The sequence below is a fragment of the Amblyomma mixtum genome, chromosome 9 (genome assembly GCF_055824585.1).
Source record: "Amblyomma mixtum isolate Tamu chromosome 9, ASM5582458v1, whole genome shotgun sequence".
In the NCBI taxonomy this organism is placed as follows: Eukaryota; Metazoa; Arthropoda; class Arachnida; order Ixodida; family Ixodidae; genus Amblyomma; species Amblyomma mixtum.
This window is the reverse complement of record NC_143020.1, coordinates 18,783,935-18,856,023: the sequence shown is the minus strand read 5'-3', so window position 1 is coordinate 18,856,023 and position 72,089 is coordinate 18,783,935. Positions and strand designations below refer to the sequence as shown.

The following is a 72,089-nucleotide window of genomic DNA, read 5'->3' as shown; positions in this document are numbered from 1 at the left end:
TTCGAACTCAGGTCCTCTGTGCGCCATGGGGCACGCAATACATACGCCACGAAGGATTTTTTTCTTCAACATGATATTCATTACAATGATGCGATGTTTCATGCACATCAGCCATCTACAAACATTAAGAAAACAGTGGCGCATGAATACACATAAGCAATGAAGCACTAGAAGAAAGCCAATTCGGAGCACATGGCTAACGCATCATCATGGTACGAGGGGGTACCCAAAAGAAACCGGACTAAATTTTTTGGTCGGCAAAGGTTCTGTGGTACCGCGTTTTGCCACTAGGAGCGCATAGAACGAACATTCCAGAGTCAGTAAGCCGAGTGCCGTAGTTGAAGGAGGTCAGACTAGTTTAAGCAGAGTTTTAGAGTGACGACTGTTTTTTGTGAATGTCGTTTTTGCAATGGCTGATTTTCGTGAACAGCGTGCGCCGGTGAAATTCTGATTTTTGCTCGGAAAAAGTTGAATGGAAACTCTTTAAATATTAAGAAAGACGTACAAGGACGATGCTATGGGGACAACTCAAGCTTTCCTGAATCGAATCCTGAATCAAAGCAACAATCATGCCAATGGAAAACTTCAAATTCACCTCGCCTCAAGAAAGCTCGTCAGGTGAAACCAAACCTCAAAAATATGCTTTGTTTTTTCGACGTGAGAGGAGTCGTCCATTGAGAATTTGTTCCTCAGGGTCAGACAGCCAGGCTTTCAACTTGGATGTATTGAAAAGATTGGGCAACAGTGTGCGGTGGAAGCGGCCAGATTTGTGGCGGTCGGGTGACTGGTTTTTCCATCATGGCAATGCCCCTGCTCACACAGCCCTGTATCTACGACAATTTTGGACCAAAAATGGCATGCCCCCTATTCCTCAACCCTCATACTCTCCCAACCTTACCCCATGCTACTTTCTTTGTTTCCTAGAATGAAAAAATAGGTGAATGGAAAGCGTTTCGCTGATGTTGCTGAGGTGAAGAAAAAAACGACGGAGGCACTGTCAAGCATCATAAAAGATGAATTTAAACAATGTTTTGAAAAATGGAATGAAAGATTCGACAAGCGTATCATTGCAAGTGGGGAATACTTTGAAGGAGATTGGTTTGGTTTGGTTTATGGGGTTTAACGTCCCAAAGCGACTAAGGCTATGAGAGACGCCGTAGTGAAGGGCTCTGGAAATTTCGACCACCTCGGGTTCTTGAACGTGCACTGACATCGCACAGTACACGGGCCTCTAGAATTTCTCCTCCAAAGAAATTCTAGCCGCCGCGGCTGGGATCGAACCCGCGTCTTTTGGGTCAGCAGCCGAGCACCATAGCCGCTGAGCCACCGCGGCGGCTTTGAAGGAGATTGAAGGTCTATGCTTAAAATGTGAAGAAATAAGTTCAAACAAAAATAAGTCCGGTTTCTTTTGGGTACCCCCTCGTACACATCTAAGGAACAAAAGAACTAGAAAAAAGGCAACGAACAAAACAGCACTAACAGAGATCGCCACTCCGGTTCAGACTCGTTCTGTGCATACAATTATTTTAGGTGTACAATCATTCTACAGAAATCGGTAGAATATCGATCCATGATGTGTGTTTTCTACATGCTGTATAATCCAATTAAAATAACATATAAGGATTCAATAACAAATGGTACTGTAGTGAGAAATCATACAGAACGTGGCGTCAAATTGCCTTTTTTTTCATTGTCTGTTCCGTGATGTCCCCAAAAAATAATAAATCTTTACAACTGATGAATCTTTACAATTAATGAACAAGCCCCCACTGTGGCTCAGTGGTTACCGCGCTCAGCTACTGACCCGCAAGACGCGGGTTCGATCCCGGACTGGGCGGTCGAAAATTTTAGAGCCCCGAGTACTGTGCGATGTCAGTGCACGCTAAAGAACCCCAGGTGATCGAAATTTCTCGAGCTCTTCAGTATGGCATCCCTCATAGCCTTAGTCACTCTGGGACGTAAAAACTCATAAAACTGATTCAATCAATGAAGCAATGCTCAGTCGTTTCAGGAGCATCAAAAAAGCGACAGTTCACAGTGGAAATGAAAATACCCTCTTTATGTAGCCATGTTTTAACTGTTAATGTCTCAGTGTCTGGCTTAAAGAAAAATGTTTTTGCACATGGCGAAAGGGGCATTTTACGTACTCTCTTGAGCACGTCATATCCCGGTAAACCAAAATACACAGAGCGATACAGTGGAGGAGGAAAGAGCATACAGATTAAGTCCTTGTGTAACCGTTTCCTCGAAACCGAAAAAAAAAAAGAACTGAGGGGAAAAACGGACTAGTAGGAACCGAGATACACATCATGCATGGACTCCCACAAACGCGGACGATCAGAAAGAAAGGCAGAATTATGCTCGGCAAAGCATGAACTAAATTTCCTTGCAGGAATGCACGAACTATTGGGTATGTAGCGTCCCGGAAAAACATGGAACATGAAACCATCTTTCGGACGTACAGGTGCACTAAACTGGGGTCGCCAGCGGCGGGAAAAGGTTATCGCGCATTTTCATTCAAAAGAAGAATCCCACACAAAAGTTGCGAAAACTATGTGAAAACGCTTGACATAGTGTGTTCTGCAATGAATAATTAGCAGTACATAATAAACTTCAGTGGCGAGAAACAGGTTGCATGCAGTCGCCTTGCCAAAAAATCGGGAGATCGCGGGGCACAAAAGTCTGAGCCCAGCGCTTAAGAGTTGGCGCGCAGTCTTTCTAGTATTGTGCACTGTGCTTGTAGTCACTCAAAGGAAAGCGAAGGTACTTTGGTGGAGTAACTGTCCGTTGTATACTAGCATATTCGGCAGGTATCTTTCCCCACATACCAAAGCAACGACCACATCTCTTAGAACGATTAATTCGAGCTCCTGACAGTAAACCGAAGTCTTCAGCTAAACAAATAACCTCCTCGATGCTTGGCTTATCAGAGCAGAAAAACGAGAGGTTGTCCGCATAGGCTAATACCTTCACTTCGTGACCCATAACTTGAAAAACATTCACAATTGCGTTGTTTACAACACCTAGACAAAGTGGCTCCAAATATAAGTATAATGCGAACAGTAGCCGGGACAGTGGGCAGCCCTGTTTCGCAGAGAACTGAATTCGGACTGGTTGAGAGAGAGAGCCATTAAGAATCAAGCGTGTTGAAGTTTCTGTAACAAATGCGTATCCCAGTAGAAAGAACCGTCAGGCCCCAAGGTTTTCGAAAGCGGCAACAGATCAATTGCGTTTTCCAATTAACCCAAGTTTATAGGACCACTTATTATCGCGTACTCACCCTCAGAAAGCAGCGAAACCATAGACTCCTAGCGCTACATGGACATCTTCAGCAATGCTTGAAGCGGCAGCAAAAAACGAGGTGTAGTAATTTGAAAACTCGGCTACTATTTCATCTGTGCTTCTGACCACTGCGCCACCACACTAGAGCTTATACACGCGCTTGGCATTCACGTGGCGACGCTCATTAAGCAAGGCCTATCTAGTTGGCTCCTCAAAGTATTAGGCACGGTGGCTGCGGGATCGTACTCGAGCGGCTCGAAAGCTTTTTGCATGGAACCTTCTAAGGTGACACTTTACAGTTGCAATTTCTTCTGTGTGCAACACTGGAGCCTCGCATTCAAGTTCATGCAAATTATAAACGTATTATAAATTATTAACGCCCAGCAGTTGTTCTTCGCCACGCTCAGCCTCTGTGGGCTCCGGTCCAGGCAGAAACAGCTACAGTTGTGCATTTGTTTACGGGCACTCGGCTGGACGTTGTTGCTGTTCAAGAGACTAAGATCGAAGGTGAATTGGCTACAGAGGTGCTCTGCGACCTTTCTTAACACACTACAATGTCTGTGTGTCGCTCTCTGCACGCCTTTCAGCGGGATGCTTTCCGTTCTTCAAAGACAGCCTCTCTGTTTCTCACTTTGTGCCAGGTTGACACAGAAAGGCGCGAGATATGTTGTGACTTTCGGCTTCATGGCGATTCGAAGGGGTTCATTAATGTGTGTGCTTCAAATAATCGAGTGAATCGAGCAGCTTTCTTCTAACTAGACACTTCTAGACCTCTAGCAGCTCTTCTAGACTGTAACCGGTTCGTGGTACCCACGAATGATTTTTGAACTGTCACAGAAAACGCAGCATTAAATAATGCCGCATTGTGATCTGCCGTCACATTTATTCGAGCAGCCTCGCATTCACGTCTGAATAGAGTTTATACCTTGTACGTAGTGGAAAAAAAAACATTTTTTTCGGCTTTCTTTGTCTTCCAGTGAGGCGCGCGCTTAACTGAGATCACACGACCAACCAGAGCATGCCACACGCGCTTCCAGCTAATTTTTGTCATTCTGTTTGACCTGCAGACGTAGAACGATGTGCAAAATTAGGAATGTCTCTGCGGTGTTGTGTGCTATGGTTAACACATGTTGCAGGTGAAACACTTCACAAGTGCGCCAGAGGAAACAGTTGCTCGCGACGCTGCCTGACACGTTTGAATGTACATTACACACATAGTTTGATGGCAAAAAAATAATGACAATTACATCCACTGCAGTGCGGACTATGACCGTTAGCTGGTTTACAATGTGCTTTTCCAGTTGTTATATTTGTTTTGGAGCCTGGTGCCCCGCATGAGTTCGTTGCCACTGTAGTTGGTTTTGACAGGGTAAAAACTCCATGGTCACGGGCCAGCTATCTTGTCGCGCTTCACGTTTGAGGTCTGCGTCCCAAGAGCATTCGTTCGTTCTATGTCTTCATGGTAGTCATTATATTCTATTTTTTTTTTGTGATGGGCATACGCTCCCGTGACCAATGCCCATTGTGTTCAAATTGAGCTTGGTTTCTCCAGTCCTCAACGAAGTTGAATGTCAGCGAGCGACATGCCCTATGTGTATTTCTGCTTCCCTGTCACAACGTGCATGCCGGCCCACCCAAACGGCCCTATCTACAGTGAAGCATTCTACATGGGGAGTCCCATACTTCCATAAGCTCTCCATGTGGATCAAAGAGAGAGTAAATGGAGCGTATGGACTCGATATGAACTACGTGGTCTACGAATATTGTCACGTAGTCGTGACGCCAGTCCGGCTTGCAGGAAGAGAGCGAAAAGCGTTTCCAAACGAAGCTCTTTGTTAGGCTGACTTGCACCCACAAAGAACTGAGCGACGCGGCGGCGACGTAGGAACAAGCGTGCTCGGCAGTATTCGAACAGAATGCCCGCCGCTCTCGGCCGTGCTCAGTTTAAAGCTGATAGCGAACTTTAGCGACAAAGTGTGCGAAGTTACTGCAACATTCTGGAACAACGTTGAATATGCTCCGCCTGGATGCGATCAATCGAGATAAATCTAGGCGCGTCTTGCATCACAAAGGGATAAAGCGGCGTGCCGGCAGCTTTCAAGAATGAACAAACAAACACTACAAAGATTGGCGGCATTGCTCCCCTCTCAAAGAAGCATCGACTCGATGCTTTAAAACAAGTAAGGCGACTAGAAACAAATAAAACGGATTGTGCAAAAAAAAACCCAAGTGTGGAAACACAGCGTCCATTAGCGCTCATAATAGGACTTTAGTCGGAAGACATGGAGAACTTCTGGTCGTACGCGGCGCCGCTGGGATGCAATTATTTCCTCTGGAACGACTGCATAATCCAGTTCATCTAGTCAACGATGAACCCCGTACGGGCCGGAATAGCGGAGCACAAGTTTTTCACTTAATTCGGGGTGGCGAATGGGTGTCAAAACCCAGACTTGAACGTCTGGCTTGTATTCCTCGCTGCGTCTTCGTAGGTTGTAGCGTCCGAGCTCGGTCTGCTGCTGGTCGTTGATCCGTCATCGGGCAAGTCTACGGGCTTCTGCGCGTTGAAGGTAGCCGGAGGCGTTGACGTTATTAGAGAGCTTTAGAATTGGGGACCCAAGCGGCTTGGGGCCCCAGGAGAATTGCCGGCCGCAAGTGCGCACGCGCAGAACTCAAGCCAGTCTTGAGCTCTTGCGTTCGCGTTAACCCATGACCCAAAAATAGAAAACTAGCGTGGGCCCCCAAGCCGTCTTAGGTCATCCACGCGAGTGACGAGAAATCGCGAGATAGCCGGGAGACAGAATTAAGAGAGCTGATGACAATTCATCAATGTTTTTCTTCTCAAATACGGAACATTCGATTTCATATTTCCGACTTGGGCATAGGCACCAAGACTATGAGTCTTTTTGCCTGCAAAGCGAATAAAAATGACAACCCTCAATGTTTACACGCATCATGCTTATAATCGTCGGATGAATATGGACCAAGACCCACGGAGCCTTGTATGCAGTCCGTCATCAGTTGTCAATGATATATGCTCCAACCGCTTCATTTCGTCCACATTGAGGACTGCATGCTTCTTGAACTTGTCCGTGCTTCTAATTTTCTTGTTCAGCACACCAAGAACTTTAATATTAAAAGGCATGTTGTCTTGTTACACCTCGAGTACTTGCGAAGTGTTGTCTTGCTTGGTAATACTAGCATATTTCTTGTCTAAGGTGGCCATGGAGCCTTGCCCTTTTTTTCATAATAAGGCACCCCAAAGCCAATTAAGTTTTAAAATTTCATTTCTTGCAAGCTTTTGGGAAGTATGAGGACTTTGGCCATTAGCGCCTGCTCAGCAGAAGTACAGTTCTTGGCATCCACTACCGCAAGTGTCTGTTCGATGGTGACGACATCTCCTTTGAGGCGTGAGGTCTTCTGCTTTTTCGAGCTTGAGCCGCTGAGGAAGGGCTCCTCTTGGTGACACACACGTATGGCGTGTGTGCAAGTTTTGTAGTAGCAGCGTCTTCTAAATAGTTTTTGTGTTCTTGTCAGACCATCCTGTAAATCCAAAAATGAAAATGGTACGGCTGCAAAAACTAAAAGTTACTATGAAAACTTGCGAGCGTAACATTTTTTAAAGCCGTAAGCATTACAGGGACAGCATACCGTTATCGCAAACGTTTCCAAAATTTCTCTGCTAAAGACGGTTTCTTCAAACAACGTAGCTGTAGCCCGCAAATTCGTTGTTAAACATTGCGACACTTTAGCTAAAGGGAGCTTCCGACATAGCCTTCTTGCGGATGCGGATGTTTTCAGTGTACTCGACGAAACTGTTTCGCCCCAGAAAGTGATTGGACAAACCTTCCTTCGCACAAGTAACCTCAGACGTATACCTGGGCGCGCACTCTAGCTGTCTTCTCGAGTACTGAAGCAGAGAGCCTTCTTGTGAAATAGTTCGAGTCTTGCCTCTCTACGAATCGTAGTAGTTGCAAAAGCAAGGCCTGAATGAACTCGTTATGCAAACTACGCACAGAACTAATAAATATATACAAAGCTATCGGCCTGGCAGATGATCACCAGTATAATCACCAGTCTGATGACTACACCATTGTGAGCCGCCGCGGTGGCTCAGTGGTTATGGTGCTCGGCTGCTGACCCGAAAGCCGCGGGTTCGATCCCGGCCGCGGCGGTTGAATTTCTTTGGAGGAGAAATTCTAGAGGCCCGTGTACTGTGCGATGTCAGTGCACGTTAAAGAACCCCAGGTGGTCGAAATTTCCGGAGCCCTCCACTACGGCGTCTCTCATAGCCTTAGTCGCTTTGTGACGTTAAACCCCATAAAACCAAACCAAAGCAAACCGACTACACCATTGTGTTGATGAAACTTGTAGTCTGTGAAGTAGGCAGGCTGAACGGATAATCACTTCCTGGCACACCTGAAGCTTCATGCTGCACAGTATCAGTCACTGCAGCACCGTTTGAAACACCTTCCTAGTGCTGTGGCGCAACTTTTTGACCGCCGCTTTTCTGGGCGGCTTTTCGCGCTCTGGCCTTCGTTTCGCAGATGGGACAGAAAGGTAGGTAGTGTAACGTGGCAGAATAGTAGGCACAACATTTGGAGCAACAACGGCTTTCCACGCGAGATGTGCACTTCGCTGCCTTTGATTATGCCGATATAATAATGTAGAATGCAGTCCGGCTCGAAGTCGTGTTCACATGCAGCCGAACACTCTGCAAGCGCCTTGTCCTGCCTTCACAAATGCCATTCAGATTTCTTCCTCTTTTCCTCATTGCTTGCAGCTGCGAGAAACGAAACTTTGGGAGCTCCCGAACGTCTGCTGCGGCAGCCCGGGGCGAAGCAATGTGAAGTTGCTTTTTTTCCCGCATTCTTCGCTTTATATGATGGCACTGTCTCCTTTGAAGTTCACTGCTGACATCGAAGTTTCATTAAACTGAAGGCAGCACCTCGCAGCGACCACAATGATCACGTGGTTTGCCCTAAGCACATTCAAACTATCCACGCTGGCCGCAGAAGCCACGCGTGGTGCTATAATAGAGTACTGTAGCGCCACCTGCAGCCGCCTATTGCATTTGGAACGCTGCGCGGACTGCCGCGCTTGGCGTTCCAGGCTCGAGATCATACCTCAAGATAAGTGTGTAGGTCAATAACGAAGGTAAGGGTGATGAAATCAGAAAAAGAGAAAGGCAGAGCGTTTGACTACACGCTGTGTCAACTAAACTTACACTAAAGCTAAAGCTAAGGCCGGATTTTATTTTAGTTACGCTGTTATGCTGGCTGTTGTATTGTTTTGAAAGCATCAATTGAACAGAATTGTTCTCAACTACTTCCAACACATAAGCAGTTGATATGCGAAAGTGATGGGGGTCCGGCAGCAGCGTGCCTGCAATCTCAGATGCCTTATCGGTTGCATCGATGTGGCGCGCCATTTTGTATGTGTGCTCTCTAGACACCGTTGAAGCTGTTTTGATTTACGATTGTAGAATGTAAAGAGTGCAACCATAGCTGCTGCGCTGTTTGTCCTTTTTGTCTGTCACCGAATGTTACTTCTTTCTTGCCTTAAAGTCAGCGCCAGCTATGCTAACCATCACTTGTCTCTCGTTCTTTCATTTTGGCTTAAAGTTTGGAACTATCTTAAAAGGTTCAAAATGCACACTGTGAATTGTGTCTCGTTGCCGAACGTTTTAGAATTGTCAGGATGCGCAGATTTTTGGGCGTCTGTTCAATCACTGCGAATTATGATCTTTGGTTTTCTCTTAAGCGGATGCAATTCACCTTGTTGGAGGTTGTGATTGATACATTCACCTACTGATTGGTGTGGCTGTTTTACTTTGGGAAACCCGTTATTGAAGCTTTGGCCTACAGCAAGCCACAGCTGTGGCACTGGAAAACTCCTTGCGCACATGGGTGAGCAGCTGCTCCCACTGGAGCATAACCACAGACGAATCGCGGGCAGTTGCGTTTCCCTTGACTATACTGCGGGAAACTGGAATGACGTACCTAAATGCGCTTTTCTCAACGCCAGCGTTACAGAGCCCTGCGATGCTCGCATTATGGAGCCCCCAAAAGACTTATCTGGATCGGATATTGTGTTAGCAGATGGCGTTTGCTAGAATTGTTCGAAGCAAAGACGCGCAGAGTGTTTTATATTTCTTTCAGACGTCCAACTCAGAGAATTTTAGCGAGTGGCCCTCGCGTGAGGGAAAGTGCGCTTGGTATACAAAGAGACCCTGCAGGAGTGGCTGTAATGGGTTTGGCTATAGGCGATCCCCGTACTCCCTTCCGAAGCGTGGCTGGATGCCAGACTTGAACGGAACCGACTCTCTTTGGCACGTTTCAAACTACTGTTCCTTGCCACATGGATAATGAAGTCAAACTGCTTCGAGGACAGCATCCATCCTGTGCTTTGTAACTTCACGTTCTTGTGTCCAGCTTAATAGCTAATAGCCTTTTGTGCTGCAGTTGAAGGTAGTCGACAGTGTCACTTTGGGCATGCTGGGCACGGCGATCCTCAGTCGCGCCAGTCCCTGTCACATTGTTGAAAATGGGTGTTTTTGTTTTTTGGTGAGGCTTTTAAAATGTGCGAGGCAGGCGAGGCGAATGAGGCGGATTTGTTCTGTATGTATGGTTTGGCAGTTGTCCGCTGAATGGAGCGACTACCTTTAAAAGCCGTGATGTTCTCCAGTGCTCGTGCTGGGAGAAAGAGGCTAGCGCAGTCTTTTTTGTTCCTTCTGTAACTTGAGAATTTATTTCGTAAGCTTTGAGCAGCTTAAATTTGGCCGCACTATTTGCTGTGGAATGCACGAAGCAACGACATTGGAAATAAATTAAAACCAAGGCAGCACAAAACTTATTCGCCATGTAAATAGATACATGCCGCTGTTATGCACTACGAATGAATCGGTATGCTTCTTTGACTTCTGCCCGTAAGGAAAGTAAGTGAAAAAAATACCGCTTGATTCCACAATGAAAGCTTGATTCATTGAATCGGAATTGGTTGTAAAATTATCTGTGAAAGTATAAATAACCGCAGGCACAAAATTTCATGTAACTGAAGTTCACCAAGCAGAGGACCAACATGAGACCGTATGAATCCTGCAAGCAGTGCCAGAGTTGTTTTTTCTTCAACAGTATTGCAATAATCACCGGCAGTAAATTATGTAGAGCGCATTTATTTGATTTCAGTTGCAAATCTTACTGCTCCATCTCGCAACGCCAACAAAGGAAATGCCCAAACGCATTCACATGTAATAAATCAAGCGCAGACTTCATAGTGATGGGTGATTATAGTTATTGTTTGCAAATATATCTCGCCCTCACTCGCCGTTCTCGTATAAGAGTGCCAACGGTCTTCCGGGCAGTTGCTTTGAAAACATACGCGTGTCTACGTGCTGTACTCGTTTTTACGGCCGTCAAGTTTTTTTTTTTCTGTGCCTGCTTGGGACCTTGAAAAGTATCTACGAAATCCTGGAGGGTTACTACTCTTTTTATATTAGCTCCCCTTCTCCCCCTGCTACGTCACTCGTATCGGCCCAGCCGCAGTAGGCGGCCGGCACGGGTTGATATGACGCAATGCGAGCCATCGTTCTTAAACAGCCTCATTCTGCAGAAGCCGCGCGCCCACTCTCACACAGAACACCAGCTGGTGTGTGGCCGCTGCCATTGTGGTGGTCTACACAGCGGACACTGTAACTTAAAATTGAGCGTTTAAAAAACATTCAGAAAACAATGCTCTCCCATCGTGCCTACAGTTCACGCCCCGATGAGGTGATGATTGTGTCTTGTCAATTTTCTTTCTGGGCACCGACGTCGCCCGCGAACGACGCGCTGTCTCACTGGTCACCACGCACATTACGCGCTTCCGTGTCAACCACGTGCTCAATGGCGAGGCGCACGAGAACGGCTCTTGCAACCCCGTCGCTGCCTGCCGCCACAGCTGGATGCGCGTAATTAGAGAGTCCGCGCCGCTGCCTGCGTTGGCCGCGCCCACAAAAGACTAAGTGAGTGGAATTAGTAACACAGCGTTGGTGCCCTCGTGTCGGCTAAGCAATGACGAGCCCGCCAAAGCGGCTCCGCCTTTTGGGATGTTTACAAGCGTCGTCTTTTGAAGGCTCTGGTCGCAGACGCAATAACTTCACAGTTGTATTCCCGTGACATTTTGAATTGCTTAGGGTGCCTGCAGAGGTCTTTCAGCTTGGAGTTCGTGAGCAATACCGAGCATTGAAGCTCAGTAACTAGCCGGTATATCTAGCCTCAAACGTGAATGCTTGTTTTTAGGTAGTGAACAAAGGCCCCGCGTGGATCAAGATATTAGTTGGTGTTTTGAGGTATATGGCTGAGGTATATGGCTGGCTTGCATGGATGTTATAGAGGCCGTCGTGCGGCTGCACCAGAACCACGGTGAAAGGTAACGCCCTTATTTAATCCGCTCTGCATACCTTCTTCGATATACAGTTTGGAAGCCGCCCCGGTGGCTTAGTGGTCTCGGCGCTCGGCTGCTCACCCGAAAGACTCGGGTTCGATCCCGGCTGCGGCGGTCGAATCTCGATGGAGGCGAAATTCTAGAGACCCGTGTACTGTGCGATGTCAGTGGACGTTAAAGAACCCCCGGTGGTCGAAATTTCCGGAGCCCTCTACTACGGCGTCCCTCACAGCCCGAGTCGTTTTTTGGCGTTTGAACCCCCATAAACTATAAAGCACAAATCATACTCTATGAAACTTATGCTCGGTCCACTATTGTGGTAGCCGTCAGTCACGTGAAGTTACGTTTACTATCATTCTCTTTCGTTAGCATGTCATCGTACCCACTAATAAAAACAACATATTGCCTCGAATTTTTGCAGTTCATTCTTCAAGCCAGCCCGCACTTCACTTTATCGCTTCGTTTGTGATGCAAGACTCAAACAGATATATCTCGATTGATCGAACCCAAGCGGAGCTGATTCTACGTTTTTCCAGATTGTTGTAGTAACTTTGCACGCGTATCTTGAGAGCGCGCTATCAGCATTAAATTGAATGCAGCTGAGAGGAGTATTGATTCTATTCTACGACCGCCGAGCCTGCCTGTTGCTACGCCTCCTTTTTGCCTTCTGGTTGCTCGATTACACATAAAGACGGGCCGATGAGCCTAAATCGAAACGCGGTGCGGTCTTTTGAAAAACAGCCTTGAATTTATTTGCTGGAAGAATATCCTAGTTACCGGATCTATCTTGTGTTAGGTCAAGTTTCGGGAAAATGTGATTGATCTGTGAGCTTTCTGCTGCCACACTCATTGTTTACAAGGACGTTTTTCTTTATTACTGAATATAGATTTAGCGACAGCGCAGATTGTGGGAAAATAATTATTGCTGGTTATATTAACATAGCTTGTGTTAATTCGAATACCGTGATTACTACGGGGCATGAGAAGGCTATAACTCAGACGTCCATTAAAATTACTTTTTCTTTCATTATAACTTAAATCGCTGCTATATCTTAAAATCAGTGGTTCAGTTTACGTTTGGAGCTCACAGATGAACAACATGCACGTGATGGTTATGACCTTAACCTCTGGTCGCTTATCCGTTCAAGATACTGTTCTTATTCCTTGCAATGCCAAGTGTGTACCGAAAGACCAAAGAATAGGTTGAGGCATAAAAATTAATAAGAAAATAAGCCTCTCCTGCACCACTGAAGTATCGCGGCTATAATCCCAATGGTAATAGAGAATATAAATATCGCTAAGTATAGATAAATATAAAAAGATATTGTAAAGCGAAGTTTGTTGCCTGGGATGATTAGTGAGCTCCGCCTATAACCAATCTCCAGTGCTTCCTGTGTGAATGCCCACCTGAAGACTGCTTCGTAAAACCGCTTCGGCTGCGACGAACCCAGAACTACAACATGAAGCACTGAGGGTTCATATATAGCTGATAAGAATTCTTCCCTAGGTACTCTCGGTGCAGCCGAATTAACTGACCCGTGGCTTCCATAGAACGTCCAAGATTATTCTTAATAAAAGGAGACACGTTGTGTGAAAAAGCCATGTGGATGCTCAAAAAAAAAGAAAGCTTCTTCCTCTCAATAGGCAATGCGTTACGGTGGCACGATCGACGTGGGCATCAGCGCAAATTGCCTTAGCATGCTGTAAGATATATAATTGAGTAAGCACTGGATGCCAATACAGAAACAACAACACGAGGAAATTACTCTTATATCATCAAAGAGCCGCTGTTTAACCTTGTAACCGGTTCAAATACCGCGCCAAAAAGGGGCGCTGAGTTAAGAGTTACTCCGTGGCGGGTAGAGAGACAGGTGACTTCATCACGGCGCTTGTAGCATGTCTGATCCAGGCAGTGGTGCTCAAATTTCCAACTGCGTGGCCTACGGTGTTTCCACTTATATATCTTTAAGCGTCAGCTGTAGTTAACATGCACCGTTACCCTTGCGAAAATGAAGTTTGCATAAACAACAGCTAAAATTCACGCCGCTAACATGGTACTCACAAAAGCTTCAAGCTGTGAAAGCGATCGCCCTGTTGTTTTGTAAAATAGCATAAAAGTATTGCGGAGTTATAGTATGTGAACAGGTTTTATACCACACAAAATCTAATCGCGATGGGGGCATAAGGTATAATTTTTGGAAGTACCTCTACTCCTCTTAATTTTCCTTGCACTTAGAACTGTAAAAATATTTTTATAGTCATTTACGATATAAGTTCTAGAACATGTTTTCGGTAAAATGTGGGCTACTTTTAAGATATACCTCTTGCTTAGCCTTATGCCTCACGTGCAGGCATTGCACTTTTCTATGCGCTGTGTAATCGTGGCATAAAACCCAGCTTTGGCTTTTCGTTACTTCCAGCGCTTAGCACAGAGACGCACTTATAGCTTCATTGCACTTGAATGCCGGAATGCCTGCCCTTGGCGCTAAATAGTCGTTGCGATTGGCGGTGAAACCCCGTTCAACTACTTCCTGGGAACTCTTTGACGGGAATAATCCTTTTTTTGCTTCATTGCTAACTGTAGGCACCGTCTGAAAAAAAAATATAAAAGAATCACTGAACAGCTTTCTGCACAGGTGTAAGTGCGTGGAGTAAAAAGCGTTCGAAAGGAGCCCATAGAGGCACACACACGAGCACAGAGCGACAGCTCTTCGGTTTGACCAGTTTACAGAGTAGAACGATACTTCGTTCCTTGCCTCATGTGTAACGTGTTTCTTGCTCGGTTCAGCCTGGATTGAAGCGTTTAGTCATTTTAAGGTTGAAACTTCATGCATTTAAGAGTGGGCTCTTCGTGTTAGGCGCGTTTATTAGGGACTATTGCTGCTGTAAGGGGTGTGCTGCTGAGGGTACTTTAGTGCACGCAGTTTGTGCAAAAGGGCACTGCTCTTCTAGGAAATATTTCTCGCACAGAGTTTCGTTAATTGCCTGTTTAACCTGGAATTATTAATGTTTGAATGGTTAATTGCTTCTGAAGAAAATATAAGCAGCGCTGGTGATTACATGATGATTTTGCTCCCATACCGGAGCCTTGTTCAAAATGAAGGAGAAACATGGTATTGCCGCTTTAAATACGGCTCATGACAAAACCTTCAAATAATGTGCGTACTAGTGAAAGATTTGCACCGTTGCAGTTCAGCGCACGTGTTGTCACTTAAATAATCAAAGACTCCGCAAACAGCTGTGATGCTTTGTTCTTCTCTTATGCGAGGACATCTGTCTGTGCCCAGTCGATATTGAAGCTTACAGATCACAAATGTTCGGCAAGCGCGTTCAAAGTCACTTGCCTATTCCTCGTGTCATTGTGATGTTCTCAAAATCTTATTTCGATCTCGCCAGAAACACCTATGCACCGCTCCACATTCGGTGCATGGTACTGCGTATACGACGTCTCGGAATTTTTTGTGCTTTAGTTTGTCTGTTACTTATGCAACTTCTCCCCTGTGCTTGCGGGTTGGCACATTATATCCTTAACTGGACTGTTTCTAGGCTTCTTTTAATATTTATTATATCAGCCATAACAGCAACAATGGTGACGCAGAACCATAACTTAATGTTTGTGATTTCTGTATGTTTCTTTGTAAGCATTTCCGGCATTAATTTATTGTGTGGCACTTGAAATATGCGCTCTTTGACCAAAGCTGCAATTCCGCTTTTAAAAATCATCGCCATACTCATGACCCGTTCCCAAAAGGGCCACTGGAGTGCCACAAGGGGGACACGATTTTGATGTTACATCTTACGTATATTTCTGCATTGGAGCTAACGCTGGAAATGACGCAGATGTGATGCGTACCAGGAGTCAAGAAGACAGCGCTGTTAAGCCAGCTGGTCGAGATGAGGGGAGAGAAGTGCTACCGGTTTCAAGAAATCAGAACATGACAAGCGTCCGACTAAATCTGTCCACTGAGCTTCGAGGCTCTCCTTGCCTTACTTTAGGAAGCGATGTGATTTTCCGCTCACTGTAATAATATCAGACTTCTAGACATTAACGCTTTCTTGTTCTACCACATCGTGCCAACATGTAACACTACTGTCCTCATATTTCTACTGTAGTCCTTTGCAGAAAATTTAGATACGCAAGGACTGTAATGGACATGCGCTGTGCCCCCTTCCAAAAAGAACACATACTTAAGGAATGAAATCACGCAAATAAAGAAACAAATGGCTCAATACCAGCTCCGCCAGAAGAAAAAGTAATCAAGAAATCACCCGTTTCTTTTCAACACCGTGTACATAATTTAGCTGCTCGCTTAAGAACATTGATGATTTATTGTTGAATGATAAATGCAATATTACGCACAAACGCCGCACGCAAAGTGTATCGTAGATTCATTTTAAACTTTAAACACCCCTCCCAAGCTCCTTCCCCCAGTGCAGGGTCGCAAACTGGTTCTTTCTCGCGGTCAATATCCCGGTCTTTTCTTGTCTTGCTTCCAGCATTTCCTTCGCTCTCTCACTTCATATAAAAGCAACACAGTATATGAACGACACCGCAGTCGAGGCGTACACATTAATGTATGCAATCTTTCCAGTCTACGTTCGCTGAAATCAAACCGTTCCACCGATAACGTCTGACAAAGGGTATGAAGCAAACTTTGGTTTGGTTTCGCTTATCGGGTTTGACGTCCCAAAGCGACTAAGGCTATGAGAGACGCCGTAGTGGAGGGCTCCGGAAACTTCGACCACCTGGGGTTCTTTAACGTGCACTGGCATCGCACAGTACACGGGCCTCTAGAATTTCTCCTCCAAAGAAATTCGACCACCGAGGCCGGGATCGAACCCGCGCCTTTCGGGTCAGCAGCCGAGCACCGTAACCACTGAGCCACTGGCGGCGGCGAAGCAAACTTTGCGAAGAAAAACTCTTTTAGCGAAAATATGGAAAGGGCATAAAAGGCTGACCATTTCTTGACCACAATGTACTTCATGGACACAAAAAAATGTGCCGGCGAACCTTGTCCACAACAAATGAAAGCCAGCAATATGTTTCGGTGAGGTATCTGTAGAGAACATTACACATTTTGTACTTAGGTAAGACTAGCTAAAGATGAGCGCACATTTCTTTTTCTGATGTGTGTGTTTTGGGAGCCTTCAATATATCTCGAAAACAACAGTGAAGTGACAGCCAATTATGCTAAATACCTAGGGGTAACCCTGTAAAGTAATCTGATGTGGGAACAGTACGTACGTTACGTATGTTACAAGGTCCAGGATAAGTTGCATTTGCTTAGATGAAGATTGCGTAATGCTCCTCATGCTGTAAAACTTAATGCATATAAAACACTCTTGAGACCCTCCCTAGAGTATGCTGCTAATATGTGAAGTGCTCACCAGAAATGTTTAAATGGAGATCAGAGCGAATTCAGAGCCTAGCAGTACGATTTGTATACTCGAACTATTCCTGGCATTCCAACTTGTCTGACCTATTAAAGAAAGCAGATCTACACAGCCGAGCTCAGCGTAGAGTAATATGAAGATTTGGGGTTTTGTACCGTCTTTATCACGGACACTCTAACCTAGCAAAAGAAGGGTGCCTTCGGGAACCATTCCGCCTTTCCTCGAGAAATAACGATGTGAAAGCACTTCGCCAACGCATAAGCCACAATAATGTCCACTAATATTCTTCCTTCCCTTGAACTATATGTCAGTGAAATAAACTGCCATCTGCTGTTGTCAACTGCAACTCAGAGGAATCTTTCTTAGAATATGTTAATCGCATTGATCTAACGTCAGTACCACCGTGATGACTGTGTGATGATGAATGGTTATTTTGTGCTGATTTGTGCCTTTACTTGTTTCCCTTGTTCAATTCGCTACTATAATTTTTTCTACCTTGAATCCACTCCTGCGTGGGCCCGAAGAGGGCCTGCAGTGTTCGTAAATAAATAAAATAAAGGAATAAACAGCATAAACCGAGTGAAAAGAAAAGATCAGGGTTACAGAAGGCCAATAATTAAGGGTAAATGCGAAGTAAGTGTTCAGGCAGAGGCTTGGAGCCTGCAGGCTTTGAAGCCTTTTTTTTTTCATTGTACCTGCAATTGAGAAGCGCCTGTCCTAACATGCAAACTGACTTCCACTATGCACAGGCGTAGATACACAGCAACTATAAAGGTGGTTCCATTTGGGAGCGGCCGGGGTGAGCCTTATATTGCTGTCACCGATTGATCAGCATCTGTCGCATTATGTCAGCAAAAAAGGTAACTGCTACTACTGCTTCATGAAGCAAGCGTCTATGAAGCATGACCAGTAAGCATGAATAAAACCAGCGCTGGGCTATCTGGTTCATGTCTACAAAAGTAAAGGTTTAGAGCCCAAATGAAAGACGGGCGTACAGAAAGACGATAAATAGGACGGGCGCTGTACTCCAACGAACTTTAGTGTTGTGAACCAGCAACATAGAAACATGCTAGCGTTCCATACGTTTAACGATTGGAATGGCACCTGACAAGTATTTAAACGGGGCTAGCACACATCTTTGCTTTGGGAATACTCCGACCTTATCGCAGCTGGTTCATGCCTTTCGACACAGAAAATAGACATTACGGTGTCATTGATGAAAGGGAATCCCAGCCTTTTTTATAAAAAATGCCTTTAATTATTCACATTCCACAGCTTCGTTGCTACAGCTCATTATTTTTTATGCGATAGCATTGCAAGCCTCATTGGCAAAAAAAAAGTAAACGTCATCGGGTGCTCTATAGAGGCAGGTAACATTCGGAGAGCACTAGAAGTCATCAGGGCTCCATGATTGCTGGTCACTCTCTTGAGGTCATGCGCCACTTTGTGAATTTGAGGCAGAATAGTGGGTCTGATACCCCATTCTCCCATCGGGATCGTCTTTTGATATTTTGCAGCATGAACTCTGTTACAACCACCACCATGTGGTCAGGGTAGCCTGCTGACGCTGGCTCTTCAAGCCCAGCTGGCACGTGACAAAATTATGTTGCAAAACACAATCTAAAGCCTGCCATGCATTATTTGTATTGGTTATCTCCGATTCGGTCAGATAATGCGGAATCAAGTTCTTACAAACTCTGGGCCCATGACACCAGCTCAGGCCTGAATCCTTCAACTTAACAATCAAATGTGAAAACTTTTGGCACTTGATTTGAGCTGACATCAACACAGTCATTCTCTTTCGTCAATATAATTAAATGGTCTTGTACAGCTGCAACGGAAAAAGATTAGCACAAGTGACTCATGACAGGAGCGGAAAAATTGCGAGACGCGGCGCTATTGTAGCCGTATGCGCAGATAGCGAGAGTGCCTGGCACATTCCACTTTCCAGAGTGGGGGTGGCCGACAGAAAGCAGCCCATCCGAAAGCAGGCACTGCCACACATTATTTTTGACAGTGCGTCCCCACTTTTGACAGTGCTTCCCCAGCACATTTTTTAAAGAAAAACGGTGATAAAGATAACTTTGCTCGCCACGCCAGCGCAAAAAAAATAAATAAGACGAGATTATGTGCTTAGCCGCCTTAGCACACAGTTTGGCTGATAAGACACGCATCTACAGGCGTTCGTTTAAGATGTTGCATTTCTGATGGGCGAATGTCTAGGTGGGTTGCTTTATGCCAGTCACCCCCGCTTTAGGAAATGGAATGTTCCTCGCACTCTCGCAATCGGTGTACTCATGGAGGAAGGAAAGAACTAAGGAGAGGCCCTGACGTCACTTTTTGTGAAGCCGCCCCGCAACCGGAAGTTGGCTCGGCTCTCCTCACTATCTTCCTTTTCCACCGAGCTACGGGGCGGGGATCGCGCGCGGCTCGCAAGCGCTTCGTAAAAGAAAGGCATCAAAAAAACCGCGCCGCTCGCCGCTACACTCCTACACCTCCCTCCCCGTAAACACGCACCTAGACACAGACTGGCGCATAGGTGCGGTGAACCTCTTCCGACGCCAGGCGAAGAAAGAAGACATTGCGCGCTCACCATCCTCCTCGGGCTACCGTACACCCGCCGTGTGGCCTTCGAAACGCAGCTCAGCATCGCCGAGAGAGGCTTCATGTTTCTGTGCTGTTTGGTGAGGTGCGAAAGTTAGCTGATCAAAACAATCTACGTTTCTTCGCGTGTCGAAGCGCGGTTCCTGAGTGCCACCTTTTCGCGAGATTCATTTCAATGCATCGATCGCTCCGCGTAACGACGCCAAGTTTGACGAACAAATTATCAAATGAGCGGTTATTTGCCGCATTTAAAAGCAATCCTAGATGCGTGCGTAACGTCACGACGCCAGGCATGTAGACTTTAACACGCAAGGCCGAACACACCGTGCCGAAAGCCCGTCCACCGCCACCGAGAAACACTCGGGCCCCTAGCAACAACGACGCTAACGACGCCGTACGCCGTTGCTAGTGGCCCGAGTTTTCTTAGCAACAACAACAACGTTGCTAGTGGCCCGACTTTTTAAGCCTAAATTTTGACGTCACTTCCGCCACATTCTCGCCAATGCATTGGGAATACGAAGGGCCTCTCCTTAGTTTTCCTTCCTCCATGGGTGTACTCGGCAACAATAGTGCCGCGTGTCGCGATTTTTTCGCTCCGGTCATGATTCACTTGTGCCATTCTTTTTCCGTTGCAGCTGTACAAACCTCCAGATTTTTAGGACGTTGCCAGTGTCAAAACTTCAATGAAATCAACTGTCAATAGCAGTGTAAAAGTACTGTATGAAACATGGGCCACGCAGCTGATATACATATTCCCTGACGCCGCGAATAAGCACTCGACATTGAAAACTGCAAAACGGGATTTCATAGATTCCCCGAAAGGGAGCGGTGTAGCTTCGGACTCATGTTCTCCTAGGTCTCTGCATATTTGTAACGTGGGCATTCAGGCATTCAGTCACCTGGGCTTTTCTGCGAAAGGTTGACATCTGCCAGACTCGGGATGTCTGGCACCAGCACGGTAAAGTTGCTGCGCATGCAGCCATCTGTTAACCTGGTTCCATTCTCCTGTTTAAGCTTGTGTACACCATCGAAATGTAGGCCTTATCCGTCGTCCGTAGTGGCTAGATCGATTCCCAGGTGTGGCTGAGGTCTCGGAACAACTTGCGTGAGTGCGCACGAACGAAATTCCTGATGTGCAGCGCTGCGCCTGGCCATCCCCATGGCATGCTTGCAAGCCGTGTGGCGTAGCTTGTAGATTTCATTCGAGACATAAAGAATTGTGAAGGTCACCAGAAAGATTTCGCGGTGACCACAAAAGGAGAAAGTAAAGCAGTCTTGCAAAGTAGTGGTTGCCAGACTAAAGGATACCAGGCACATTGTAGTGATCCTAACGTTGATAGACACTGATATTCTGTGAAGGATTTTTCAGACCGGGACGAAAGTTGATTTGTTTAACAATAGGGTTCATGTTGTATTTATTTTTGAATAACAAAAAATTCCCGACGATTACGTTACTTCCTAATGCGAAATTTGAGCCCAGCTCATCAGCTGTTTTAGCTGTTTGATAGATTGAGGCAAAGAATTCGACGGCGGCGGTAAGCTTCTGATGTGCGGCACGCACGTCAGGATTCTGGCGGCGATGGCGTTGAGCCTCTATCCTGGCAGCTCGTTTGGCAGCAGCTGCAGACGAAAGACTTCCGCCAGTTGCCTCACTCATGGGTCAGAAAGAACTGGCAGAGAATAAACTATTTACATAGGCAGGCGGTTCGCAGTGGCGAATGGCGGCGGCTATGCGTATCGGCTCGGGCGGTGCGCATATCGAGATCCGCCGCCACCGATCCGGCGCTCTGGTTGCCGCATAGGGATGGCATTGCACGAGTAGCAAAGAGAGCAGTTAAGTTATCGGGAGGTCGCGGGAGATGGCGCCAGGAGCGCGCGCAACTAGAGCAGCACGCCACCCCGGCTGCGGAGCTGGTTACGAGGGACAACGGCGACGGCGACGCCGCGAAACGCAGGAACGGGCGCCATAGAGCTGCGCTCCAAAAGTGAATTAGTTAAACTTGCGTCAGCGCAGAGAATAAAGACGACGGACTAGAAAGAAGATGAATCGGTAAAGCAGAATTTCTAATGCCTTATGCAGTTTTTAGTTCGCGTTTCTTGTGCCGTTTTACAACCCAAATAAGATCCAGCAAGTGGTTTAGCTATTCTCGCCAGTGTTTTAGCACTCACAGCTAGGCACTTCAGTCTAAGTGGAGTTTCATTGTCGTTGACAACGAATACATGTGTTTCTAATTTTTAAATGTGCTAGTTTGTTTATTGTTCCTTCTAGAAGAATTCCGTGGGCTTTCAGGATGCGCTGAGCTAGAACAGGAAGACGGCCGTCACATCCGAGAGACCATTTCTCTAAATCTCGTGTATGCCGCACACTTTTGTATTTTTTGCTTTTTTCGGGGGCTTGCTTCACGTCGCCCAACAAGCGCAATCAAAGAATCAAGATGGAAAGCACCCTGAACATCAGATGCTGCGAAAAGAGAAGGCGACATCAATATGTGTCAGAAAGCAGACAAGGATTGGTGTCGGACTTTGTAACGTTTCTCTTCATTTCCCATTTCATGAGCTAATGAGACTTCACTACGAAACCACGGTGAAACTAGTGACAGGTGCGATGAACAAGTACAAAATTGGTTACTGTTGACAAAAGGTCACATAATAGCCTAAACGAAGAGAAACAATCATTAAAAACATTTTCAGTCTACCCCATCGTCGAGAGTAGTCGTAACCACCACATGGATTGCTGGCATGGCAGGACACATTCTAGGACCGCAGTACGATTGAACTCAGTTGAATTTATTTTAGGCAAACAAGGCACAAAAGTACAAATCTGTCTAAGAGGCTGACAAAAAGGCACAGATGCCTGACTAGTGTCAATCTCAATACACAAAACACCTCAGCATACGGTGAGGGAAGAGGAAAAAAATGAATATGTTACAATCCCCGAAGAGCGGATAAGAACGGCAAACATAACACAGGCACTGACACTGAGCGGGAGTGGAGGGCTAAACTAGTAAATGTAATGCAGGCATTGAAAGGAACCGGACATGATTTAAAAATTCAAGTTCCTACTAAAGTGATATGATGGTGTGGTGGTAGCGAAAGACGCATATTTTCCAGGCAAGAGCTTGTTTGCGCTTCGACTATTTTGCTTTGCCACTGTTAATCGCTTGGTTTCTTCCGTGAATAGCGCAAAGGAATTTAAAGTGCTATGACATTCAAACGAGGCCAACAAAGCTCTGCTTTCGACAACTGGTAGTGCCACCAGTTTCGTCTACTCCTGTTCGATCGTGCTTTGTAGTGATTAGGATCTGCCTGCCTAGTTTCGCGTGTTGCGGAGCCGTCGTGGCCAGCCAAAATTCTTCCAGCTAGGCTTTAAGCGTCCCCCTCTCTTTTCGCGCTTTGACGCGCAATAGGAAAGCTTTCGCAGCGCCGAAATAACAAAAAGGCTTAGTGCGCAGCTGTCTAAGAATAGAGCCGAAAACTGTGGACTGGGCTCTGCTATATCCTGCATTACTTCAACAGCGCACCTCTAAATATCAAGGCTCGTGACCAAGAAGCCGGGAACGACAGCTTTCTCATGTCTTCCATGTTCAACAGCCTTCCTTAGGGTGCTGCAAATATGCTAATATTAGAGGACGAAGAGCAATTTCGCACGGCGCAACGAGTCCCTGGTGAGAGCTTCTCTCGCGGCAAGGCGAACAGAGCGTCGCCTTCGCAATGAGGTGAAAAGAGCATCTTCGACAACGGTGCCTCTGTTTTGTGGTGTGCAGGTTTTATGACGCTGTTGTATGCCAGGCCACGGGGAAGCTGAGCTTGCAGGCGAGGTTTGCACAGGTCATATCTAGGACATCGTCCTGACGAAGGCACGAGACACAAACGCGAAGATAGCAGCGCATAAATGTTTTACAGGCAACGTTCGGCGTGCATGAATGGCAACAAATCGCGGCGCAGTACGTGTGCGTACCTGCATGGCATAGTACACGCGTAGCACGGACTACACCGCGATTCTTTTATTGCAAAAATTTAATTTTGGCCTAGACCCAAGAATTTCGGTGTGCATCTGGAGATTTTGTGTAGGACCGTCAGTTTGCCGCAGTAAGGATCTTGTCCCATCTGTCCTGATGTGCCGAACTGGGCCTTCAGCCAAGAGGCCAGTTTACTTGGTTGATTTATGGGAGTTTCACGTCCCAAAGCGGCTCAGACTATGCGGGACACCGTAGTGAAGGGCTCCGGGAGTTTCGACCACCTGGGGTTCCTTAACGTGCTCTTACATCGCACAGTACATGGGCCTCGAGTTTCGCGTCCATCGAAATTCGACAGCCATGGCCGGGATCGAACGCGCGTCTTTCGGATCAGCCGCCGAGTGCCATAACCACTGAGCAACCGCGGCGGCTCAGTTTGCCTGTTGTCTGTGGCATAATTTGACATCCCAACATAAAAGGCACCTGTGAGCGAGATGAAGATGGTATGTTTGGAGCTAAAACAACATTTATCGGTGAATGAACACTATAAAGCAAACATAAAAACTGCACGGGCTCGTCGAGTGTCCCCTACCTGGCTACTTTCACAGCAACAAGCGAATAGAAAAGAGTTCAAACAGAGACTTGTAAAGAAAAGGAATGAAATGATGAAGTGGTAGAATTCGCGTGCGGTGCAAAGGCTGCGAAGAAGTCAGGCACGCCCCCGGCAACCGTTGTAATTATTAAGGCCAACTATGGATTATTTACACCGGAACCATAATTTACTTCGGTTTCACGGCGCAATTAGGCGCAGCTTTTTGATTCGGTCTTGCAAAAAATTATATAAATGCCATATTTCGAAGACCTATACCCGCAGTAGTAGCCGTTTGAAAATTAGAAACCAAATTTCCCCGGTGCTCGCTAGAAGTTATTTAATCTATATAAGATGGGCATATACGATAGCAGCGTAGAACGCTGCACATCACCGACGTTGATGGGGTCGCAATGGCTTTTTTCGTTATAGGTTTATTTTTTTCATTGAAACTATGCAGTTCCTTAGTGACTACAGGTTGTTGCTGTTTATGTTTATTAAAAATGCTTTTTTAGCGCTGTTTCTAATTCTTTGTGAAAATACTGAGAGTAAATGATTGCTTTGATGAGAGCCGGCTGCTTTGAACAATTCAAAGAGATATATTGACCACCAAAAGGAGCATAGCATTTCAGCTTACCTGCTTTTAGGTAGCCATGTTGCTCTTAAGCTTTCGGAATACTTTCTGCAATTTATCAAAGAAAGAGAGTGCGACTAAAGTACTAAATCTAACGCAGTAGTCCTATCGCAAAAACTTTATAGCCTGCGGCAACTTGGTAGGCATTTTATTTTTTTTTTCCTTTGTAGTGCATAGTTCACAAATGACAAAAATTGGAATGAATAATTGATTTTAACGCCAATCGCAGTCATGAAGCGTCGATACGAAAAGAAAAACAACCTGTCCGGGAAAAAAAACGGCGCAAGAGGAAGTCCAGCTCTACAGGCAATGCGAGCTTTTCTTTGCGCCTAGAGCTGCGTTAACAATAGCTTCGATGCTCGCTTGTATCATCTGTCCACTCTCGTTGAGGGAATCTTCTGCTTGGCTTAGTACTCCACTGAGTATGAGGGGTACTTCGGAAATAGTGACGTCTTCCACGTTGATGACCTGCGAAAATCGCAATAAATGTTGCAACTCTCAAGAAAAGAATGAGCATAGAACGCGATAAATAAAATAAAGAAACAACAACATATTCAGGGCACAGTGGCTTTTTGGCTTCTAGTCAGAACGTAGAAGGAAATTGATTTAGACTAGGTGATGCTTATAATGTTTGTTTCAAGAAAGAAACTGCGTATATTTAGCACCTTCTTGACATTTGGTTTGTGGTAAAGAGTTGTTCAGTTCCTATTTAACATCTTCTGGGCATGGAAGATTAGTGTCTTGGCAAACTTGATGCTTTATGTTTTGTTGGCTGTTTTAGGCCTGCAATATACAGGTTCGTGCGATGCTTCCTTTCTTAAGAGACCTGCGCTGCTTGAATTAAAACAGACACAACGCGGACATCAGATACAGCAGGGGTCATATCAACGAGAACGGTGAACTGTTCCTGTGTGACGTCGCTATCAGTGCCCGTATAAATCAAATCAGCGCTGCTTTGGTAAGAAGGAAGTTCTAACTAGTCTAATTCCAATTACTTCATGAGACGCAATCTTCACCTGCTTGCTTCAAAACTTCGAGAGGCTCGCAGAATGTACCGCATATACTTTGTAAGGGCATCATCGTTTCAGGACAAATAAACAGACCCTTGCGCTACGCGAAATGGCACCTGGGCTCATCGGCCGAAGATTCTGGACACCCCAGCCCGATGGCATCGTTTTCTTAACTTCCTGAGTGAAGTGTACCCTTCTACGGGTGCTTTAGGGGTTGCGCGGTCACGGATACCAACAGAAGCAGCAGCTTGATCTGGCTGAGTAGCGCGCTAGAAAATACAAGCGCCGCTTTGTCTTCGATGTCTCAAGGTGATCAGTGCAACTCAACTACTCTCACATTCACGTTCAGAAGACCTTAATTTTGTGCGTCAAGAACATGACCGATTCGCCCGTATCCTATTCGTAGGGCTTGCAGGAGATCTGTTGCTATGAAATTTGCTTCCAATGTTTTAGACAGATTGATGCCGCCTCGTACGCAGAGTCATTATCGCCACATGGGACGAAATACATGGCTGTTCCCCTGACCTTAAAATAGTTACACCCTACAGCAGCGCACTGATTCTGCGCAAATTTCGTAACCTGTTACGGCCACCTTCTCACTGAATCTGTCCCTGTACACTAACGAAGCAGCAATTGTCTCTTGTGAACGTTTTTTACTGCCCTCGAACACTTACGCTATTTTATAGGCTAATATATCAACACCTTGTGTTTGGTTATTAACCTCTTAACCGCCATCCCCAGAAGTGTACTCGTCGTGGGAGGTAGTACAAATATCGCCAATGACGAGTCACACTCGTCCAGGCTTATGTTGCACAGCTCCCACCGCCAAAGACGAGTTATGGCTGGCAGTTGCATAGCTTGGCATTTTCAACATAAAGAGTGGTAGTTTTAAGTCGTTTTAAGTGCATTAAGTCTAACATGCCATTTAATGATGGCGTCACAGATGAAGAATGCCGGCGGCGGTGATGTCCCGGGAAGCAGAGCCACTTCTTGGAGCTGTTCTGACAACAGTTTTGCTGAAGATCCAGAATGTGTTTCCTACAATGACGCTGATTTCATCGGGGAGCTGGAAACGGCTACATATGACGACCAGAGCTACAGCGACGATCGCGACGGTGAAGGGCTGTGTAGTGCACGTTAACTACTAAGGATGGAGCACGACGTTACGACGAAGCAGCGTCTATGCACTTTGCAGCGTGTTACAGCGTGTCGGATCGAATAAAGATGGTATATTTCTATGCCTTGTAACCCATTACTACAGCATGCACTGAGCGGAAGCTGCTATCAATACCAAGTTTTTAAATATTTTTTTCTTCTTAAATCTAAACAGAAAACAATGAAGTAATATATTTTCAGAACCAGGATTACTTGTGTAAAAAAAATACGACTACGTAAAAATTTTGTTATTTAGTACCTTTCATAGAAATCAGTCTGTTGGTTAAAAAGTAAATTGCGCTGCTCTATTCTTGCTCTTAAGGTTCTTTATGATGAACGCCAAGCAGCACCCTAACAGCGATTCTTGCGGGAGAAAGCCGTGTACATATCCCCGCAATAAGCCTTGTCCTATGTAAGCTCTATGTCACCATAACTAGGAAATGTTTCTAATCACATCCATCACATGATTTTCTTACGTTCCCTCCTTCGCTTTGCTTCGCTTGCGATCCATTCTGTTGTACCAGTGAATAATCGGTTATAGAGCCTTCGCGTTACATGCTCGTGCCTTACCAATTAGGTATTCGTGACTAAAAAAAATGTGTTCTTTACTAAAGCAGGCCTAATAACGACTTTTCATATAATTTGCCATTCTCTTACTAACTGAAGATTGTAAACGGTGCTATTGTAGCCGTTACTAAGCCAAGAAGCTAGTACTCGCAGTAACTACCCTCGGTAACTGTGCCTGCTCATACGCAGTAGGTTTTGAGCAGAGTCCAGTGCCAACTATTTTGGTAAAGCGTAGTTGTCAGTGGAAAATTACGGTTTTAAATAAAGAGTTTGATATTAAAATATAATATCTCAGATTCTGGTACGAAGGATTAAAGGATTCCAGACACAAAATTCCACCCTTCCCAAACAAGTATTTATGCTAATCGCTCGAGTCCACATATTTGCACGTTATGACAATACGTTATTTTCGGGGTGCCAAATATACTTCTTTTGACTTGTTCCTGTAACAATGAGGCGTTATAAATACAATTCAATACATTTTAGGCAATTTAACTTGTTCCCGTATCAAAGGAATTATACCAACATTTCTACTAAGCGCCTCTATACTACTACGCCCTAAAACATGTTGCTATACCTTTTAAAAACCAGACTCCTGCATTCATTTCAGAAACTGACTCGATATCTTTATGCATATTGTTTTTTAGCGCATTTTTCTGCGTCTAGATATTTGGAAGCTCTCCCTTGAATATGCGAGATCCGGTAGCGTTGAGGTCGCCTCCCATATAGACCTTCCCATGCCCCGCGGGAAAACCGGTTTTCTGGGCTGTGGGGAGACCGTGGGGGAGCTTAACGCTGAACTCATTCATGTACTACGAGCACAGCCCAATGCCCAATAGGGCGGCGCCCATCGATCACTTTTTTAACAGCTCTATATGGACTCTAAGCCAGCAGAGGATGGAAGCAACGCATTCAGTGGGGTCAGCGGCCGACAACAATCAGAGCTTCGACTTGTGTGCCGGCCACAGTGCACATACTTAGCATGACAGACGCTTCATGAAAACTAGGCGTGACAAGCACGGGAGTCATTTACATCAAGCGAGCAACTACAGACGGCAGAAACAAAACAGCTAGAAACGAGAAAACTGACCGCGCACTTTTAAAAACTCAAAATCAACTTGATCGCATGGTAGCGCGCATGATTCAAATAAAAATATCAGGTTAATCGCATCGGTTTATGTGACAATTGTGGTCTATATTATTTATTTAGACAGAAAATGCACGCTTACAAGCGGACTAGCGAAGAGCAACGACAGGTTGCGAAACGTTAGTAATGTCCAGGTATACTCCATCCACTAATTTAGTAAAAAGGAGTAAAAGGAAATAAGAGTTGAGTTAGTAAGCAGTTCCACTCGCAAGCTTTTCGCAGCCTTTCTTTAAAGGGCCACTGACCAGGGTCCGGATATTTTTGAAAAACAAGCCCACTGCATAGATGAGGCATCGAAGATAACCTCTGCAAAATACTAAAGCCATGCGCGCCCCGAAAAGCTGCGAAAATTCAAATCAAAGACCGCTCGTTCTTTCCTTCAACAAAAACGTTCCCGCCCCACTACTCTGAACCCCCTTGACGTCATGGGGGTTACTTTCGCTAAAGGCACTCCATTGGTGCATCATTCTGACTGACGGGAGAAGGTTGGGCGTAGCCTTGGCGTCGCGTCGTCTGCACAACGCTTTCCGCAGCGCCTTCTGTTCTGCCACATGCCTACAAACCCGCATGAAGGAACACAAAAAAAAGCTGCGGAGGGAGCGTACGGCGACAGCCTTGAGCCTTAGCCATAAAAAGTAAAAAACAGTAAACCTGAGTGAGTTGGATGCGCACGCAGCGACTGGAGTAGCAAAAACCAAGAAAAGAATTCTATTGAAGGCGGGGCCATGACGTAGACATGTGACGCACTCCACAGACACCATGCCTCCCGCTTACATCGGAGAACGAAGGGGTGATTTTGCCTTGCCGAGCCTACTCGACGAGGAGCGGGAGAGAAAAATCTCGAGGAGGGAACGGAAGGAGAGGAGGCTCGCTCAAAGAGAGGTAGAGAGTGTTTGCAACCAGAGGGTGGTCACAGGCCTTTTAAGAGTGTAGCATAAAGGCCGCGGTAGATATTCCTCCTTTCAAGTGGGATTCATGCATATGGTTTTGTTTCTCTCACTTAGAGAGCCCTCTTGATGCATAACGCAGGAAACAGTTTACATAACGCGAGGACGTTATAAAACCGTTTCGAACATTTTACTACGCTGAATATTCCATACCAAGGTTCTCGTGCTACATTTGCTCTATATTGTATAGTTTAACTACGTAGCCTACTAGATTTGTGGTTAGGCTTGTTGGTATTGTTGCATGGCTAGAGGGAGCAGCGAGAAAAGCTGAGGACGCGCACATAAGCTAACAGGATAGCGAACCACCAAAAATTTATTCAGAGCGACAAGAAGGTTTTTAATTGCAAGCCAGGAGCCACGTGACACCAGAAAACCATTAACAGCTCGCAAAGCAAAGTAATCGTCACGTCAAAGCACCATTAAATGGCCTATCAAACGTTTGGCGGGTATGCAGCAAAAATTCAGCGCGCAGCAGAGCCGGTGAGCCAAAATCAAGACCAGTAGATGACTAGAACGCAATGAAAACGGGAAAAATTACAATCGCGAGCCAGAGCAAAGTCAAAAACTAAATGTGAAGTCAAAAGTAATAGTTAACACTATAAAGTCAAAGGTAAGGAAGAAGAGAAAAAAAAATTTCTAATAAGGATAACAGAACGGAGCGCAAGCGTAGTCAGAACTGACATTTATAGCAAACACGATGCAGATTTAACCAAAACGAGCTGAAAAAAAAGTTGCTAAGGTTTAGCTTTGGTTAAACGTGGTAGGTGGCGTAAGCATCCATAGCGTTCCATTCGGGGTCATCACCGGTTGTAGACGATTCGGTTTCGATAGAGACGCGGTGCGCCCGTCTAGCAGCGTCTTGAGCGCGCCGCTTAGCAAGGCTCTATTCGCGTTCTTCATCTGTCTCCGTTGCCGTTTCCTGGCTTCGGCAAGCCGACGTAGCCTCGCTTTCTGTTTATCAGGCGGCATAACAACGGAGCCGGCAAGCGAGCGAACGCATCTTATACGCCCCTCCCCCCTCGTTCTCCAGCCTCCTCTGCACACTCCGCAGCTGGCGAGAGAGTGGCGAGGGCAGGGCCTCGCGCCGCACTTCAAGGTCAAACGTGCCTCGCAGCCGCCCCGACACGAAGGGCTGAAACCGGTCGTAATATTGCTTTCGCAATAAAACGGAATAACAGGAAGGCAAAACGAATACATTAACGCAAAAGATAGGTGAGAATTAAAAAAAACATTATAGGAAACCATATTCCTTCTCAGTAAGTAACATAGAATGGGTGCTGCCCCACCGTTTGAGATTTAGATGACCATTGTAAGACATGCCAAAACTGTGAGCCACTGTAGACACGTGCGCGAATGAAAGCGCGGACTGGAGACTCTGCTCATTGCCAAAGCTGGGGACAATTGAGCGCCATTCTGGCACAGAACTGCGCTCACTTTGGCGTATCTTATACCCCTGTCAAGCGGGCAAGTTAAGTGCACTTAAGGAGAGTGTACTTCGCTGTAAGTACACTTTGCCGCATCTAAACGACGCAAGTGGAGTGTCACTCGCGGAAAAGTGCACTCCGCTGAAAGTGCGTTCACGGACCACACTTTGCTGGCCGAGTGCGTAGCCTCGACGCCAGCGGTTCCAATGGTACAAAATGTATAGTGCATAAAAAGTACTTACAACTTCATTTTACGTGCTATAACACTGTTTTCAGAAAAAAAGTTCCTTGGTTATAGCTACAAGCGAAGCGACAAAACAAGTAAACGTGATCAGATGCAATGGATCCTTCCTCCATGAGCAGATGCAACATCGCTGCCCGCCGCCATCTTGTTTGTTGTCGAAATTCTGGATAGTCTTGGCTGGTCTTGGCTTTTCATCTATTTTCATTTTGTTTCATCGTTAAAAACTGCTGAACCTCGTTTTATTTGCGCTATCACGTTAAGCAATCAAATATTATGAGTCTTTTTTCTTTTCCATCGTCCTATTCAGAAACTCCGCTCTTATGTCGCCAATTTTTTTTTTTTACCATGAGTGCACTTTGCTTTCCCGTTTAGCACTGCGTAGCCCAAAGTATCACTCGGGATGCCGAAGCGCACTCCCCGTAAGTGCACTTAACTTGCCCGCTTGACAGGGGTATTACAGTGGTCCTCCAAAGCGAGACCAGTGTGGCAGCACCCCTTCTATTTTAGTGACTGACAAGGAATATGGTTTCCTAGTACGGTGTTAATTCTGACACAGCTTTGGCATTCTTGTATTGACTTTGCCTTTCCGTTATTCCTTTTTTTTTTGCTCGTTATGGTTAAAACTGCCTCTTGTTTGCTAAAGTTGCGCAGTTCTGGGTCAACTTACGCTCCGTTCCGTTATCCTTTTAATAAAAGTATTGTTTCTGGTATCCTTTACTTTTGACTTTATCACACGTTTCTGATCCTGTTAACTTTCACGTTTCACTTTACATTAGTTTTTGACACTGCTCTGGCTCGCATTGTTAATTTTTCGCGTTTTCATTGAATTCTAGTTGTGTACTGGTCTTGGCTTTGGCTCACCGGCACTGCTGCTTAGTAAATCCTTGCTACACGCGTGCAAGACGTTTGAAAGTCTATTGTTGGATGGTGTGTTGATATGAAGATTTCCTTGATTTCTGTGCTGTTAATCCTTTTCTGGCGTCGAGTGGGTCTTGGCTTGCTTTTAAAAACCTGCTGGTCGTTGCCAATAATTTTTTGGTAATTTGGCACCTGTCCTGTTAACTTCTGTGTTCGTCGTCGTCTTTCCGCGCTGCCCCCTCTATACATACGTAACCTACCTTGACAAGTACTCACCCCGCTTACTATCTGTACTCTAGTAATGACAGTAAGCAATTAGTAGCACTTATAATGTCAGCTAAATTTGGGCGAGTAAAAAATTAGTAGCGAGCTAGTAACTGACGGAGGGAGGTAGTAACGCCTGCTGTTATTAATGTCCTAGTAAGTAACTCGACTTTTTCTATGATGTCAATAACTCTGCAATGCCATTAACTCGAGTCTGTTCTTGATTCATTCAGCTCTCTTCCTGTGCCTTAACAGTAAATCCAGAATTTTGCTTTCCATAAATCACTGCGCACTTGTAAACTTGTTTTCAAAGTTTTTTTTGTCAGCCTGAAAGGTACCACATCTTAGCTGACCACTTGCCATATACTTCGAATGCTTCGCTGCATATCGTGATTTTTCATTCATTTCATTCCTTACTTCTCAATCTGACGGATGGAGGAAGCCGAGGTAAAAGCTGCCTGCAGAACATTCGCAGGGTGAGCGATCAGAATGGGCATAATACAATGAAAGAAGAAATGCATATAACTCGAGGATCAAATTTAAGTGATTGCTTTAAAGAAACACGAACAATAATCATGCAGCGTAAAATGTATAGCAAGTGGTGGAACCTATTGATTAGAGGTAAAATTCCTTGAGAAACTTGAATTCTGACGTAGTTCGGTTGAGAATTTCTATGCCTCTACTGTGAAAACTATTTAGAAGTCTGGGTAGGCGACAATGAAGCATTTAATCAGCATAATTAGTTCGGGACCTGGGACCTTTCCACACATCTGCATGACGAGTTAGTTGTGCTGCGCTGTACCCTTCCGAGATTTCCGAACAATGTTCTTTATAATTTTTCACCCAGCCTTACTGCTTTCCGATTTTGCACCACATATTTCAGTTGTCCTCTGAGTTGCGTAGCAACGCAAAATCCCCAGGAGATCAGAGATTTTTCTTAGGTATCCTCCGTAAACATTTATCCCGAAATGTTTCCTGCCGAATTCACTTACCTACTGTAAAAAAGCGGTGAATAGTAAGGAAGAGATCGGGTCTCCCTGCCTGGCACCTACCCTAATTAGGATTCTACCACTTTACCTGAGGAGGTCTTAGCCAGCTCGGCTGCGTGTATGAATACTTTCGAATGTTACATATGCGTCTTGTACACCATAATTCCGTTCACCCTTGTTTTTAACATTTCAAAGCGGCACGGGCTGTCAGAGAGGCCTCAGTAGAGGGTTCCGCAATAATTCCGCCCCCTGTGGTTTTTTGGCGTGAACTGACATCGCACAGCACACAGGCACCTTTTGCGTTCTGCTTCCATCGAAACACGGTCGCCGCGACCAGAATTTAGAGGTTTCCTCAATCTCACCAGTCCAGCGGCCAAAAAACTGAGCCACCTCGGCGGACATAGCCTGGTGCTGTAAGGCATGCATGGGTGCTGATATTTAGACTGAGTGAATTGCTTACTCGTAATCTAAGAAGGCTAAATACGGGGTGTCCCAGCCAAGTTTTGCCATGATTTCAAAATATGCCGCGGCACTCTAAGACTACACGACGAAACGCACATCGCTGACTATTATTTAGAGTACGGTCCACTATTATCTGTATTCAGCTTAATTGCATAATTAGTCAAAATTAATTGAACAACTTCGCAAGGAAGAAATAAGGAAAAAAATTCCAATCAGAAAGCTGCAGAATGGTCCAAAAAACGTGCCATTGAACAGTTTGGAACTTTCTACCTATTACATATTAGTTTTTTTCCCTTCTCTGCAGATTCTCGCGAAATACAAGCAAATACCACATGAAATGTCCACTTGCGCGCCACCATCACGGTGCTCTGGAACGTTCCACGTGAAACGAACAGATGATTGAAAAGGTGATAAGTCAGCTATGCAGGCGCTGGCTGTGCGATTCGAAATTTGGATGGGAACGATTCTGTAATCATTTGTAACTCATTGCCTTCGTAGCGATGCTCAAACGATGTGGAACCGAACAACAGAAAGCCAAATGACAGTAGGCTTGTCATGCGCTAATTTCTCAAAGTATTATAAAATGCGCCTGCGCAGTTTCTCAACATATAAACGTACAAAACAAGCAAAAAAGTTGCGTGGCGGACTTTTCTTGGTTATCGCTGAAAATGTAACCAACACTCAAACTCACCCGAATCTTGGGAGGCGCTTTCGGTGGATCGGTGGAAATTTTTACCTCTATGTCCATGCTTCCTATAGTTGCATTAATAGTATTTGTACGCTTTTTATGCCAAAACTCACTGCTCACTGTACACTCCGCTTTGATCTGAAAGAGAAATGTGGTATTATAACAGAATGATAACCATGGCTCTATAATTTGGTAACCGCAATAAAAAAGAGTTTTCAGCCTCAAATTTTTGAAGCAGTGATGTAAAAACCGATAAGTGCTCATTTCATATTTAAATTCATCAATATATCCCAGAAAGCGGAATACAACAACAGTGCAAACGGATTGCTTTTTCACAGAAACGGCTGAAACAGGTGTCGTGGTATGCAAAATGACCAGGGGTTACTGAAAATTACTCTTTAGTGCGTACGTTTTTGTGTTTTTTTATTCAGTACCATTGGGAATACTGCGCAGCTCACCAGTTTCAGCCGAAGTAGCCCTCTTGTGTACTTTTCATCCGATTTAATTTGAAGTACTTCCACCGAAGACGGTCCGCTAAGCATCAGCTTAGTCACATTGTGGTTAATCCATGTTATACCATCTGTATTCAGGTTGCAGCTAGGGTTTCCTTTGCTTGTGAATATCTTGTTTTCGTTTTTAGTTGTAATGATGTCGCTGATTGTGCTCGCGTCACCTGCAGAGTTAAAAAACAAGTAAACAAACAAACCGTTTGGTGGAGTTAGCACTACAGAGAAAGCATGGTGGCACAGATATTCCCGCCGCTAGAAACACTCACCTGTTAAAAGAAGAGCGCAGCAGATGAGAAGCTGAAATATCATTTCTGAAAGAAAGGTATGTTCTCTCGAGTACCGCTTGTCAGTGGCCTATGTTCCACAGTTCCACAGTGTAGCTATATGCCTTCGAGGGACAGGCTGCAGGCTAGAGGCACTATTCTGTGCATGGAGATAGGGTATAGAGGCAGCTCCTACTCGCCGATGCCTCATGTTTCGTGCGGTGTAACGCAAAGCGGCTGGAGGGTAGGTTATACCGCAGAGATCGTCCTTTGGTTTCAGCAGAGACCGGATGGCTAGCGGAACACTGGTTTTCCCGGCTCGTTTTCTTGCCTTATCGGGATTGTATGCCGATGAGTGTTGCAGTTCGAAATGAAAATCAGCCCCAACCTTCTTCATATGCAAAACACCTTCGTATTAAAAAGAAACGGCATTTCATGGCGTTTATTGCGGAAGTGGACAACAAGGAATCGAAAAATGTTACAGGCGCACGAAACTAGAAACGCTCCTGGTGAGAACCTTACGTTCCCTTTAGGCAGACAACCATTTTGGCAGCGAAAAATACGCACGTATATCAACACGCCTGGTGCACGTTGCACCATGTCGTTTGAGCCTCCGCCATAGAAACTTTGTCGAATCATCAGCCGACACACTCGCCAAACTAACATACTTACCACTGCTCTCCGCAGCTGAGTTGACCCGAATTGATTAATCGCCAGTGGCAATTACAATAATTAGAATAATTACAGTAAGCAGAGTAATAAAATTTGTAGGAACTGTGCACTTGCGAACAATGGGGGGGTACTAAAAAAATGCACAGACACTTTTCATAAACAGCTCGCGAAGGGAAGGACTTCTATGGCACATATTCACCCACAAGATTCTTTTCTATTTAAGGCAGTAATGAATTGGCTTCTGATTGTTCCATATCTGTCTGCTTTCTTCCTGTGTTTTTATCGCGCCAAGTTAATTGAGCATGAAAAAAATTACAGGATGGTTGCGAGTGTAACTCGAATTACCGAGCTCTAGGTACTGTGTGAGGGTGAAAAACATTTCACACACATGTTATGTTTCTTTCTTTCTCGCAGTCATAGAGCCAGAGCTGAATCCAAACTTGCCTAGGACTGCAGTGATGATCTGAAGTGAACTATGTTCGAAAGATTGCTTACAGCAGTGACAGTTAATCGATACATCTGTTTAGACGCGCCTGTTAGCGCGTATGAAGAACATGAGCAGGCGTGTGAACACGATGACATGAAGGGCATTAAGATGTTAAGGTGTTCCAAAGCGTCCACGAAAAGGCGCCGGGGGATTTGCGCAAACTATTCCGAGCACACTTCCCTAAGAAATTCGGGAACCTGGCCGAGAGACGCTTGTATCCACGTTTTTCCGGAAGTATATTTCGAACCACTCACTTCTGGCATCCGAGGAGGACGCCCAAGCTACTAAGCCACCGTGACGTCCTTGTCCCGGGGTCGCTAAGCCGTTACGGTGCTCGGCTGCTACCCCGAAAGGCGTGGGTTTGATCCTTGCCGCGGCGGTGGCATTTCGATGGAAGAGAGAAGCCTTTTTGCTTTGCGATGTCAGTGCGCGTTAATACACCCCAGGCGGTCGAAATTATCCGGAACACTCCACTACGATGTCGCTCATGGCCTGAGTCACTATGGGATGTTAAACTTCACGAAACCATGAAAACATCTTTCTTGTGCCAGTCTCCTCTCCTTCATCTCAATCAATGTGAAGGGGAGGGGATTCACCTCTCCACTTGGACATCCGCGGCCCACCACCTCCCACCATCTCTTCGTCTTCGCTCGCCCTCCTCCTGTCCTTTCAATCTGAAATGGTCGATTGCTCTCTCCGCTTTTGTCACTTGAAAACCGATGCAGGTCACACTGTCGATGCTGACGCCACCGACGCGCCAACTGAGGGACGAGATAAACAGACCTAACGCTCTAAAATCATATGAGGGTTACGAGTGCGTGATGCGGATGTTTGAGCTTTAGCTTTGGTGTGAGAGCAAATTATTCTTTAAAAGGAACATTCTGTTTTTTTTTTAAAGTCAGCCAGAGGCGAGTTCGGAATGGTTCAGGAGAGCAGTAATACTATACTTTGCGTATACTAACCAGCTTGCAGCCAAGGCGGACACCGAAACCACTAGGCCTCCAGTTACCTCCGACCTTCTGTCTCTTTCCTCACCTAGTTTCCTTCTCTCTTTTGCTCTTCCTGCAGAGAGAGAAATTTGAATATCTGCACTTCGTCACCAACCAACCGAAACCGGTGGCACTGTAGACGCCGATGATGTCGATGGGAAACTACGAAACGAGCTCGAAGTGCTAAGGCTGTAATAGAAACTTTCCCAGCAGCGTGCTTTAATAAACATCCACATTCGTTTGGGTCAGACGTGCAGGCACCACTGTAAGTCTTTGAGTTCGAAACGTAGGACGAGACCTGCGGGAGAGTTCAGCGGGAGCACTTTGGGAAGCGCTTCTCCAAGAAAAGCGCTGATCGCAATCGCTTCATTCAATGCTGTTATTCACGTCGGGCGCCCTGGGAGATTGACAAATTGTTGTAATACTGTTTTATGTTTGTGTCGTAATAGCCTCACCGCCCGGTGGGTTAAGGCTTCTCGAAGGGGAGGCGGATAGAGGGTAGATGTGCAGAAGGTAGGTGGTAGATAGAAGTCTGTGGGTGTGGATACATCGGCGCTCCGAAGTGTCCCTACTACAGAGTGGGTAAAGGTATCGAAAACGGACTCCCCGTGACCATCAGAAACCGTCGTAGTACTTTTGATGTAATAACAGATTAGTCTCTTCGCGTTTACAGCAGTTCTTCAGAACCTGAATGTCCGGCTTAACTAACTAATTTGTGAAGTTTTACAAGACTTGAACAGTATAATTTTATTAGATTTTTTTTTCTATTTCCGAAGCACAGGGAACGGCACAATGCACATCAGTAACTTTAACCATGTTCAGGCTGAGTGAAGTAATTCTGAACATCCCTGTTCGAGTCTTGGCTGTTCATCAGTGAGTGTGACTAAGCATATTGTGTGGCTAGGATCAGAAAACATCCAAGGCGTATGAAACGGCAAAAAACGGCAGTAAATATCCCCGCTTTAACGGGGACATCAAGTGGTGAAAATTGGACCCGAAAGCGGCCCAGCGAAAGTGCTGAAACTCCTTCACCAAGAAGAAACTTCCTGCATACAAAATGATTGCCAAAAAAAGGGACGACGGAATAGGAGAGACAAGAACTCCCGTCGGCCCGTTGTTCAACACCAGTTACTTGTTCATGAAAAATAACTAGCCAAAATTAATTCACTGACGACAAACTTCTTGGCTACTGCATAATCGTATGTCTTGACTACGCTATAGACACGGGACTCAAGCTGGCAATTACCAACCTCGGAAGAATGCATTCCGTTAACGTCTCATTACCGTCACCCCCAGAACTCAACTCGAATTACAGTTTTAGTCAAATTTATTATGAGGAAAGAAACGAACACAGTAAATGTATCACTTCAGGGGAGGAGGGGGGGGTACCCCAATATACAGAGTGTGTCCCGTAAGACTTAAAAAAATTTTTAAAAACAGGCTTTTTAGTTTAGAAAAGCGCTTTTTCGGCATAGCATTGTGAGCGGTGCAGTGCATCAAACTGTAGCTAAGGCGTGCTGACTAGCAGGCTAGATAAATAATAGTGAATGTTTACCTTTTTTAACTATTGCTGTTAGGCTCCTTATTTACTGAGAAGTGTGCAGTGTAGTCTAAGTGATATCAATATCAGATTTCAGAATTTCGAAAACACGGTTACTCTCGGCGCTGTGCCGTAACAAATATTGGCTGCATCGAGCCAAAATACATGCGCTTTCGAGAAGCTTGCCGGCAAAGCAAGCTCTGCAGTGCACGTAACTCGCTAAGATAGCCAGAATTCGTTTGGCCCCAGCGCCGAGCGCAACCGTGCGCTCTTCAAATGCCACTTACCGCCAATGACAAGAGGCATGTTAAACTGCTAGCCACCCTCCCTAACTACCCATGGCAGCCACATTCCGGGAGTCCATTCCTCCGCTCTCCCCGTATCAGCTGGCGTTTTGCTCTGCTACTACCCACCATGGTTGTCAGGTGACGTGTCACATATGCAACGTCGATGCCGACGACGAGGACGACGACTATGACGCGGAATCCACGGACGGGCGCCTGAGAGCAGCGCCGGAAATATTTAGGTTCATGTGTTGCAATTTTGGAACATTGGCAAGTAGGAGTAAGTGGGGAACTTAATGCTGTGTATTATCAGAAACCGAACGTGAGTCGATTGGATCCCGGAATGTTTTCAAGTGGTAACCAGATATAAAGTTATTTTTCAGAGGAGACCTAGAGGTATACGAGAGAATTACAGCAGCTGACTCCTTTTTTTGTTAATTATATACAGTTTGGTTCATAGGAGCCCCCCATTAATTCGTAAGAATATAATATTGTAGCGTGCAACGCCAAAAAGAACACCCGCGCAGAGACGAAAAACCTGCGGCGGTCCCCTAGTGGTTCGAGCGCGCGCGAGAGAGCCAACTAACTTCTTCCTCTTCTAGCGCATGCGCTACTTCTGTCTCTTCTTCGAATGCATGTATCACTGCCCCCCTCTTCTGCAGCATCGACACGATGCGGCTGGGAGTGAAAAGTCAGCGAAAGGGTAGAACACAGCTGCAGTGGACCGCAGTTCAGTCAGGTAGCCGGTCGTGGTAAGGCTTCATGCGAACAACGTGTACGACTTCAGTTCGGTGCGACCGGCGCGATGAACAAGCTGTCGGGGCGGGAGCAACTGCATAAGTCACATCACTGATGCGGCGCACTACTTCGTAAGGGCCGAAGTATCGGCGCAGCAGCTTTTCAGAGAGCCCGCGGCGACGAACAGGTATCCAAATCCACACAAGGTCGCCGGGAGCATAACTGACGAAACGGCGTCCACAGTTGTACTTAGTGGCGTCAGCCTCCTGTTGACGGTGGATGCGCAGGCGGGCCAGTTGACGCGCTTCCTCAGCACGCTGAACGAAGGTATCTACGGCGATGTCAGCGTCAGAGTCGCAGTAAGGGTCGACGGGCAACATAGCATCCAACGGAGTGGTCACCTGGCGACCGAAGACAAGCTGAAAGGGGGTCAGTCGGGTTGTTTCCTGCAGGGCGGTGTTGTACGCAAACGTTACGTACGGCAGAATGGCGTCCCAAGTTCGATGCTCGACGTCAACGTACATTGATAGCATGTCGGCTAGTGTGCGGTTGAGTCGCTCTACCAACCCGTTTGTCTGCGGGTGATACGCCGTAGCACGTCGGTGGCTCGTGTGCGTCAGAGTCATCACGGACTGGGTTAAGCGGGCCGTGAAAGCAGTTCCCCGGTCAGTAATAACAACGGCGGGTGCTCCATGACGCAAGACAATGTTGTGGACGAAGAACTGCGCCACTTCAGCAGCAGTGCCCTTGGCAAGAGACGTGGTCTCAGCGTACCGTGTGAGGTAGTCAGTCGCAACGACTATCCAACGCTTTCCAGACGAAGGCTTCGGAAATGGGCCAAGGAGGTCCATGCCCACTTGATGGAAAGGGGTCTTCGGTGGATCGACGGGGTGAAGAAATCCGGCCGGTTTCAATGGAGGAGTCTTCCGACGTTGGCATTCACGGCATGTTTTGACGTAGGCCCGCACCGATGGGAGTAACCTGGGCCAATAATACTTTTGTCTAATCCGCGCGAGTGTACGGCTGACTCCAAGGTGGCCGGCGGATGGTGCATCATGACAGGCACTCAAGATCTCAGACCGCAGCTGTGATGGTACGACGAGTAGGAACACTTCTTCGCTGTTGGCAAAGTTGCGTTTGTAGAGAACACCAGACCGTAAAGTGAAGGTGTGAAGCCCTCGAAGAAAAACACGCGGAATGGGAGCTTCACTGCCTTCGAGGTAATCGATGAGCGGCGCCAACTCCGTGTCCGCCCTCTGAAGCTGCGCCATTTGGGTGGTACTAACAGAGCCCAGGAAAGGAAAATCATCGGTGGTTTCTTCGGTATTGATTGGGATAGGCGCGCGCGACAGACAATCCGCATCCTGATGCTTGCGGCCAGACTTGTAAACTACTGTTAAGTCGTATTCTTGCAAGCGTAAGCTCCATCTAGCCAAGCGTCCTGAGGGGTCTTTGAGGCTCGCCAGCCAGCATAAGGAGTGGTGGTCGCTTACCACACGGAAGGGTCGTCCGTAGAGGTACGGTCGGAACTTGCAGATGGCCCATATCACTGCAAGACATTCTTTCTCCGTCGTTGAATAATTGGTCTCGGAGCGCGTAAGTGTCCGACTAGCATAACTGATGACCCGTTCTGCACCGTCTTGCCGCTGGATCAGTACTGCACCAAGGCCAACATTGCTGGCGTCAGTGTGGATGTCCGTGGCAGCATGCTCGTCGAAATGGCCGAGTATCGGAGTGCTTTGCAGACGGCTGCGAAGCTCGACAAATGCAGCCTCTTCGTCGGTCCCCCAGAGGAAGGGCGTGTCGTCACGGGTCAGTGCGTTCAGCGGTTCCGCGATTTTCGAGAAATCTTGAATAAAGCGCCTATAATAGGAGCACAGGCCTAAAAACCGGCGAACGGCCTTCTTGTCAGTTGGGCGTGGAAAACCTGAGACGGCAGCAGTCTTGTCAGGGTCCGGGCGAACACCTTGTGCGCTGACAACGTGACCAAGAAAGCGAAGTTCCTCAAAGCCAAAATGGCATTTCTCGGCTTTGATGGTGAGTTGCGCGGATTTGAGCGCTTGTAGCACAATGCGCAACCGCTCCAAGTGTTGGTCAAAGGTGGGCGAAAATATAACGACATCGTCCAGGTACACCAGGCAGGACTGCCATTTCAAGCCGGAGAGGACAGTGTCCATCATGCGTTGGAACGTGGCCGGTGCTGAGCACAGACCAAATGGGAGCACTTTAAACTCATAGAGGCCGTCAGGAGTCACGAAAGCCGTCTTCTCCCGGTCTCTCTCGTCCACTTCGATTTGCCAGTACCCGCTTTTAAGATCCAATGACGAGAAGTATCTGGCGTTCCGCAATCGGTCGAGCGCGTCATCTATCCTGGGCAGCGGGTAAACGTCCTTTTTGGTCACGCTGTTAAGTTTCCTGTAGTCCACGCAGAAACGCAGAGTATTGTCCTTCTTTTTGACAAGAACCACAGGCGATGCCACGGACTGGTGGACGGCTGAATGACATCGTCTGCAAGCATCTCGGCAACCTGATTCTGAATGGCTTCTCTCTCCACCGGGGAAACACGATATGGGCGCTGGCAGACGGGTCGCGTAGTCTCGTCAGTGATGATACGATGCTTGGCGAGTGGAGTTCGGCCGACCTTCGAGCACGTAGCGAAACAGTCCGCAAATTCTGCCAAGAGGGCCGACAGAAGATCCCTCTGAACCGACGGCAAGGCAGGATTTATTCTGACTGACTGAAGAACGTGATGTGGGCCAGCATACTCCGGAGAGGGTCCTCCCACGGTGCACAAACCTGGAACCTCAGCAACGTCGTGGAGGAAGGCAATAGCCATGCCTTTGGCCAGGTGCTGATATTCGTTGGCAAAGTTAGTCAGGAGGACGTGGGTGCGGCCGTCAAGTAGTTGGACGAGACCTCTTGCAACGGCAAGTCCCCGCTTAAGCAGCAGTGGACTAGGCTGTCCGCTAGGCCCTCGTAGTCATGAAAGAGGTCGTTCCGCACGAGCACCAGAACACTGCACCGCGGCGGCACCGTGACGTCGTTCTCGACAATGCGCAGAGCGTTGCTGCAGGGATCGCGGGAGTCAAAGCGCGCCACGGCCTGTTTGGTCGAGAACGTGACACGTGCCTCCTGAAAGTCAATCACAGCGCCGTTCGACTGCAGGAAGTCGATCCCCAGAATCAAGTCTCTGGAACACTCGGGGAGTACGACAAATTCACCAACGTACGTAAAACCACTAATACCAACTCTAGCCGTGCACTTGCCCACAGGGGAAATTAGGTGGCCACCAGCGGTGCGAATGGGGGTCCCCGTCCACGGTGTCAGAACCTTCTTAAGTTCTCCAGCGAAGGCACGGCTCATAACAGAGTAATCAGCACCGGTATCGAGCAGCGCGGTAATGTCAGTGCCATCAATTGTCACACGCAAATCGGATGCAGCGTATCTGATACTATCGCTGCCTCTCTCTGTCCGGGTATCGTCGGCTCGAGGGTTCCGCGATGGAGGATCTTGACACGTCCCGACGTCAGCGGCCTTGCCTCCAGAGGTCGCTGGTGTTAGTTTTCCCGACGCGGACTCGGCGAGCGACGGCCAGCAGAGCTACTCTGGCGGCCAGGGCTGGAAGAGCGATAACGGAGAGGCGAAGGGGAACGGGACTCGCGCCTTCCAGAGTAGGCAGGGTTCTGGCGTGCCCAGAGATGCTGTGCAATCTCATGCGGTCGTTCGCCGTTCTGAGGGCAGGGTGCGTCGGGATGGAAACCGCGAAGGCCCACTTGGCGGTGCGGACAGGCGCGGTAGAGGTGACCAGGCTCCCCACAGTGGTAGCAGAGAGGCCTGCGGTCCGGTGTACGCCACAAATCCGACTTGCGAGGGCGTGGCCCAGCTGTAGCAGATGCGGTTGCAGAATACGTGGCGATGTTACTCACGGAGGTCGACGGGGTCACACCGTAGCCAGGTACGCTTGGGTGACATGTGCCGATGTTGCTCACGCCAGGCGTTGGGGTAATGGGACCGTAGCCTGTCGTGCGACGTACAACAGATGCGTACGTGGGTCGGTCATCGAACCGGGATGGCGCTTCGGGGACAGGAGGTGCCTGCGCAGCCTGTCGCACCTCGTCCCTGACAACTTCGGACAGCGCTGCCAGCGGCGCAGGTGCAACCTGAGGCAGATGAATCCGTTGCAGTTCCTCCCGGACAACGGAGCGAATTAGTTCACGCAAGGTGTCTGCACTGCCGCCGAGACACGACGAAAAGCCTTCGGGCACCATGCAGTTGATGTCGCGGTTGTACTGGCGGGCCCGTTGTTGCAGCGTCGTCTCCATCGTGGTCGCCTCGGTTAGAAATTCCGCCACCGTGCGGGGTGGGCTGCGCACGAGGCCCGCGAACAGCTCCTGCTTAACCCCACGCATGAGATGGCGCAGCTTCTTCTCCTCTGTCATGTTGGGGTCGGCGCGCTTGAAAAGACGGGTCATGTCTTCGGTGTACATGCGCACGCTTTCGTTCGTGCGCTGATTTCGGGAGTGCAGCGCAGCTTCGGCCTTCTCCCGGCGGTCAGCGTTGGGGAACGTAGCCAGGAGACTCCGGCAAAACGTCTCCCAGGTGGGAAGTGTAGCCTCGTGGTTTTCAAACCACGTCCGAGCAGACTCTTCCAGGGCAAAGTAGACGTTATTCAGCTTGCGCTCGTCGCACCAGCCGTTGTAGCGTGCGACCCGCTCGAACGTCTCCAGCCAGTCCTCAGCGTCTTCGAACACGTCACCGTGAAAAGATGGCGGTGTTCGCGGTGGGTGGCAAAGGATCGGCGCCAGGGGCCTGGTGTCAGCGGCCATGGCAGTTGGACTCGACGGTAGAGGCTGGATCGGCGGCTGGGTCCTGGTGTCAGTGGCCATGTCAGTTGGACTCGGCGGTCGAGGCTGCGTCGTCCTTGTTGGCGGGGGAAGGGGCCCAAATTCAGGCGACTCTCCGCGGAGACGGCGGCTGGGTCGCTGGTGAACCGGTGTGAGGTCCGTAGTGACGCTGTACGGAGTTTGCAGGTCGGGAAGCGTACCCCGCACCTCCACCAAACTGTAGCGTGCAACGCCAAAAAGAACACCCGCGCAGAGACGAAAAACCTGCGGCGGTCCCCTAGTGGTTCGAGCGCGCGCGAGAGAGCCAACTAACTTCTTCCTCTTCTAGCACATGCGCTACTTCTGTCTCTTCTTCGAATGCATGTATCAATATTGAGGTACAAATATAGCTTCTGCCAGCGTTGGCACACATCAGAGATGAGGGGAATCATGATATTTAGTAAGCTAGTTTATAACTTCAAAAAGTTAAGTTTTTCATTAATACAGCTGGGCACCTGGACGTAGTTAGAGATTTGTAGTAGCCTAATCAGTTAACTGTATTTCGAAAGCGCGACTAAGCATGACGCTGTTGTTCAAATAATTTCAGCCATTTGGAGTGAGAATAACTTTCGAAAAGCGTCCATCCTGGTGCGCTCGAAGCAACACCTCCCATGTCTTGTCACTACATGACGCGTGACCTCTCGTGTGGGCTGGAGCAGCGAGTAGCAGGGACCATGGCAGCGCAGGCGGTACACAGAAGGTAACATGGCGCTGGTGCACATTCCTTTACGCGTTATAAATACCAGCTTTGTTGATACGTTTTTTAGCGTGATGTAGTCCCTATTTGTTGAAGCATGGAATCAACTGTTGACGCTTCTTAAATTCTGAAAGCCGACATGACTATTACTAACTGGAAGCTAGCAATCTCTCACTGGAGCCAAGTGCTAATATGAGAAACTAGTAAGACATCTTGTGAGTTAACGTGATTCACCAGTTTTCTGGTATGCGCTAACACTGGTCTGATATGCCGGAGAAGACTCATTTATCTATCCTCCGAGGTGGCACTGTGGTTATGGTGCTCGGCTGCTGACCCGAAAGACGCGGGTTCGATCCCGGCCGCGGCGGCTGGAATTTCTTTGGAGGAGAAATTCTAGAGGCCCGGGTACTGCGCGATGTCAGTGCACGTTAAAGAACCTCAGGTGGTCGAAATTATTCCGGAGACCTCCACTACGGCGTCCGTCGTAGCATCTGTCCCCACTGTAAGCGCCGCTGCACGTGGCAAGCAACAAGTCATCCGTCTTGCGGCCTTTGGTCCCTACGCGATGGCTGCGCTACTAGACGCGTATGTTGTCTTTTTCGGCGTTCTGAGATGGCGTATCGTCAACTAGTCGGTTACTCCTATAGCTTCGCAGGTGACAATGAATGCTAATTGGCGTACGTCATTCTGAAGTGGGGCGCACAGGCAGTGGAGACACAGGAGACACGCTTTGTCCGACAGGCTGCGTTCGGCTGCCTACTGTGTTTGCGAGGCTTCCCGAGGTTTTTAGTGAAGGCAATTTAACAGGTCTGCCTTGGGGTTTTCCACGAAACTGTGTTTACTGGGTGTGTCTTTGTGTGCCTGCAAGGATGGAAAGCAAGAGTGCTTGTTTAAGAAGCGGAGAGTGAATTTACTTCGGTAGCTAGTTCGAACCTAGAAGAAGTTCTGTGTGCATCCTATTACCATCACCAACATTCTTTTCTCCCTCTACAACATCGAGAGAGAGGGGAGTTGACAACTGATATCCTCAACAAAAAAGAACTTAGAAAGGACAAAGAAAGACCACTTTGACGAAGTAAATAAATCAATCGGAACATGTCTTACGTCACATTTTAGCCGCCGCGGTCGCTCTGCTTATGGCGCTCGGTTGCTGACACCAAAGACGTGGGTTCGATCCGGCCGCGGTGACATCATTTAGACGAAGGAGAAATTCTCAAGGCTTTTGTACTGTGCGATGTCAGTGCACGTTAAAGAACCCCGGGTAGTCGAAATTTCCGGAGCTCTTCACTGTGGCGTTCCTCATAGCCTATGGCGCTTTGGGACGTCAAACCCCGGTGAACTAAACTGAACGTATAACTGATCCGCAAGACAATGCAGCGCAGGGTTTACGAAATTTTGTAGGTGTCTCAATATTACAAATTTATGCTCATCGTCTTACCTTCCAGGAAATGTTTGCAAAATATGTGCCTATATATATCGTACTATAGGCTATACTACTACATAAAAAAAGAAGCCAGGTACTTTTTTACAGATGCTCCAAAAATAACACAGGCAGTGCAACAGAAAAAGGGCTCGCAAGCAACGGTGGCGGTTCTCGACGTGACCTCAAGTTACTTTGCTAGTGAATTATGGAATTTAATGCTGGGTGCTAAGTTTCTCTCACACAGCGCAATTTAAACGCCTTTAATAAAAAGTGTATGTTGGCCGATATCGCCCCCTTATCAAAATTACTTGCTTTACACGCTGTATTATCAGCAACGAATGAAACACCAACCGGAAAACTAGGGAAGCAACGCAACTACATTCACACATTAGTTCCTAGAGAGCAAATACAGGCGAGGCCGATTAACACTTCTGCAAGAGTCTTCGCGCTTTCGAAGTGGCTTTGCTCTTCGCTAGTACAGAGTTTCCCCTTCCTAAGAATTTGTTACTTCTCTGTGCGTGGCTAAGTTGTATTGTTCGTGTTTCATGCCCTGCTGGTAGTAGGTAATACGGCAAATATAGCCGATGTAATTGTTTTAAAAAGCATGCCATGAAAAATTTCATTTCTGATATAGAACCTGTTTCCCTGTCTCCATGCATGGAAACATACACTATTGTGCTTTTTTCGTGTACGAGCCAGATGGGAAGCAATTTGATCGCACTATGTATGCAAAATCACACAGCTGCTTTTTGCGAAATGATATGGAGATATGCAAAACCATAACGGCAGAGAAACGCCAGAATACTTGGGAACTTGGGTATATTGGCAATGCTGATATATGCATGTTCTTTAGATAAACTTTGATCCTGCCTTAAGAATAAAATTACTTAAGTAGTTAATGACTTTTCGACATCTTTCAGACTAACTAAAATGTAGAATAAGTGACAGCCATGGTTAACGGGCACTAGTGTAAGAGGAGAAAAAAGTGCCAGATCGTATTCTAAGTAGCCAAAGCTGCCCGGCAGAACATCTGCTTATTCTTTAACCTTGAGACCGCCTTCATTCGGAACTTGCTTGCAAATCTGCTTTCGGGTGTTATTCACTGCTTGTTGAAAAAGTCGGAAACCTATTATTTAAAATCGCACATATGTTAAGGGCTGCGCATGCACTTATGTTATAGTTCCAGCCCAAAAATAAAATGAAAGTTGAAAATAAGGTAAACCTGTCCGTATTTCTTCGCTGCTTTCATTTGTCGACGCAAGTATTTGTCGGCACAGTCAGAAAACCTCTTAACGTATCTGTTCAAGCGAGCTTCTTTTATGGCCCTCAAAAGTGCATAACAGGCGTAAACTACCGCCGGCTTTTTGTAGTCTAAGCTACACTAGGCTAGCAGAAGCGCATTTCGCGGCGCCTGCCAAAGGCCACAACTGCGCATGCGCCGTTACCATGACAACCAGTTACATGGCGACCATGGCGCCGCTCGGACTGTCGATCATAAGAAAAGAAAAATGGTGTCTAGGTGGGAATCGAACCCGGGCCTCAGGTCTTTATATCCTGGCCTAGCTGAGTTAAGCCACTGCCAACTTTGAAGAACTGTTGCAGTGCGGTGCAAACTTGAAGCCAAAGCTTGTATGCATGGCATTATCGATAGATTGAAGGACAGAAGGACGGAAGAAATGCGGAAGCAAACGCTTGGAAACAGCGTACGGACCTTTAAGCAGACAGGTCGTCTTTTGATGCATTGCTTGGCAATATTTTTTTTCAAGTTTCTTCGTTTACGCGTCCCTATACGTGGAATACTTAAGTTTTATTTTTAAGATATTGTTATGTCTGAACTGTTTGCGAAGGCGCCAGTGCGTCGCATTGATGTCAAGTATACTGTGGAGCGCTTAAGGGCAGACAGCAACCATGGCCTGGCAACGAGCACGCGTCGACGAGGGTTGCCGTAGCGCGTGACCGTACACAGATCTCCAGTTCGCCACGTGTCGAGTGTCCGGATGAGGCAGAAGCTACAAAAGGCTACCCGAGAACGGCGACCTCGCCCAGGTGCGACGGCGTGGGTATGACGCAAGCAACGCTGGCAACGCGCGGGGGTCAGTTTACCGTAACCCGCCGGTTGCAGAAACGTACACGTCACTGAGAGGCAAGCGTATACAGAACGAACGGACACGCCGAGAACACGATCTTTCTATTTTGCAGCGCGAAAAACAGCGGTTGCCTGCGGAGGGCTGGTGGTGTGTATACCTACGTGCTGTGGCTGACGTGCAGGAATTCGAGGGCAGGCCTTTATGGTGCCGTGTGAAGAGAATGGCAGTTTGTGCTCTTCGATTGGTGCGCGCCCAAGGAGAATGAATCCCTTGCCTAGGGATCTAGGGACATTACAAGCCTTAAAAACCCGGGGTTTCCGCCTGGTAAGGGGAGAATTACCTGAAATTTCTATCTGCAAAAATAAAAACAAATTATAATTCGCGTACGAGAGCTCCTCGCCTCCGAGGTTCCTCGACGCCTCGCTGGTCTTCGCTACCCTCGACTCAGGCCCAACTTCCGGCGTCGCGAGAATATGCATTATGTAAAACATCGCTTCCGAGAGATGCATCTTCTAGACAGGAAAATACTTTTGCTTCGACAATGTAGTGCAGGGCTCTACCAAGAATGCGCCAGTTTTTCGTTCATTCCTCGACCTGAGGTCGTAAACAAACCTAAACAGGGGTGCACCGACACTTTCAGAGAAGGTGGGATATACCAATAAAGACGCGTGCGCCGCCATAAACGCACCATTGGGAATTGCCTAGCGATTTATTTTCTAAGCAGCCTTAGTGGTGCATAACTGCCTTTCTTCAACTGCTTCGGAGATTGCCTATTTAGCGGCTGCGATTTTTAGGGCGTTATGTTCTACTTCTCGCGTTTCGAGTCGGGTCCCAACGTATGCGTCATAACGCAAATCGTAACCCAATGGCTGCCACGGTAACCGATGTGGCAACATATAGGCATAAAATAATAACAGGCGGCAGCGTGATGCCCTAGCATCGCAACTTGAAACTAAACTGCTCATCCATTAAATATATATGCCTGTCTGGCAGGCGTGAAAGTCGGACCACTTAGTCCTGACGGTGCAAAACTTGCGGGCTACCGTTTGCTGTACAATGTTCCGAATGGTGTAATGCGATTCAGTGTTTCGTGGAGCATAAATTACTGTTTAGGTTAGTGCCTAGCTTGCTGAAGGGATTCGAATCGGCTACCTATGTACCTCCAAATCCACGTCTTTACGAATATTCAAATCAACATTGCCGCTTAACCGTTTTTGGCAGAGTGGTCGGGGTGGTTGCATACAATTTCGCGTTTCCTGCAGCGTAAACGTACTAGTTAAGTTAGAGTATAGCTACAGGCAGGGATTCGAACTGGCGACCTATATTAGGCGTGTTAACACTCGATCACTGCCTCAGCGTCGGCTGATTTTTTACTTCCCAGCGAGCAGCGGAACATCTGCAGGCTTCCATAAAAGCACAATATACGCTGCGGTGCTGGGCCTTCGTTGAACCTAATACACATAAACAACTGGTGCCCCTCGAATAAGCAGAGCGCAGTTGTACTAAGTTTCTTTTATCAACAATTAAAACACCTCAACAAACTAACTTCTCCGTTATTTCGTTTCCCGTCTCTAACCGAGACTGCACATGCGTCTTTTATGGGCAGACTGTGTCGCTTCCGAGATATTGGGCCGCTGGAAGAATATCCGTCATAAAGGAACTACTGGCGTGAATACTGCATAACATGCAGGTTAGAAAACGTGCGCTCGAGCTATTTGGTCCTTTACGTTTGACAGAAGACTGCAGTGCGACTCAAGGTGATGACGTCAAGGATGAAGAGAAAACACTTAATATAGCACTGTACTGAATTTGGATAGTTAGGTGGGGATGGTAGTTGCGCTAGGTGACAGTCCCTATTCCAGGACTCCGTTGGACGCAGCCGCTGCGATCTCTAGACCAGGGCCCGCTGGGGCTCCAGATCGAAGCTGGGCAGGGCCGACTCCCAGCCCTCCCCAGTTGGCTGACTTATAACGGCTATAATTCTATTGGCAGGGCCATACTATGTGGTATAGGTCAGCATACTGCCCGCAGAATTTTCATTTGCCCGTCAAAAAAAAAAAAAGGCATATAGCGCTTCTTCTGTTTGTTCTATATGTCCTCGACTTTTGCTCTCTTTTCCTTTCGGAAGTGTACAGTTCGCCTATATCTTATTCTAAAATGCCTGATCCCGCCCTCAAATCTCCACGTGATCTGCCGCTTGTGCACATGCAACAATACCTCCTTACACGGGACAGACTACGCAGACTTTACTCGTCTCAACGAATAAAACTTGATGCGAGCGCTTGCTATTCTACAATTGCCGTGCTCTAAAAATTGTAAATATTTTTCCTCTCGACCAAAAGGTCGAGCGAAAATACTCTTAGAAATAGAACGGACAGCGTAATGTGCCCTCCCTCAGCTTGGAGAAGGCCACATCCAAATATCCGCGGATGTTTCCCTTCCAGAAACATTCCTTCTAAGACACAAGCAGTGCCATCAACCTCATGGATTTCGCACTGCTATCAAGATTTAGAGCCGCTTTCTCTGTATCCGGTATATTTTCTCGTTATATCAGACAACAAATTTGATGAACTTGTGCATCACAACGCAACGAATTGTTTGACATCATCCGGAACCCGCTGCGACAAATGGTTCGCTCGTAATGGCCGTCTGAAGGTCCTCAGAATGCAAAGTTTGGGGGCGAAAAGGTCACCGTTGCGTATCCCGCACATATTTTTGGCTTCATCTCAATAAGTAATTGTATCCTCAGGAGCATGCGAAGTCTTTGACACCTCTTGTAACATTCTGCGTCAAACGAGTGGCCCTCGAATTTTATGCAAATAGGGGTACCGGGAGTACCCACTTCGATGGCCGCTATACTGGCACATATGCCTATAACGGATCCAAAGCACGAGTGGCAGTTGAGGCGCTACGTGCGCACTGTTGCTATGTCATATAGTGTGGTCACGTGGTAAATGTATTGGTGAATTTCACCTTTATTGGAGATAGACGCGTTCTTGACAAGCGTACGTAGTAAGTGTTAATGGTCTTTTAAACAGGACAAACAACGGGACACCGGCGGACAGAGCGTCGTGAATAAGCAAGCCTTGTGTTTCTTTCTGCCGACAAGAAGACGCCTCCCTTGATCCGTTAATAACCAGTGATGATGCGTCGTTCTTCGTATTTACGTTTTTTGTGCGCTTCCTCTTTCTGTATGCATTGATTTGCGCTCAAGCAGTAATTGAATACAATTCATAGTGAGCCATCGAATAAGTCTTTTGCGACCACTTGTACCGTCTTTTCGGGGCTGTGTATATTTTAGGACGCCTGAAGTTTGTATCATGGAGCACCTGCAGCGGATTTTTCTTAGAACACGTCGAGAACTCCGAGGAACCTGAAGGATCTCGTAGGAAACGTGGACTGTCAGCCGTTTCTCACTGACTTCGCTTACTGACTGTAAAGAAAGTTTTTTGCTACAAGCAACTAATCGACCGTAAGGGAGCAGTTCTGCAGCGTACTGCGAATGGTAGGCGCGGCCGGTTCATCCCCGGAGTGCAGTTAGAAAATTTTACACAGTTTAAGGAAGTTGCGGTTTGCAAAGCGTCCAAAGCTCACTGTAGCGCCAAGGCCGCATGCCCGTTTAAGCGGGAAGGAAAACAATAACACGCAACATTTTTGGGTCCCGGCAGAAACAACTGGCCTTTCAGTTCATTTCAGCTATGTTGAATAACGAAGCGGGCTCTGAAATATGTTTTTTAAGGATTGATTCTAAAATGTGCAAACTGAACTCAGTCGACAATCCGCGAAAGAACAGCTGACATCTACACCAGCATAAAATGACACAGTTTGTACATTACATTTCTGTCATTGTCAGTTTTTTTCTTTGGCACTTGAATGCGGCCGAGCTCAGTGTATATCGTTAAAACATAACTCGCTTAATGGCGCAAGCATCCGACAGGCCTCGTAAAAAATGTGCCGCAGCAAAATGAAATATCGCAAGCCTCTTGACAAGCGTTTGTAAATTATGCGTGTGCAGAATAGCTGGCTGATTTTTGCATGTCGATATTATGCGAAGGAAAAAAAGAGATGGCGGTTAATGAAACAGGCTTTCTAGGCGTACCGAGGCGCAATACCAATCCTTTTCTGCTCTCAGTAAGGAAGGAAGCAAAATGATCTTAAAATGGCCTCCCATTTTGTGTCTTTTGGCTGTAACTTTCAGTGACGCAGATTTTCCTTACGAAGGCGACCCAGCGCACTTCGAGCGGCAGTGTGCCAGCGACGTAAGTCGATTTTATTGTATTCGCGCGTTCTTGGCGCGTTGGTTGGCATGTTTCTTTTTCTGCGCACACCGCAAATAAGGATAGATACGGATGGAATGGTCACCACCATTATGAATCTGGAATAACTTCCCATTCTCTTAATTTAGAAGATGAGAGGCAAAAATTTCAAGGCACACATTAGATATGTGCTACGAAGCAGCACTGATCCGACAATCACGCGTGCGCAGCCTGATAAAGGGTGAAATTTACTTTGCTGCACCCTCCTCGAATTTTTTCTAGGTCTTCAACTGTAAGGCTTTTCCTTGCGAGAACACTTCCGTCACACAACACAGGTCTCCAGAACGCTGTGGGAGGTATGTAGCAGTGTTTTAGCTCGAAGCATTTGCCATGTAATGTTTGGGAGAATGATATTGTGACTTTCTATATTCGTTTCCGAAGACAACAGGAACTTAAGGGCTGACTGTACATTTCCATAGGTAGGAATAGGCAGGTTCACGTTACTGTAAGCTATTTTATGCCCGATAACGTCGAGCACAATGGCAGATCGAGGAGATCACTTGTTTTATGTATGTGTCAAAAATTTAGCATGAATTCACTGTGAAAAAGGGTTTTTCTTGTTTGTATAAAACGGGGCATAAAGCCCGCTGCCATCCACTTTTTTTTTCTCTCTCTTTATTTTCCTCTCGTCCTGGTGGTGGGGCTGGAAACCTTTATTGTCAAGCAACCTGTGCTCGAATCAATAGAAGCCTGCGTGTGGTGGTGCCGGACTTTAGAGAACTTTCAAAGTTAATTTGTAAGCTTGAAGAAGGCAGCGCAATCTGTAATGCTCACACTAAGGTACAGTACTGAAACGTTTCCACAGTTTTCCTTCTTTTTGGTAAGCTCTTTCATGCAGCACATCTTACCCTGTGTGAAAAGCCTCTGTCATCAATTGTACCAAGAGCACTAAAAAGCAGGATCATGTTATTACACAAGATAGCGAATACTCATGGCCGAAGAAAATAAAAATCAATTTATTTTACTCTCCGCTATTAACCAGGGAATTCGTTAGCTGGTTGACATTAACATCTCTGCAACCTCTTCTTTTATAAACAAATGCGAAAAATGTATTCGAAAGTTTCGATCAACAATACACCATGTCAGAACGTTAAAAAGATTATACCGAAATCCCTAAATCATAGCAAGGCTCTATACATGGCGTCGAAGCCATATAAAGACCTGGACACTAAAAAGTTTCCGAAAAGGACTGAGTGTTCGAGGTGCGTAGAAACATATCAGCTCTATTGAGAGTCTTTAGATCTTATCAGCAGCATTTTTTGATTCGGAAATAAAAATATTTATTAAAGGCAACCTAGATAAGTTTTTAAATAACAATCTTAAGAATAAAGTCCGCATGCGGTTGTTGTAGACCCCAACAAAAAAATATCCGGCGGAGATGATTGCAGCGTGCTACCATTGACCTAGCTTATTTTGCAGCCTTTAAACGAAAGTCAACAAAAAAACACAAAAGCTGCCACGAGACAGTGCTGCTACATCAGGGTCTCAAGCTGCGGCTCTGTGAAGACAATCTGCTTTTCACCAGAGCGTTGCCTCTGACGGGGTTAGCGATATGCGCGGCAGCGGAGACGTGGTAGCTTTTGTATTTTGCTGGCTTTCGTTTAAGTCCGTTACATAAAGCACATAAATGGTACAGTCGTCAGCTCGTCTGTCTAGAGTGCTCAACGTCGCAATTTCGCCCAAAGAAAGGGGGGGGGGGGGGAAGGGAGGATTATTAAGCAGGTATACGGTACTAGAGATGACACTTGCGTTGGAGCGAATCAGCACGCAATTAGACACGCAATTCGCCCTTTCAGTTTCCCATTATCAGACATATATGAGTTCAGTGAAGATTTCAGTTTGTTTCTTAAGCAGCACGCCACTGTAGCTATCTAGGCAGGCGTGCTGACGACTGCACCTTGGTGCAAACAATTCAGATAGCTGTTTTCCAATACGATGTGCAACATGGTAATGGGCAGTTTATTTGTATAGGCAGTAATCAAAACATCAGCTAATTGCTCTGTAGCAAAAAATTATCTTGAAGAACGAAAACACAGCATGGTAGGTAACGCAACCACGGGAAGGATGCACCAGTTAGCTTCGGTGGGAAATATATGAGTGGACCCTGATTACTCAAGAACTGATGGGTAAAAATTACTAAATTCTGTGCATGCAACCATCGCTAGAGACTGAGGAACCTCCCCCTTCAGGGGGTTAGCGGGCCAAGGCCTCTCCCGATGAGTGACATACCATAAGCACCGGCCAAACCGTTTATTGCGGTCTGACGGAACAACACAAAAAAGCACAAAAAGAAACAAGAAAACAAATTCCGTTGTACAAAGGTCCAATGAAATTGTCCATTTATATTACCTGAACAACACGTTGGCGTACGAGCTCCGCAACGCAGGGACGATTCTAAAAGCTACCACTGGAAGAAAAACAAGACGCTCCAACAAGCTAGAAAACACAAATGCGCCTCAGCACTGCACGAATCCCGGCCGCCGGTGTCGCAGCCACTCACGCCAGGTACTGCTGCAATGCTGCCAGCAGCTCTAAGGGGCCGGAAGGACGCTGCACCTGCACCTGCAGAACGCGAACCGTGAAAGTCTTGCCGGCGGCTGGTCTGCGCCGCCAGAGCCACGAAGTGAACGGGCAGTGCTCCCGCGCAAGCACTTCCCGACCTTATGGCCCAGGTCACTGACTCGGTCCTTAAAGCCGTGCAGCCCTGGGTCAGCACCCAAATTAAGAACGCCACAAGCTGCGAATCCCATCACCTCAAACGTAAGACAGCCTTCCGTCAGGCAGCGGAGGAACATGGTTCAGGCTCGGCAGCTGGTGGGTCGGTGCGGCCCCTCACTGGGGTTGGGCCGGCTCCCGGCCAGAGCTATTCCGATCACCCTTAAATAAATACAACAAGATGGCTAGCAGATGTAATAGGAAGGCTAAAATCTTTGAAAAATTCCAGATCATCCAATGGAACTGCAGGGGTTTCAGATCTTGGAAAAAGCGGTCACACCTCCAGCTTTACCTGCAGTCCCTACCCAACAAACACAAAACCTCCTCAAAATCTCCCAAAAATGACCCATCGGGACATTTGGAATCTCCCCAGGAGGTGCTCATTTTTCCCGAACACATCTAAAAAACGTCCCCGCAACTAGCAATGTCCAAAAAGTTGTGCGTCCCATGGAAAGCCCCAAAAGGTTAATGCTCGATTTCTCGGCTCTGGTTCAATAAAATTATTCCTCATTTTTCGTGCAGCCTGCAGGCATCCAAGCGCACATATGTGCCAAATTTCAGGTGCATACTTACGTTACAGGTGGTGTAATCCACCTTTCCACTCGTCTGAATGCGTGCTGGCTCGGCCGTTCTGTACTTATCCGTTTACGTGAAATGTCCTAGCATTTTGCACACAAAGGAAATATGAACTCAAAAAGTCACCCGATTTGGCTCATATAAGAGCAAATAGCAGCGCCATACAGAAGTAATTTCAGTTTCCTAGGTGTGCTCTTAGCACGAATTGCATCCTGTCGTCCATGCCGGCGACCGCACCATACACCACCACAATCAAAATGCATTCATGTTTCAGTCAAAGAAAAACAATACAGACCGAATTGAAAGTCCGTGCCGAAAAACTTACGTTCAACGGCGCAAATCTGAATGAATACAAACAGCAGACGCAAACGTATGCACCATTTAATACACAGTGTACATAGCACTACGGCGCCATGCATATGATGGCCACTTTTTTCTCCAGCCCTGAGAAATCTGCAATATGAAGCAAGTAAAACAGAATACAGGCTGAAAGTTGATGCACCTTAAACGAGCATTCTAAGGGCTTCAAAAGCAGATATGCAGATGCAAAAGCAAACGTATGTAAAGAGCAACTTCGGTGACAAAAGAAAAGACGAGATGGGCGTACGCTGCAGACACGCAGTTTCAGGTCACGGATTTTCTTCAAGTTGAAACCCCCCTCACGCTTAGAGACTCGGAGCAAGCTTCAGCGACGTGTTATCAAAACAGAAAAAAATATTAGTTCTACTAGGCGAAAATAAAAAAAAATGCGAAAAGGGCCTGCAGTATGCTTAAATAAATAAATTAAATAAATAATTAAAATAAACCAACATACCTTGACGACGTTGCCTACGGAAACCCAGGGATGAAATACAAGGCTGCAACAGCTGAAACCATAAATTAAACGCAGGCTTCTGTCCTGCGCCTTCTCACAGCACAGCGAGCGCTCAAACTACACGTTACACCCTCGTAACGATCCTGGGAGTTTTATTTTTTGTGACTAAGTGTGGGGACAAGACTGCTTGGAGCCAGGCGGGAAGGTGAACGTGCTCAGGTACGTGCGGTGGCGCGCTGCATCCATGGTGCGGCAGACCGCGCATGCGGCACAGTCCAGCGTGGGAGTCGAGATCAAGGCACGATTAATCCAGTGGGAGAGAGTCAATATAACCACGCGAACACTGCACAAACTATACCGCTGCGGCAGGATGGCTGCGCGGTGGCGAAGTTGGTAGAGCAGGCTAATCCATGGGCACTCGCAGAAAGAGAGTGGTGGGTCTCGGAAGGTCCTTCCCGCCTCAGACCGTAGTAGACGGCCACGCTGCCGCCACCAACGTGCTGCAGTCGTCGGAGGCGCTGAGGAATGCAGGGTGCGTGCGAGGAGTCACCTATTACCACGAACTCCGCTGCCACGAACGCCGCCTCGAACAGCGGCATCAGTAGGGCCGTGGAGCTGCGCAAAGGACTTGCGATGCGCAGCCGCGGCATCAGTTCCAAAAGGAATGGTGTGGGCACGCCGAGGTGCGCGGGAAAACTTCCGTGAATCCGTAGCTACGAAGTCCACGACAGCCCAGTTGGCGCAGTGACGAGAGCAAGAACTGCCGCGCGCTGGGGCTTGTGCTCGAACGTCTGGGGCAGCGCGAATAAGCGTGCGCAAAATGGCGTCCGTCCAGCGAGGAAGCCGGGCGAGCGACGGGAGGCCATTACCGCACTTCTGCTAGACAGCGGCGCAGCGAGGAGTGCCGATAGTCGGAGACGCCTGGAGGGACCACCACACAATTTTGAAGTTGGGCGCAAGCTGGGAAAACGCTAGAAGACGGGAAAGATGTTGACCGCCGCTGCCGGCGGCGCGATGAAAATGCAGACCGCCGCCGCCTGCCTGCAGCGCGGAGCCGACGGCCCACGTGCGAGAAACGCATGCACCGAGAGAGATGCGGGGTTAACCGCTTCCTTCGGCTGTTCTAATGAAACTGCCGTTTCATCTCTCAAAACGACGAGTGCAAGAGCAAAACCTTCTTTCCCCGCAGCTTGTGGCGCGAAGGAGAGAGAAAAGAGAGCGCGAGCAGTCGATTTTTATTTATTGTTGAAAATCATTGGTCCCAAAACGTTATGCCCAGTTACATTTCTGGGACGAAAATGCATTAACTCGCTTTTGTTGCTGCTTAACACTCCAGAAAAAACGTTTCTAGACCTTTAGTGGGAGCACTGCCTTTTTGCTTGTGTTTCTATGTCGTGCCTCTATGGTCTGGAAACGTTTGATAAACGTTGTACTGGGACTGGGACATTCCATCCTTTTTTGGAGTTTCTGAGGAGGTTTTGTGTTTGTCGGGTAGGTGACATGCCGGCGCTCATTGCCCTACAGGAGCCCGGCATAGACGCTAAATTATCAGGCTACAGCACCTTTCAGGGGGGCCCCTCTACGTGCATCCTGGTGAATAAGGCTTACACCGTGGTTCAGGTCGACTTAGACTTGAGTACCGAGCAAGAATATACAATGGTCCGAGTACTGCCTCTCAGACGCCGCGACCCGTCAATACATATCCTCAACATATACTGCCCTCCGCGTAAGCCGCGCGTAACTTTCAATGAAATCTTCCTTCGCGCGATAAAATTGGCAGCCAAAGAGCCTCTAGTGATCGTTGGAGACTTCAATGCTCCCAGCCTTCATTGGGGCTACCACTTCGAACAGGCAAGAGGACGTAAGCTGGCGGAGCTCATCTCCACCCTCAGCCTCACGTTGCTCACGGACCCGGCGTATCCCACTCGAGTGGGGAATTCGGTAACCCGCGACACGTGTCCAGACCTTTCTCTCGTGAAAAATGCTAGAGCGGCGGCCTGGGAGAACTTCGGAGATTCTCTAGGCAGCGATCACCTCCTTCTCCGGATTACACTCGAGGCAAAGGTAGCGCGCAAAAAATGGGGTCAGGCCAAGCTGACCGATTGGCACAAATTCCGGAATCACACTATCCCTCCTGTACTATTTTCCGGCGGCTACGCGGAATGGGCTAACCACATATACAACATTCAGAAACAACACGTCACAACACTACAAACCACCGAAGAGATCCCCGCAGTGGACACCCACCTCCTGCATTTGTGGGAGGCGCGCCGGAGCTTAACTAAACGTTGGAAAAAGCAGAAAACTAATCACAAATTACGCGACCGCATAGCCAAACTCACAGAGCAGGCTGCAGCGTATGCTGCCGAGCTCTAAGATTCAAATTGGATAGCACGCTGCGACGCCGCAGCTCATCAGATGAGCTCGAAGGGGACGTGGCGTCTCTTTCGCAGTCTAATCGACCGCTCCCAAACGAGAGGGGAGACGCAAAAGCAGCTCCGGCGGGCTCTGCAAGGGTTCCAAGGTACGACGGCGCAACTTGCGTACACTCTGTGCGACAGATATCTCTGTCGTACGGAGGACCCGCCTGGGCCACAGTACATGTACTCTGGCAGGCCTAATGAAACACTCGATGCCCCTTTTGAGTTGCACGACCTTAAGGCGGCCTTAGCAAAAATGCGCCGGGGTACGGCTCCGGGACGGGACCACATAACAGTGAACCTGTTGGCGATCCTACCGGACTCAGCCTACCTTCATTTATTAGAATACATCAACCAGATCTGGGACGGGCGTACACTCCCTCTCGAGTGGAAAACGTCACTTGTGACGTTTATCCCTAAAACAGGTAAGGCCGTGAATACGGACAACCTGAGGCCGATATCACTGACCTCATGTGCGGGCAAGCTTATGGAGACGATGGTACGGGATCGCCTCTCTCCATACCTGGAGAGTAAGGGCTTCTTTGCAGTCACCATGTTCGGGTTTCGCCCTCACATGTCTGCACAGGATGTCCTTCTCCAGCTGCACAGGGATGTAATACGACCCACAACTATGCAACACAATGACAAAGCCATCTTCGCCCTTGATCTGAAAGGGGCTTTCGACAATGTGAAACACGGAATCATCCTGGCCAACTTGAGTTCTACCGATTGTGGGGCTAGGACCTACGCGTATGTAAGAGATTTCTTGTCTAATCGCCAGGCCTTTCTTCGGATTGAGGGCGAGGAATACGGCCCTTACATGATGGGAACACGGGGTACCCCTCAGGGAGCAGTGTTATCACCGCTCCTGTTCAACATTGCTATGATGCGCCTCCCAAGCCAATTGGCCCGCGTGGAAGGCATTCAACACGCGTTATATGCAGATGATATTACAATTTGGACCACTCAGGGGAGCCTTGGGGACATGGAGGACCGCCTTCAGCAGGCTGCTTCCATAGTCGATGCGTATGCTAATGACTGTGGGCTCCAATGTGCTCCAGCGAAATTAGAGCTTCTGCATGTCAGAGCGAACCCAAAGGATAGGACAGCAATACACATCTCTCTGTCAGGAGGTCCTATTAGAGAGGTGGAGGAGCTCCGTATTCTGGGCCTTTTCATTCACCAGAGACTCAGACCGGACTCCACTATTGCGAAACTCAAGAGAGTAGGCGAACAGGTAGGGCGCATGATCCGCCGCGTTTCCAACAAGCGGGGTGGTCTGCGGGGCAGGGACGCGCTTCGGCTCGTCTATGCCTTCGTGACTAGCCGGATTCTCTACGCCGTGCCATATCTCCGCACTACTAAGCAGGACGAGGCGCGAATAGACGCCATCATCCGCAAGGCAACTAAGCGAGCCCTGGATCTCCCGGTGGCTACCTCTAATGCCAAACTCAAGGCATTGGGGGTGCTAAACTCCTACCAGGAGCTGCGGGAGGCCCACCTCGTGAACCAATACACGCGGCTCACGCAGACGGCTCCTAGGCGCCGCCTGCTAAACCGCTTACACATCCAACACGACTGCACTCCAGAGGAGGCGGAGCGTATCCCAGTACTATGGCGCCATATGCTCTGGGTCTCCCCGCTCCCCCGTAACATGGATACCGACATGCATGAAAACAGACAACAAGCGCGGGCTCGGGCTCTTGAGAGACAACACGGCTCCCGATCCGGTGTATATTATGTAGACGGAGCAGGGCCATCGCCCACGGGATTTTACTCGGCCGCTGTCGTTCACCAGGAAATGCACGTTGATGGACTTTCCTTTCGAGCCCCGAATTCAATGCGGGCCGAGGAAGTAGCGGTAGCGCTTGCTGCCGCCCACGCCAATTCGAGAATAATCATCACGGACTCCCGAAAAGCATGTGAACATTACTTGGCAGGAGAGACCTCCCCCTTAGCTGCTTGTATTCTACGACGGACTGCCACTGATCCAACACCCAAACGAATCATTTGGGCTCCTGGCCACCAGGGCTTACGAGGTAATGAGGCCGCTGACGCGGCTGCCCGAGCGTTTACTCACCGGGCTCCTCATCCCAGCTCTTCTGGCTCGGAGACTAACCAGCCGCTGCTGCGATTCAGGGAAATATTAACACATTATAGCGACAACCACCGCCTTTTCCCGGCCCCTGCAAAAGGGCTGAGTAGGACGGAGGAGCGAACTTTAAGGCGCCTGCAGACAGGTACTCTACTCTGTCCTGCAATAATAAAACATTACGATCCTAACACGGATGGGCGATGCCCACACTGTGGGGAGAGCTGTGATATCTTCCACATGGTGTGGGCATGTACTCAAAATCCCCTCCTCCCCCTTCCCCTACCCCTTCCAGAGAGGCATGGGAGACTGCCCTCCTCAACTGCTCCTGGCTTGAGTCCCAAAGGGCTCTGGTGAAACGGGCGAGAGACGGGGCCTCGTCATGCGGTGTCCCGGACTAGGGACGCCGACCATGTAGCGGGGCCACTCTGTGGCTCCCAAACTCTTTTTCACAAAATAAAAGTTTTCACCACCACCTCCCGCGCTGATCATCACGTGGGTGCTCGCTCAGCCTTTATCGAGCCGCTGGTCACATCGTGCACATGCACACCGCGCTGGCGCCGAAGAACTGGCCAGACATTCGCGATGGCGCTGCACTCGGGTGTACCCGCTTGCATTCGAAAAACGCAAAATTACGCGGGCTTGGCGTGCGCAACCTGTCGCATCGAGCCATGGGGGCCAGCAACCCACAAGACAAAAGAGGTGGCCAAATTGTCCGAGGTACCGGTAAAGATAGTTGCTCTGTTGCCGGGAGTGGTTTGAATCACACTCCGGCATTTTTTTTTCTGCTGGTACCGTTGCCATGACAACGATACGACACTCCAGTTGGGTTTCCTCCGGCAGCTATGAGAGGAATTTGGCGCTGACTTCCTGATTAGCTGGAGAACGGTGTCTACGGGTTTCCTACCCTTGACGCAACTGTAAACAGCACTAACTTGGTTTCACTGGACTAGGACAGTCTGTCGCTTGAGAAACGGTGGTTACTTTTAACTGGGACACCCGGCATATATGCTTTCGAGATTAATTAATTAGGTGAAGCTTTTGATTGATTTCAAAGATGAGCTGTCGTGCAGGCGTTGCGTAATTATGGCGTGTACTAGCCAAAGAGGGTAGAAAACAAATATTTTCTTGCGCAACGGCCGTTGTACTCGCGCGTAATTGGCTGAATACCTGCAAAGGATGGCTTTAAGCAAGGTCGACCATCCCTCCTCATCGAACTCTGAAAGTGATGTGGTTGGCCCTAGTTGTGGACCCACTTTTGGTTCCTCATTTTGTGAGCCATGCGCAGAGTGCATCAAAACTTCCCTATCCCTAGCCATAGTTGTTTGCATATTTCTTGAGCGTTATAATCTGGCTATTAAGGCGTTCATAAAGTCTCAACTATTAAGACGTCAGAAAGATACTTCTCCTACCCCGTACAGAAATTTTGAGGTTAGGCGGTGTAGTAAGTGCCCCACAACTAGACTTGAAGGCACATCTTCTGGCCAGGGAGATACTGACGGCCCCTGTACAGGGGCAGTGGCAATGCTTCTTCTCAGGGACGAGTGACAGGCTATTTCGATTGCGTTGTGGGCATCGCATCCGTTTGATTATGCGAGTAATCTGCGCCTCTTGCTCCGACGATGACGTGCCACCTCGAAGCTATGAGCACGCGTTGTGTACGGATCCCATTCCTCGATTGCAAGAACAAAAAATGTCAGGTCGTTGTGGCCCCCGTCGGACGACATTCACAGCAATCGCTTTATTCGGTTAACCTTAATCGCCTTGACGTCCGAGACGCGGATGTTCTTACACCGCCGTGAAGGGGTTTGAATTTCTGCGTACGTCTTCGCAAGAACATGCCATGTGCGCCTTGTGAGTAAAGAAGCGAAATGCTCTACTCTTTCTAAAGGACTTTAACAACGACTTTTCTCCGACATAGTACACAGCTCAGTTTTTGAAATAGTTAAAGCTGGAGTGGGTCAACGCCCTCTGCTGTGCGGCCAGCATTCGCACTTATTGGCACAGGTTTCAAGATGATGCCCGGATTTGATACCTTACCATACATTTTGCCGGTCACAAGGTCTTAATTGTCGACTTGAAGTATTGGCCGGCTGGCCGTCGCATGACATTTTGCTGATCAATATATACTTGGACGCAGGAATTACCGAGCGGTCTCTGAACTTCTCACTAAAAATTCGCGGATAACCTGCCAATATTTCATACGTTGTCTCCTCTCGTTTATTGGATGCCTGCCTCCATTGGGCTAACTTTGCCTTAGTTGAGTTGTTTCTTATAGCCTTGCTAGCATTGTTGGCGATGAGTTTAAAGAGTTTTTTTACAAATCGCACGAGAAGAGGCGATGTCAGTGCCAAGGCAGTTTGAGAATTAAGCGTGTTCGCGATCAGCACTAGACAGTCTGTATTCGTAGATGGAATAATACATTAAATAAATATTCTTGAAGATACATATTGCCACCTTCAAGAATGAAATGCAATCAGGCTTATGCGGCTTTAAATGCGTATGGCATTGGGAGAAGCTATTTCGCGAAAAATTTTACATGCGCGCTGATTTCGCAATCATGCTGTGCTATTTACGTGCAGGTGCTTATAATTTAGAATATAATAGCGAGTGAAATTTATTCTCTTTCTCCGAGCTGCAACTCTAATTGAAAACTTCCCGGCAAATTCTGGCTGTAGTATACAGACTGCAGGAAACATTGATTATAGGTCGGAGCTATTCCTAACAAAGCATTTATTAATGACCCAGTCTTATAGAAACGTTGATGTGCTCACTCACTGCTTTTAGTTCACAGCAGTTGAAGAGATGCTGTTCGTGAAATGGCGGAACTTTGCCTTCAACGTTCCCACTCGTTGCCACGGGTTCAAGAAGAGGCGACACCTTGGTGGCAATCTTTACATGTATTCTCGTTTTTCGACTACCGCAACTCATGCGCACCGAATGTGAGTAGCGTGCTTTTGCGCGTAATATGAGCAGGATGTGATAAAAAATAATTATTTGCATGAGAATCTCGCTCTTTTGTGCAGGCAGACTTATCAGACACGTCTCATTACACGAAAAACTGGTCGTCACTGGACGGAAAATGCACTAATGTTTAAACCCAGCCCCTGTAAGCAAATCAGTCTTCCGAACTGGTGCAGTTTGCGGTCATTGTAGGGAGTGTCAACAATGATAAATTTTGCATTCTAACATCAGGAAACCTAGAGTCCAATCCCTATGAGAAATATTCGCTCAAGAATGATGCTCTCACATATGTTCAAAATAACTACCACTGCTGGCTCTATATAAGTTCTTAGTGACAGAATTTTTTTGAGCGCCAGAAGTACTCTGGGGCAGTGATACCCTGCCGATGAGGACGTTAACGAATAATCGAAGATCAAGCCACATGAAAACCGTAGCGTAGGGAACCCCAGAAACACCTCCAACTTGGCATTTAGGCCTTGCGGGTCCAGATGTTAGCGCGCAAAATCCTATTCGGTGTAGCTGTAGAAGCGCTTAACTTCACTTTAATTGATGATTGTAGGTTAGACAGTTGTCAAAAAAAATTAGTTAGCTTGCTAAGATATTTGGCAAAAGAATATGATGATCTTCATCATCAGCCTGACTACACCCACTGCAAGGCAAAGGTCTCCCCCATGTCTCTCCAATTCACCCTTTCCTTTACCAGTTGCGGCCATCCTATCCCCGCAAAGTTCTTAATCTCATCCGCACACCTAACTTCTGGCCGCCACCTGCTACACTTGCCTTCTCTTGGAGTCCACTCCGTTACCCTAAAAGACAAGCAGTTATCTTGCCTTCGCATTATATGCCCTGCCCAAGCCCATTTCTTCCTCTTGATTTCGACTGTGATGTCATACAATATAGACAAACCTGAAAACTAGGAAACGAACTAAGAAAGCGCTTGCTACCATGACAGTAAACACGTTTTGTGTCTTGAGGTCAGCTTATAAGGTGTGTTACCGTGTGTACAGCTTTTATCAGCCAATTCGAAGCCAGAGTCGTAGTTCTCTAAACCAGAGTCGTAGTTCTCTAAACAACATAGGAATCCTAGAAGTCTCCTTGAGTCTTTGAGCCCACTTAGGATGGTATAAGTAATGAAAGTTCTGCGTGGGCTAACTTAGATCAATTTGGTTAATGTCGACACATGGCCGGAGAGCTGCCGCGGTGGTGTCATGCCGGGAAACCCGCCCGGATTCCAATTCTGCCGGACGCTAACTTTCTCCTGCGAGCGTCCCTTTTGACAAGCCCTGGTGCTGCGCCGCAAGGCACGCGCCCTAACGCTCCCTGACAAGCCACGATGCTGCGCCGTACGGCAGCGGAGTCCTAGGAGAAGCATCTGCAAGCAACACGCCTGGACCTGTCGCAAGAGGCCAGACAGCGAGGCGCCAGATTCCTTCTCTCCCGGACGCCACCGCGCGCGGCAAAATTTGAAGCGGTTGGCCCGCGCGATCGCTGATTGGTCCTTTCGGACTGCCGTCGAGTGCTGCCTTTGGATTGGCCAGTTCTGAGGGGCCACCGTTCCTCAGGCTATAAAAGCCCCAACGCTGCAGCTTGGAGGTGTGTGACGGAGTGACCGAGTGACCGACCCACCGTGAGTCGAGTGCTGCTCACGAGTGGAGTCGGATGGTGTGACGTGCTGGTGTCTCGCTGATCGTCGCTGTGCGAGAACAGTCGCGTTGTGTAGCTCTCGGCCCCCGTGCCGATGTTGAACTATATTATGCCCTGTACATAATGTATAAAGCATTTTCTTAGTCTCACCGACGCCTGACTCGGAGTCTTCGCTACCGCTAAGAGAGCTGGCAACGCTCAGTCGCGAAACGGGTGGCGAGCGCAACGGGACCAACTCTATGGCACAACATTGGTGGCAGCGGTGGGATCGACCGACATCAGCTACCTCGGCGCGGTGAGTGCCTGAAGTTTTCCTCAAACGCCAGACTTTCTCTAACACAGGTTATAGTAGCTTAGAGAAAGAATTGGTGTAGCATTGCGTTAACCTTGTGTGTTTCAAGCCTAGGAAGAGTGTTTTGAAAACCAAGGGATGCTGAAGGGGTAAACAAGGCAGTGTGTGAAATTCTTGCGCGTACCGAACTAGTAGCGATATAGTAGTGTACGGCAAGTAGTTTCTAAAAGGGCAAACAGCAAGAGGCAGTGTGAACGATGGAGAGTTACAAGGTTAAAGAACTTCTCCAAATTTGTGAGGAGTTGGGCATTGATTTGGGCTCAACAAAAAGAAAGAAAGCGATCCTTGGGGTCATGAGGACTGCGGACGTGACGGCTGAGGAGGCCGAAGAGGCCTGGGCTGATATCAATGAAAGGCGTGAACGGGAGGAAAAGAGAGAAAACGAACGTCGCGAGGAGGAGATGCGGGAGCGCCAGGCGCTTAGAGAGCACGAAGTTAAAATGAAAGAGCTGGAGCTCCGAAAAACCTCGCCAGCGCCCAGTCTTGCTTCTACGACGGTTCCCTCTAACGCTCCAAAAATACGCGACCAACTGCCGCCCTTTGTAGTCGGCGAGGATATGGCTAAATACCTCGTTAAATTTGAGCATGTGTGCGAACGGAATGACATTGAGCGATCCCTCTGGGCACAGAATCTGTTAGCCTTGCTTCCCGGGGAGGCATCTGACGTGATAACTTGCTTATCGAAAGAGGCGTTTGAGAGCTACAGTGATGTGAAGGAGGCGCTATTGCGAAAGTACAAACTGTCGCCCGAAGCTTTCCGGCAGAGGTTCCGGTATGCACAGAAGGGCAGGGAGTCACATGTTGACTTCGCGTTTCGTCTAAAAGCCGACCTGGTTGAATGGCTGAAAGGCGAAGAGGTTTACGACGACCGCGATAAAGTCGTCGAATGCATCGCGTTAGAACAGTTCTACCGTTGCATTGATGAGGATGTCAAGCTCTGGCTGCAAGATAGGCTAAAGGAGGTTAAGCTAGACAAGGCAGCAGAATTAGCTGGAGAGTATTACCTCCGCCGCAGCTTGCACAGCAGGGCAGTGCGTGTAGAAAAAGCAGATAAGAGAGACGGGTTTTTAAGGAAGCCCGACGAACGGAAGCAAATCAAGCGTCGCGAGTTTCGGAAAGACGAGTCCCTTACCAAAGAAACTGCGAAGGAAGGGCAGAATGCATCTCAGAATGCTATCGATGGTCCCAAGCAGCGAAACGATGCGACGCGTTCTTTTGAAAAACGGAAGCCGTTAATCTGCTAGAACTGCAAAAAGCAAGGGCACATCGCGGCGAACTGCCAAGAGAAAGTTGCTTTTGCAACGATACGGGAAACAAACAAAAACATGCGACTGTTGGAGCCATACATGCAGGAAATTAAAGTAAACGGCAAGAAGTGCAGAGCACTTCGGGACTCGGCAGCAACTATGGACGTCGTCCACCCGTCTTTCGTCTCCTCTAGTGACTTTACAGGAGAATGCGCTTGGATACGGCAAGTGGCCGAGGATGAGAGTGTCTGCTTACCGATCGCAGCGGTCATCATTGAAGGAGAGTTTGGAAAACTTAACACAGAAGCCGCTGTGTCTGCCGCCCTTCCGGAGCACTTTCCCTACCTGTTCTCAAATAGCTCGGAGCAGATGCTGAAGGATCAGGGCAAATCATTCTTTGCCGACGTGGCGTACATGGCCCTCACGCGATCCAAAGCGCGCCAACTGTCGAGGGAACTGGACTTTGAGTCGGTGAACGAACAGCGGTGCGGCACGCGGAGCGATCAAGGTAACTTGAGTGGCGGGCAGACACGGGAGATGCAGAGCTCGGAGACTGGCTTGGGAGAGCGTGGTTTGGACGAGACTGAGAGTGATACGTGCACTGCTAGCCGGGATCTAGACACGACGCCGCAGTTAGGCGACGCGGGCTCCATACTCGCTCCGGTTTCTGCCGGCTGGCAGGAGCTGGCCGCAGTTGAAAAGGAAACGCTCATTCGCGAGCAGCAGCAAGATTGCTCAATAGCCGATCTGATGAAGAGCGTCAAACTGGGAGTGGAGAAAAAGAGGGTTTCATTTTACGAGAGATCTGGCTTATTGTATCGCTGCTACACCGATAAGCAGGGACGCAAATATGAGCAGATTTTGATCCCTCGAAAATATCGCTGTCAGTTACTGGAACTCGCGCACGAAAATGCGTGGGCAGGGCATCTTGGCTTAAAAAAAGACCAAGGCTAGATTGGCTCAGGAGTTTTATTGGCCGTATTGTTGGAAGGATGTCGAACAATTCGTGCGATCTTGCGAGACCTGCCAGAGAGTGGGCAAATCCACTGACAAGTGGAAGGCGCCGATGAAGTTAGTGCCAGTCATAACAGAACCTTTTCGGCGACTGGTAATTGATATTGTAGGTCCTTTGCCAGAATCAACGAACGGGTGTAGGTATGTTCTGACGGCCCTGTGCGTCGCGACCAAGTTCCCGGAGGCGGTACCACTTAAGGAGCTAAATTCTTCCCAGGTCGTGGACGCTCTGCTCTCAATGTTCGCACGCGTCAGGTTCCCTTCTGAGATCCAGTGCGACAATGGCAGCGTCTTCACCAGCTGCCTAACTTCTACCTTTTTGGAAAGATGCGGCATTAAAGTGGTGCACAGTTCTATCCATCACCCGCAATCTAATCCAGTAGAGCGAATGCATTCGGTGCTGAAGCGCATATTGAGAGCCCTGTGCTTTGAGCGTCACTGTGACTGGGAGGCCTGCATTCCCGCCGCTCTGTTCGCCTTGAGGTCTGCTCCCCATGAGAGCACAGGCTTTAGCCCCGCGGAGCTCGTGTATGGCCGAAGCCTTAGAACTCCGCTGCGCATGTTGCGAGAGTCTTGGGAAGGCAGTGATGACGACCCAAATGTAGTCTCCTACGTCCTCGACCTTCTTCAGAGGCTCGGGAAAACAAAAGATATTGTAGAGAGGCACATGAAGGCGGCACAAATCTTGTCAAAGGGATATTACGACAAGTCAGCAAAAAAACGCACCTTCGAAGTGGGTAGTCAAGTGATGTTGCTGCGTCCGTCGAAGAAAAACAAGCTCGAGGTTCACTGGGAAGGACCCGCGAAGGTTGTATCGAAGCTTTCCGATACCAACTACGAAGTGAAATTAGGGAGACGGCCCAACAAAATTTATCACAGCAACTTGATGAAGCCCTACATTCAGCGTCAAGCGATTGTAAGCATGACGATAAATGCTGCCGATGAGGAAGGGGCGGAAATCCTGACGACAGCTGACATGAAAGATTGTGGTTTAGAGCTAATGTTGGAACAGCTGACTTTGGACGCGCGTCTAAGTACCACCCAAAAGGAGGATTTAAAGGGAATAGTTTCCGAGTTTAAGGAGGTTTTTTCGAACCGTCCCGGAAAGACCACGGTCTTAGAGCACGACATCGAGCTAACATCTGAGCAACCGATCCGCAGTAAACCGTATCGTTGTTCACCCGTGCAGAAAAAAATCATGGCTGAGGAGATTCAGCGCATGCGTGACTTGGGGGTTATAGTGCCAAGTGAGAGCGACTACACATCGCCCCTGATACTTGTCCAGGTTCCGGGAAAGGATCCGAGGCCATGCGTCGATTATCGGCGTCTGAACGCGATCACCCGAGATCAGACATATCCGATACCGAACCTAGAAGAAAGAGTGGAGACGGTGTCGAAGTCAAATTATATATCTACGCTAGACCTCGTGCGAGGCTATTGGCAAGTACCCCTTACGGAACGGGCTCGCCGTTGCGCCGCGTTCGTTTCCCCGTTCGGAACCTTCCGCCCACTCATGCTGAGCTTCGGACTTAAAAACGCGCCGTATTGTTTCTCTAGCCTGATGGACAGAGTGCTTCATGGTTTGGGCGAGTTTGCATTGCCATACCTCGACGATGTTGCCATCTTTTCGGACACTTGGGAAGAACATCTCGAGCACTTGCGAGTTGTATTGTGCAGGTTGAAAGAGGCAGGCCTCACTGTGAAACCAGCTAAATGTCACCTAGGTTGCGGTGAGGTGACTTATTTGGGCCATGTGGTGGGGCGCGGCCGGCGTAGACCTTCCGACATCAAGGTAGCCGCTATTGTAAACTATCCCCGGCCAACCACTAAGACGGATATAAGGGCTTTTTTAGGTTTAGCTGGATATTACCAACACTATGTGAGAGACTACTCTGACCTTGCCAGCCCGCTAACAGACGCGCTTCGAAAATCGGAGCCCGTTAAGGTGACGTGGGACTCGAAGAAAGAAAATGCGTTCCAAATGTTGAAACAAGCATTGAGCCATAAGCCGGTTCTAACGGCGCCAGACTTTTCGAAAGGTTTCATCATTCAATGTGACGCGAGTGATCGCGGAATGGGAGCGGTGCTATGCCAAGAAGATGCTAGTGGTCATGAACGACCAATTTTGTATTTGAGTCGGAAACTAAGCTGTAGGGAAGAGGCATACAGCACCTCTGAAAAAGAGTGCGCCTGCCTTGTGTGGGCAGTTCAGAAGCTGGCTTGTTATGTCTCCGGTTCTAAGTTTGTTGTGGAAACGGACCATTGCCCTCTAACCTGGTTAAGTAACATGTCGTCTAAAAGCGGCCGTTTGCTGAGGTGGAGCATGACCCTCCAGCAGCACAATCTGGTTGTCCGCTATAAGAAGGGAAGGTTGAACGCGAACGCCGATGCTCTAAGTCGTGCATTCTAGGCCTCGCTTCTTTCAGTGACCTCCTCGTTACTTACCTTCTCTCGCTTTGCAGCAAACTATCATGTTCGAAGGAAGAAAGGGGCAAAAATGAATGACCTCATTTGCTTCCTCAGTAGTGTGTTTTCGGTCCAAATGATTTCAAGGGGACCAATCTTATTTTCATTATTATTGTTGATTATTAAGTGCTCCTGCTATTTTGATGTGTTGATACTTTGCAAAATGGTTGTTTGAACCTTGTGTACCAGATCGTACACATGCCTCTTGTTGCAGCGGGAATAAATGGGGACATCAATTTAGTTAGGTTAATTTGGATTATGG

General features: G+C 47.7%; 1 protein-coding gene across 1 annotated transcript; it reads right to left on the bottom strand.

Moving 5' to 3' along the window:
- Window positions 1-25,180: 25,180 nt before the first annotated feature.
- On the bottom strand, window positions 25,181-35,453 carry LOC149328425 (uncharacterized). The gene is made up of 4 exons (XM_089560939.1): window positions 35,411-35,453; window positions 35,094-35,308; window positions 34,639-34,773; window positions 25,181-25,348 (listed from the first exon to the last, which is right to left on the bottom strand). The coding sequence occupies exons 1-4, from the start codon at window positions 35,451-35,453 to the stop codon at window positions 25,181-25,183; spliced, it is 561 nt and encodes a 186-aa protein (XP_089417065.1).
- Between the last annotated feature and the right edge of the window lie 36,636 nt (window positions 35,454-72,089).

Bases quoted from the DNA above. Each gene is read 5' to 3' on its own strand.
- LOC149328425 (XM_089560939.1), bottom strand. From the start codon at position 35,453: ATGATATTTCAGCTTCTCATCTGCTGCGCTCTTCTTTTAACAG. The intron at 35,309-35,410 runs GTGAGTGTTTCT...TTAACTCTGCAG, and splicing joins CTGCGCTCTTCTTTTAACAG to GTGACGCGAGCACAATCAGC. The intron at 34,774-35,093 runs GTGAGCTGCGCA...TTTCTCTTTCAG, and splicing joins GGCTACTTCGGCTGAAACTG to ATCAAAGCGGAGTGTACAGT.